This window comes from Suncus etruscus, chromosome 2, assembly GCF_024139225.1.
Source record: "Suncus etruscus isolate mSunEtr1 chromosome 2, mSunEtr1.pri.cur, whole genome shotgun sequence".
Classification (NCBI taxonomy): Eukaryota; Metazoa; Chordata; class Mammalia; order Eulipotyphla; family Soricidae; genus Suncus; species Suncus etruscus.
Window position 1 is genome coordinate 126,971,051 of NC_064849.1, and position 72,089 is coordinate 127,043,139.

Genomic DNA, 72,089 nt, shown 5'->3' on the forward strand with positions numbered 1-72,089 from the left:
TTACATGGTTTGCTCTCTTCTATAGTGCTTTCAACCAATTCAGATACGATTATCACTATCTGGTTTTCGGAAAACATGCTTCAGGAATCATGCTCTAAACACATTTCAGCCAGTATTAAAAAAAAAAAAAAGAACAATGACTTATAATGTATGGTTTCTCATATTTAACACAGAAGTTGCACTTAGATGCAAGAAATCTTTCCCCAACAACAAAATAATCAAATATAGTGTCATATGGATAATCAAATATAGTGTCATATGGATGAGTTATGGGACTTCATAAAAGTATCTGGGATAACAAAACAGATTTGTTCTAAAATGGCTATTCAGATAACATCAAATGTACACAAATTCTAGTGTTTAATTTAAAGTTTAGAATTTACCATATTTTCTGGCGTATAAGATGACTTTTGAAACAAAAAATGTCAACCAAAAATCTGGGGTCGTCTTATATGCCGAGTATATCTTGAAAAATGTTTCAATATGCCGCTAAACGAAAATTGTCTGAATATTGCCACAAAACGAATTTTCCAACTCGATCCTGCACCAATCACTGCAAGGCTGCTCAAACCGCCTCTCTAACTCAGCCAACCCAAGCAAGCTTTTTATGCATGCAAATTGGACAATGTTCTGTACCCAAATCAACACTGTAAAAAGCCTGCTCAGATTGGCCAGAGTCAGAGAGAGGAAGTCTATTACAGTATAACCTTTGAACCTTTGCTTGTTGTGATTGGCTCACTGTGGTACATACAGTTGAAGCACTGGAACATTCTGTCTGATACAGTGAATATAGGCCTAAACCTATGTTTTAACTGCAAAGTTAGGGGTCGTCTTATACGCCAGCAAATATGGTAATATTGATTTGATTGCATAAAATGACAATTTTGTAGTGGTTAAAAATATGCCCAACAAAAATTATAAGCATTGTAATTTGGATGGTTATCAATATTGAATATGGTAATGAGGGAAAGCCATGTTGTTTTCCTTCAACTGAAAATCATCTAGAGGGGTCCCAAAATGTTACTCCCAACTCTTTTACTCTGCTAAAAAGATAGCAGAACTACAAGAGGTGGAGAAATAAGAACCCTTATACTTTTAATCAATCACATACAATGGTATGTTCACAATGACTGATGGGCATGTCAAATAGAAATTACAAGTGTTTACAAGCATATGAATAAATTGGAATCCTAGTACACTACTGACTGAAAGACACAATACTTTTGCCACTGTGAAAAAATCTGGCAATTTCCCCAAAACATCAACTCATCATGCAACACAATTCCACTCTATAAACCTCAAAGAACTGAAAACAGATCAATAAGAGCATATACCTATATAATACAAAAAGCTCTATTAATTTTATTCAAAATACTAAAACAGCTCAAGACTATATCAACAAATGAATAGATAAATGAATTGGGGGATAGCAAGATAGTGGAATATTATTTAGTCATAAAAATGAAAAGAACTGATAGATACTAAAGCAAGATGAAGCTTCAAAAGCAGATTGTTAAGTAAAAAAAATCACGTTATATTATTTCATTTCTAGAAAATAACCAGAATATATAAATCTATAGACACTAAATTTCAATTAAAACCTATTAGGAGCTGAGCAAAGAGAGAGATAGTAGCAGAATTGCTTAATAGGTAAAAGGTTTGACACATTAATACAGGTTATTATCTCATTTTTTATTAATTTTTTTATTTTTAATTATGAGAACAAAGATGCAAAGAAAGAGGACAAGGTAAAGTTACAGTGGAAGGAAAATCACCCATAAACAGAATTCTCAGTAGTCCCATTGCTGATATCTTAACTTTGAACTTTCAGCCAAAGAACATTAAGAAAAATAAAACAGAGCTCATGTACAATTACTTTGTCCCTCAAGTCCCCAGATTGTAGTACATAATATTTCTTAGCAGCACACAAAGCAATCTAAAGACATAAAACTTATGTAATTCCTTAAACATTGAAGGCAAAGTACTTTTTTATATTTCCATGCACATGCATATTAGTTTAAATTAACCTCAAAAGTTTAAGTTGGTTGTTTTTCTTAAGGATTAGAGTCAAAGAAGCACTGTAAAAACAGTATTAGAGTGGCAATTATTGTTTGCATAGGCCCACCAAAATATGAGGGACATGGAAAGGAAAAGCCTTGGCCTAAATACAAGGAGACCCTACCCCTGAAGTTTCCTGGCATAAGACCAACTCTAGGCTCCAGGCAAACTAGTTTGTCCAATCCAGGTCATTGTCTGTAGTGCCAATGCACTTTTATTTTTCACACAGTCTCTGTTGTTGGTATCATGTTTCTGTATTAAAGATCCTGGAATCTGCATATCCTATATTGCAGTTAGGATGGTGCAGAGAATCCTCTCGTTTCACCTCATAATTAAAGGGCAATGAAGAGAACCCTGTCCTGTAAGCAAGTCATTGTTGTTCAGTCTTCTTAGTGTTAAGGGAAGTCTTTTTTGAGAAGGTCGATGCCAGGGTAGGGTCTTCCCTGGTAGAGGATTGCTTCCAGGTGTTGTTATAAAAAAACTCAGATGTTTCATAGATAGTTCTCTGGTTCAGGAGGATGCCCATTCTTCTGAGGCCTGTGCCAGGTCATTATATCAATGTTCAGGGTGTAAGGTCCCATTGCACTATGAGATTTGTGTGTTCCAATCTCTATTAGATAAGAACTTATTTGTATGTATAGTATTTTCCCATATTAATGTGCCTATGCAAACAAGGAACAATGCCACGTGGTGTTATCGGTGTTTATGGGGGCCATAAGAACAAGTCCAACAATCCCCATGACATGGTTCAATCATAAGCATTAAACTGAGGGACTCTTCCACCAAAATTCCTTATTGAACAGCTCACAAAGAGAAGACAAGATAAAAAGTGGATAGAATTGTCACGGTAAAAGAATATTTAGAAAGAGTTACAGCTGTTAAAGAAAATACACATAAAATATTCAAAAGACATATGTGTCCATTTTATGTCTTTTGAAATAGTTGGGGGTTGTTAAATCCAATGTACCACTTTGGTGTGTGATTAGAACTGTGTAGTACTGAAGTTTAAAAGGGTGAATGTGGGGTACTGATGGTTGGGGGTGAGAGAGTTAAGGAGTATATTATCTCATTTAAATAAAGAGATGCATGTTTAGATATGGTATAGATATATTACCATACACTAAATGTTGTTGAAATGTTCACTTAACATATTTAAATAAATTATTTTAAAACAAATTTTAATTTATTTAATAAATTATTTTAAAGCATACCAAAGCCATAAAAATTGATATATTTGAAAGACAAAATATCTTAAAATAGAAATAGATATTATAGTCTAAATCATTTTATGTAATCTCTACCTTCAGTCTTAATATATCTATTTTAAAATAACTTATATGTCAATATATTTTGGAGAATATATAGAATATATAGAATTTAAAAATTATGTAGAATTCACTATCATTATTATTTATTTTTATTTAATGTTAGTGTTAAAGTTCTTTGATAACTTAAAAATAGTAATAAACCAAGATACAGTGCATTCCAGTAAGATTAACTAATATCAACTAAACACTTATTTTATTCAAGGCTTTTGATCTAAGTTTGTTTCTGCCATATAGAGAGGTAAGTTTGGGGAACCAAAGTTTGCAAGAAAGTAAGATAAGTCCATCAAGAGAGGTAAGTCTAGGGAACCAAAGATTGCAAAAATATCAGATAAAACTGTTTTTATTTCTATCCTTCCAACCATCTCAGACCAGTATAACTGACTCTTACTCAACTGACAAAGCCTGAATTTCCATGGACAAACTATATTTTTTAAATAATATCTTTATTTGGGGCCGGGCGGTGGCGCTGGAGGTAAGGTGCCTGCCTTGCCTGCGCTAGCCTAGGACGGACCGCGGTTCGATCCCCCGGCATCCCATATGGTCCCCTCAAGAAGCCAGGAGCAACTTCCGAGCACATAGCCAGGAGTAACCCCTGAGCGTCACAGGGTATGGCCCAAAAACCAAAAAAAAAAAAAAAATAATATCTTTATTTAAGCACCATGATTATAAACATGTTTATAGTTGGGTTTCAGTCATAAAAAGAACACCCTCCTACACTAGTGCAACAGTTCCACCACCAATACTCCTCATCACCCTCCTCTCCACCCTCTCTGCCTGTATTTGAGACAGGCATTCTACATTGTCATGATAGTTGTTAGTGTAAGCTTACCAAAAAGAGTGCTGAGTGCAGTTAGAGAAATAACTATATGGACAGACTTTAAAATGGCCTCCTTCTCCACACTAGTGTATCCATGAAAGAGCCTAGAATCCGTATTCCTCTCATCTAAACAACCTTTTTCCTTGCAGTAACAGACTCTTCTATTTATTGTTATACTATTAAATACAGAACCTGAATTAGTAACCTTGACCTTGTAAAGAAGTTCATTATTCCTAAAAGATTTGCAAATGATGACTTAACTTTATCTTATCTCTCTCTTATCTAGATCTACATTTCTCAAAGTGAGTGTGATTTTGCCACCCTAGAAGGATGTAGGAGTTAGTACTGGGTCCACCCAGAGGGAGGAAGGGATGGTAGATTCAGATGGTGGAATAAAAGTGGTGCTTTCTCGATGTTCACCAAAAAAGGAAGATTTCTAGTGGGATTGTGCTGAAATTTTTTCTGTAAAATTGGGGGTGAGCCAATTCTATTCTACACCTTCCTGAGCATTAATATAAAAAAGAGAGGAGCCACAATTTCAGGCTAATAATTTTAATAATAATAATAATAATAATTTTATTTTGTGCAAAATAATGCCAATTCTGGGGCCAGAGAGATAGCATGGAGGTAGGGTGTGTGCCTTGCATGCAGAAGGATGATGGTTCGAATTCCAGAATTCCATATGGTCCCCCAAGCCTGCCAGGGGTGATTTCTGAGCATAGAGCCAGGAGTAGCCCCTGAGCACTGCTGGAAGTGACCCCAAAACAAAAAAAATAATAATAATGCCAATTTCTTCATACCTATCAAGAGTCTCTGTGGTAGATGAATCAAAGATGAAAATATGGGTATATACATACTGGAATACTGTCAATTATAAGGAATGAAAAAAATCATGCAATTTTACTCAACTTGAATGGGACTGGAGGATGATATCATTAAGTAAAATGAATAATAAAAAAGGACAAATACTGAATGATCTTAATATCTGTAGTATTTGGAGGAAGAGGAGGAAATACAAGGTATCAAAAGGGAATACCAATATTATATTTGACTCTAGATCATAGGAATAAGGAGGACAGGGAAGGAAAGAGACTAAGTGGAGGAATAAGAAGAGATGGACATGAGGCCTTGACCACATGGATGGGATAGAAATGTGGCATATGCACATATCTAAACTATAGAGCCAACAGTACTATAAATATAGGATATAAATTAAAAAACCAAACTTTAAAATGTGTCAGGCAAGAAGGCAGATTTGGAAATGGAAGGAAACCTGGAGATACTGGTGGGAGAGAAGTCAATACTGGCAAAGGAACTGGCATTGGAACACTGTACACTTGAAACTCAACTATTGCTATCTATATAAGTCATGGTGCCTTAATATTTTTAATTCTAACATAAAAATTAGATTTTTTATATTTTAAAAAGTCCATATTATAACCAGCAAGAGAGTTGCCATAATCTCTAAAAATAAAGAAACCAAACCTAAAACCCTCAACAACCTGATTCATAAAATTAGAGCTAGATTCAAGTATCACCCCATGTTGAAAAAATATAGTCATTTAGAATCATCAATATTGAGACTAGGACATAAGTACAAATTTGATTCCTAGCACAGGAAGTTTATCTCATTGCTGAGGAAAGGTACTGACCTCTTTTATTTCCCTGGGATTTTTATGTGTTTGGCTTCTCCCAAAAGATCTAAAGAGGCAGGGCCACAGACAAAATACAAAAGAAACTAGCCAGTTGGCTTGGCCTCTGCTTCTTGATATTCATGGTGTAGAAGGAATCCATAGCAAAAATCCATCAATTTAACACCAAGAAAAAGAGAGAAAAATACTTAGTTAAATGCTCAATGTTCCCTTGTTCTGTCTTGTCATGACATGAAGAATGAAGCAAGTATGAGCAAATTATTAAAGAAAAAATAAGAGGGAATTAAAGATATAGCTCAGTGAAGTAGAAGGAATGTGTCACATGCAAGTCAAGTCCATGGCACTACATATGGTCATTTCAGCACTACCAGGAATGACCTTCGACTACAAATTTAGAGTTATCTTTGAAAACCAGCGTACATGAACCCCAAAAGTTTATCATGAAGTATGCTGATCATATATACCATGCAAAAATATTTGTTTCAACTCAATACTTTTCCTGATCAAGACTTTGGAGTCCAGTTTCCTAGCTTGAAAATTAATTTGACTTTAACTTTTTAAGAATAAAGACTCTAAAGAAGGGGAATTTTGTGTTTTCATAAAGAACATTTACATACAAACCAAAATATTTATTAAATGTAATACAACTGTACATCCAGCTACGAGAAAATTGGAAAATCAAGATGTCCTTCTGAGAAATGTAGAACCATTAAAATTCTCCCATGACAATTTATTTTCTGTAAATATTGCTAAATCCATTTCTAGTGGCTTCTGTAGCAACACACATCGTCATGATTCACTCAAGCTCATATCTGGAAACATGCATGTTCCACACAGTGCTGAGAAAGAGTAAAGTCACATTTTGCTGAGTCCACATGTCCCTTCTCAACCTATGTAAAAACCTTTGTAGAACACTCTATTTCTACAATGCCTTAAGATAGCATTGCAAAATTGGACAATGGCTGACAGCAATTATGTCCTGACCTTGCCAGACTTGGGTATTTTTTAAGTAGAAATTATCTAATGGTCATGAATACTTATTTAGTAAGTTTTTTTCTAGTGCATTGCAAGAAGCTCTCACTCTTCGGTACTGGTTTCTGCGAAATATCCCATCTCAAGTCTTCAATCCAACTTCTGGAGAAATTACATTCAAGTCTATATTTGGCCTTTCCAAAATGTTCAGTCTTTGAAAGTACTTTGTAATTATTTAACAACTTTCTCCTAAATCATCGTTTAGAGATAGGATATTGCTCTCTTGTTTTTGTTGTTGTTGTTGCTGGGTTTTGTTGGTATTGTTTGAGCTACAGCCAGTGATGCGTAAGGTTTAGTCCTGGATCTTCACTCTGGAATCATTCCTGATTAGGGCTAAGGGGACCATTTGAAGATCTGAAGATCAAGCCTGGTTTGAGCATTGGCCAGGCAAGCACTTTCCCCACGTGGTAATATCTCATAATCAATTGTCCTCTTCTTTTTTATCCCATCCTTTGAAAAAGAAAACCCTGGAAACCCTAGAGAAGTTGAAAGTTAGTGATCAAGATATTTTTTGGAGACAAAAATAAATCAAAAACTAGACTTTAAGATGAACCCTAGACCTGTCCCACATGACTCAGATAAACATTTGCATGCACAAAAAGGAGAGGAGCAGTAACTCTGAATCTTCCCTTCTGGTTTATTATAGTTCTTGATTTTTCCATTAGAGATACTCCTCTAAAGACCTAATTATATAGTCAAAGGTCTATTCTTGTTGCTTATTGGGAATAAGTAACAAATTAGTTACTAACATACTCATGAATTTTCATGTATCTGGAAAAATTGGTGTCAGTCACCAAAGAAATACCTGAAACAATACCAAAAAATCCAAGTCCAAGGATAGATTAATTTGAATAGTAGGAAGATGAAAATAGAATAAGGTGCCAGAAATATACATATTAAGAGGTACATTGATAAATCTTACCCAAAACAATACATAAAATATTCAACATGAGAAATCAGTTTCCCTCTATATGTACACTCTCCACATCAGAGCGTCCAAGCTCTGACCCTTAATTCTTAAGATTTCCAAACCTTCAGGCTTCTCTTGGCTGATTTAGCTTTATGAGGAACAACACGTCCTCAAGTGATAGGGTCCAGTGGTATTGAACTTTTCTAATAAACTCTTTCAACTATAATTATTACTATCAGAATTGTCTTTGTATTTTCCAAGAGCTTTGTCCACTATGAATCATTAGATGATTTTACCAGGAAATAGTTGTCTTGAGGTCTGTGAACAGTCATGAGATGGGAGAAATCAATATACATAGAGATGGAGTATTAATTGTGTTAAGGGTATTAATAATATGGTATGTGAGAAGTTTATTCCCAAAGAGAAATTCTGCTTGGAAGATTTCAAACTTTAGGGTAGGTTGGCATGGAAAAGAGGAAGAATAGAAAAGGTTACACTTTAGCTCTCTTCAACTCAGTTTATAAGCTGCCCATGTCCAGTCCACAGTCTGCTACATTCCAGTGAGTCTAGAAAAAAAAGTAGTGTGATCTATATTTAATAAACTGCTTGATAGACACCAGAACAATAATGAACAGTTAGTTCACAATTATGGAAAATAGCATGCCTTTAGGCCAAGTATTTTTTTTTTAAATATTGCTGGCAAGTAACTATTAGAGACACATTCCTCTCTCAGGAAGCAGGATTACTTTTCAGGGGAGTCAGATCTGTCACTTTTCAGCCTTGTGAGGTGAGACAAATTGTGCAGCTTCTCTAAGCCTCAGACCTTTATAAACCAGAAATAAATGCACCTCATTCACCAGATTTGGGTGACCAAAGGGTTATGCAGAAGTAGCAAACCACATAATTCAAGGCCTGATGTATAGTCACCAAACAGTGACAATCATAGTGGCTCTTCCAAGACATTTGGAGAGTGGAAATATTCATCTTTCCAAAGGCACTCGAAGGTACTGGTGTGATATGTGTATTGGCCAAGAGACTTGGAAACTCTTTGAGTTTGTGGATTTTACATTGCCCTTTGAGACAACTGGCAAATCTGTGAACTGTCTCAGTTTGGGAGACAGGAATGTCTGCCCTGGAGATAAGCTTTACCTGTCTCTGGCAGCACCAGGAGAAGGAGCAGAGGGCCTGGCCACCCCTGTGAGAAGACTTCTCCTCCCACCAAGTCAAGGGCATGCCCATTCCATTGTCTGTCCTTTTCCTGACCTCTCCTTTTTCAATATACCCAAACCCCTCCCTGAAGGGAGAGCCTGCAAGAGCCTGCCTGATCTCACCCCCAGGAGAGCTCTTTTGCTTTTAAAATGCCTTGCCCAGCTTAATTAGTAACCAGCTGCCCTCCACTGCCAGCTAACTGCTTGTCCTGACAGGATTTCCTTTTCATGCCAGCCAGAAGATGGGACTTTTTTAAAAGGAAGATTTTATTCCCAGCCTCTGCCCTTCCACCAATGACAGTGTCCCTCTTTGAAGGTTACCTGTCATCGATGGTCTTCATCACGAATGCAATGTACAGTGGACGATTGCCCTGATCTTGGTGAAGCTCATCATTCTGGAAGAGTTCTTAAAAAGAGCATTTGACATTTGCCGTCTTGTTTATTTCAGTGCTGAGGAAAAGGAGCCCCACGTGGCAGTTGACCCTCTCCAGTTCAGGGATGTGTCTTGTGAGTGGCACTTGTCAAGTAAACCTTGCAGTGATATTCAGCAAGCATGATGTGGAGAAAATGTTAATGAAATCCTGCCTCACTTGCAGGAACACATTTGAATAGAATCAAAGTCATATGTGATTTTTTTTTCTCATCTACTGAGTCTTCTCTGCATATATTAACCTTTTGCCAGCTAAAAAAAAAGGCAAAAAAGTATGATTCACTCATTCAATCATTCTTCAAAAATTTATTGAACACTCATTATGTACTATATTCAATTCCCTGCAGTAGGAATAAAAAATTGAATGGGCATAGATTCTTTTAGGCAAATAATCTATTATTTAACATTTTATGCTGAGAATCAAACTTCTTCATTTGTTAGAAACAAAGCAAAAAGATGTCATTCCTTTCTGTACCCTGTGCTTCATGTGAAAGTAGAGGAGCAAAGCAGGACTTTCGGGAAGAAGTATTGTGAAATTAAATTTGCTAGGGCATAGTGTGGACTTACACATGTCTGACAAAGGAAGAAAGTATGTTGCATGATAACAAAGAGATAAACAAAAAATCAGAATCAGTGGAATGATCTTGGAAATCTTTCAGAAGATAATATCCAGACTTATTACTGGTCAGTTTTTTAATCAAAAAGGGTCTGCAGTAGCCAAGGTAGGTTAGTCCTTTTGGACACTCTCCAACACACTGATATGTAGTGCTGAGAGAAATATGGCCAAGCCATGAGAGTAGTTCTAGGCACCATTTAGCAGAAGCTTTTGATCCTGAGCTTTTAGAGACTTCAAGTACATCATCATCATCTGATCCTCAGGCTACACGTTTCCATTGCTGAGTCAGAAAAACTAAATTGGAACTGACCAGATACAAATGATAGATCAAATGAAATACTCACCACAGTGTAAAGCCCCATCACCACCACCATTGCTAAGATTGTGGGGCATGGTGTGGCAGACCTCAAGCAACAACAAGGGCCCATTGTCTCAATGAACAAAAGAACGGGGAGCATCCTCCATACTCTAAGAACTGTCCTAGGTACTGATAACAGAGCTTTGAACCAGACAAACAAGAACCTGTTCTCATGAGGCTCTACCTATTAGGAACAGATAATATGAATGATGTAGCCTAATTTGTGATAAAGATAAGGAAAAAATAAGAGATTAATTAGAGAGTAACTTATGGATGACTCTTACATTGGTTCAGATTTTATTGCAGACAACAGTATCCACTCTGCCCCATTAAAGCAGGAATGGATTTTAAACATGGAATTTAGAGATTATAAATTACTAAAAGGACTGGTCGACCAGGTTCTAGACTGACATTACAAGAACAATCCACAATTTCTTCACAGTTTGAGGCTCTTATATTAGGAAGGCACAATAACCCTGCTGATTGCAGAACATTTCCAGTCTCCAATGCAATTAAAACAGTTGCTACAAAACCATCAAATCAGGAAGCTGTTTTTAGTTGCTACGTATTGTTGCCATAGCTACAACTGCTTACTCCAGATTCATAGCACTCCCTCTGGCCACAATCCAGGTCAGAAAAATGATGCTCAATTCTGTCAAAATGGAGACCCTCAAAGCCATAACATGAGAGTCCTGCAAATCCATGTGGAAACAAAACCATTTCTTGTTTCTAATCTCTAAAATATCTTGGAAATTTAAGCTTTTATTCAAAACTTTTGCAAAAATATGCTGAATTGATGTTAAATTTATATAAGTTAAATTTAATCTATAGTTACTACCTCATCATTTTGGAATAATAATAGTAGAATACCCTTGGGTAGTTGACATTTCAGATAAGGCTATGTGGAAAACCAGAGGAGAAACCTTTCCAGGCAGAGAGAAAAACAAGAATAACACTTCAGACAGTAATTGTACATGATTGAGAAATTGGAGAAGTTAGCAAAAGTGGACCCAAGCAGATATCATAGGATAATAGTTGAGAGTCTGACTTTTATTCAGAATCCTGTGAAACCATAGAAAATAAAATACAAGTTCTTTATTCTGACCTCAAAGTAGAAAATGGACTCTCCTAATGTATGTATGTATATATATATATATATATATATATATAAAACATACATCTATCTATATAAATGAGGTAAAACAGAATATTCTTTACACGTAGAGATTATAGTGGCTGAGACCAGGGCCTTAACTGCAGATATGAAGTGGACATATTATCTGTCAGGGACTTTCAGAATGAATTAGATATATATGATGTTACAGAAAGAGAAACACTGAGAGTTAAACTGACTTTTCTATTTAACCAAAGGGTAAATGATATTCCTCCTTCCAAGTTGAGGAACAATGAGAAAGATCTGTCTAAAACTTTCCATAACAACACAACAAATTTTTGAAGCTGAAAAGCCAAATTATGTATACATGTTGGAAAGAGATCCAGTCAAAATAGTGTGCTCTGCTCTCCCAAATGGATACAGATACCATTCTTCAATTTACACTTAAGTTTCTAGAATAGAGGGTCTAAAACTTCTGTGTAAGAAATTCTGGCCCAGGTGGGATTAATTACTGAGAGTAAAATCAAGGTTTCAATGATAGGAGATATTAGCAGAAGTACAGAATAGTTTTTTGAATTGATGTCTAATCCTTGTGAGTTACAAGAACCTTGAGATAAAAATCACATGAATTTAGGATTGTGGAAATTTCAAACTCTAGACTGTCATTTTAGCATGGCAAAATAATACTCAAGTCACCAACTTCCTTGTCCCTCCCCTTGTTATTTCTTCCTACCCACCTCACTATCATAACATTTGTAAAAATGTGAATGATATTTTTATTAGTATTTATTGATAGTAAATAAAAATTATGTACAAATTAAAATGTACATTTTGTTTAAAAATACAAATACAAATATTTTTGTGATCATCTGGGAGTTACCCAAAAGAATAAACTTAGAAACCCACAGTTCTTGACAAAGCTATAAACTCATCAACATATAAATAAACTAGCAACGCTTTTTATGTCTTAGAGACAGAAAAAAGGCCATGTCTGCACCCAACCTCACTTAAACAATCAGGACTCTTAGAATAACCCTGTTGCTGGGGCAGGAGCAAATAATCTCTTATTCTCCCAACTCATTAAATCCTCCACATAGCTTTAGCACTCTCCATGGGCACATTGATGCCAAAGCAGAAAAAGATTTAATTTTGGGTTGCTAGATTTTTACTTTTCTGTAGTTTATAAAGAAGCAGGTGTAGTCATCTGGACTATTAGGAAAACAAAAAGAGAAAGTTAACATTGTTTATTTTACCTGCTTCATATCTTGCTAAATTTTAGTGGAAGACAGCTTATAACTTTCCCTTTGAGTGCTCATATCTCAATTACCTTCAAAGAAAGTCCTTCTAAAGGTACTTAACTCTTAAAAATAAAATTATTTTGCCATATAGGGTACTCTACATCTAAAAATTTTTTAGCCTTTTTTCTACCTTAAAAACAGTAACAACAACTGTAAATATATGTTGTAGTAAATCTAAAAGTAAATATTTAAGCTGTGAAATGGATCCTTTGTGGGTGATAGAGTGACGGACAATGGTCCAGTACTTTCAAGAGTTGAAGATTGTCAGGACAATCTGTCAACTGATAAAGGAAAGTTGGACAGTGTGAAATGATTGATTCTTTTAAAGGATATGTTTAATAAAATAATTGGTTCATAAGTAACCTGGAAATTTTGGTCAGTTTCTCTGCTATCAATAGGAAGCTATCAATTTAGTCTCAGTTTTCATTTATAATCCAGTCTTGATAAGTGTCACACTGAACAGTAGGCAGGAGAAAGCAGATGTATGGGTCACAAAAATTGTTATTTTCATCACTAGAGAGGAAAATGGTTTCATGTGTAACTTTTCTTTTCTGGGTAGATATCTATCTTTAGCACATCTCTTGAATATGTCAATGAATCATGATATTCTGAACTCTTGTACATTCAAATTCTATGAGCATCGTGGTTGTCTCTATAACATTTATCCTACTTCTTTCTTACTGAGAGAAAACAATGGTATATGGAGTGATGACCTTAAGTACAAGATGGTCTCAGCTGATTATGGGTAATCAACCCATTTTTCAGAGACTAAGAAATAACATTATGATCTTGATTCTGGGCAGTAAAATGGTACAGACATTTCCAGGCATATTCTCTTGATTCTTATGGAGTACAATGGGAAACCTGTTTTCTCTTTTTCATTGCATGTGAGTAAGGAGGTAACCAAATGCTACTGGTAACATATTTATGAACACAAAGTAAACCAAGGTGGGAATGAAGTCAAAAATTACAGAGCAGAATGAAGAAACTGAGAGAACCTGCCCTTTGTATAAGATTTTTGAGTCACTAAGTCAGCTTAAAATAAAAACCACTTGACTTCTAAATTAACTATTATTACAATGTTATAAATATTCTTGTTTAGGACAGTTTAAATGTATTAGTATGGCTCCTATATATGAATTCTAATGATGTGAATGCTGGCATCAACTACATTGAAAAAGAATTTTTTTAAGGATATCATTTTTCTAAACACCAATTTTAACACCCCTTGTAATTAAAAATAAGTAATTAATTAATTTTATATTAAAATGTCTGTAGTCATCCTTCTCACTATATAACTAAAAAATAACAAGAGAACAGAGATGATATCATATAGTTTTCCCCTCATAAATCAGGCTCTCATTTAGGAAAGCATTTTACAGCAAACTTACCCGTTAAGTACATGAATACACCTTTTAGTTCATGTCATGTGGTTTATATTTAGATGAATCTTTTTCTCTTGTGTCCTATTTACTCTTGGGATTCTCTAATCAAAATCTCCATAGAAATAACTGGAGTCAGGTTATTAAAGTGGAGAGGAAAGCCCCATCTATCCATGCCTTCCTGCTCTGTAATTGATCACCTCTTTTACCACACAACTAGTGAACAACCCTATTCTAACAGGGCCTGGGTTGGATATGAGACTTCCTATGCACTATGGGATTCCATAACCACTAAAAGCATGGATTCAAATCTTCATGCTTCCATTTATTGGCTTTTGTGTGAAATACTTAACCTCTAGAAGCTTCCATTTACCCTTCTGTAAGTGAAGATAGCAGGTGTATTTACCTCAAACCATTATTCTGTGGATTATATAAGAATGCATGCATAGCACTTAGCTTAGTGCCTGGCATGTACAAAGTACTTAAGAAAAGTTATTAATATTCACTTTGTGGTGAAAGTGATCAATGAATTTTACCTGGAAAAAAGATGTTGGCACTTTAAAAAGGTACATGTGGGGGAAAAGTATGTCTTGATAAACCAAATTATTATCTAAATGAGGGGTATTAGGAGAGAGCTGTTTGTGGAGAACATGCTGAGTGGTCTATTCCTCTTATTATTTTTTTGAGCCACACCTCGCACTGCTCAGAAATTCATAAATTGCTCCTGGCTTGGGGGTCATATGGGATGATGGGAATTGAAACCACGTCCATTCTGGGTCTGCCGTGTGCAAGGCCCAACTACTGTCTCTCTGGTCCCTCCTTATTCTTCTTAACATATATTTCTTTTCTCCCTCACAAGGAATTAGTCAGAATTCTTCTCCCCTCCTCCATAATACTAACATTTCAGAATTAATTCTTGCATATGGATATTAATGTAATAAAAAGCTACAACAGGACAATAATTTACGTTTGATATTGAAACATTCAAACTATCTTTTGTAAAGGTATATTATAATGAATAAAGGGGACATTTACATAACCTGCATGCATTGATTCAATGATAAGAAATTCAATGGTCAGAGAAATGGTAGAGCATATAAGGCACTTGCGTTGCACATGGCTTCAATTCCCAGCATCTCTATTGTCATCCAAGTTTACCAGTAGTGATCCTTAAACAGAGAGTTCAGAGTAAAGTAAGCCCTTAGCACCACCAAGTGTGACCCCAAACAAACAAAAAATCAAGGAACTGTTATAAAGGTAATATAAAATGATACTATGGAAAGGGCATCTTTTCTTACTATCTGAGTGTGACCTTGATACCCACCTGGTGACAATATTCTCATTTATCAATTGAGCTCTTTGGGGTGAACCAGTGTTTTGCATCATGTCCTCCCCAGAGCCTGGTTAGGGATTAACAAGAATGTGAATGAAAGAGAATGACTGGAGAAGAGGAGGAGGAGCACAAAAGTTCCATTTTGAGGGCCCCACATTTGCTTTAATGGGCATGTTTCCTGATCATATCTATTAGTTTCAGTGCTTCAATAGTGTGAGCATGCACACTCAACGGCTTGACTTTAGGTTTCTTCCAACTCTAATTTGCCAATCCTTCCTGCACAATCCAAACTCTATATTTCTATGAAAAAAGAAGGCAATGCTATCAGCCATGCTGCCCCCACTCTTTCTGTGACAGCAAGGTCTGGAATGCCAACACTTTGTTGCTCTTTACAAGACACTTAGAACATGTGGTTAATGGGCCCGCTAAGGTGCTAGGATGCTGGCAGTTCAGAAAATAGTTGGGAACCTGGCCCTGAAAGCAAGAATAGTGACACTTGGCTTGGATGGCTGCACACGTTTCCTGAATTACCTTAAAAGTTCCTGGAGACCTCTCTATCAATCCTCTCTTAAGCTGGAGGCTAGATCTAGCCAGCATGGGGTTTGGGGAGACCCCATGTGAAAAGCCTTCTCCCTAACTTGGGTGCAATGGGAGCCTTGATAGGCCCCCAGCCTTCCCCTCTTCTGCCCCCGGCCTCCAGGCCTTCTGGGGTGGCAGCCCAGGTGGCCAGACAAGGTGGGTGTCGGGGGGAATCCCTCCTGAATGAGGTCCCAAGCTATCCCCGACCTTCCCCAGCTCTAGGGTGGGAAGGGCACAAGGTGTAGGGCGGGCAGATCCTGACTTCTGGCTCTCTATCGATCCTCTCTTGAGCTGGAGGCTAGCTCTAGCCAGCATGGGGTTTGGGGAGATCCCATGTGGAAGGCCTTCTTCCTAACTTGGGTGTTCTGGGAGCCTTAATAGGCCCCCAGCCTTCCCCTCTTCTGCCCCCGGCCTCCAGGCCTTCTGGGGTTCCAGCCCAGGAGGCCAGAAATGGTGGGTCCTAACTTGGGGTGTGCTGGGATTTGCTCGGTTGAACTAAGTTTGTCACTGGCAATTTCTGACCAGTCTACATATGGAAAACCAGCCGAGGGCTAGTGCCCCCGTGCTCACTGCATGTATAAAGAGTATTCCTTATCCTTATGTTATGTTTTGCAAATCCAGAATGTCCATTTTGTATTCTGCCCTTCCCACATTCCTACAAAGCTCATTTTTACTCTTTAACTCTCTCACCCCCCCCAAACACCACTAACCCACATTACTCTTTTTAACTTCAGTACTACACAATTCTAATCACAGACCAAAGCCATGCATTGTATGTAACAACCCCAAACTGTTTCAAAAGACATAAAATGGACACATATTTCTTTCAAATATTTCGTGTTTGTTCTCTGATAGCTATAAGTCTTACTAAATATTTTCTTATACAGTGACGATTCTAACCACTTTTTATCTTCTCTTTATGAGTTGTTCAACAAGGAATTTTGGTGAAAGAGTCCCCCAGTTTAATGCTTATGATTGAACCATGTCATGGGGATTGTTGGACTTGTTCTTATGGCCCCCATATACGCCAATAGTGCCACGTGGCATTGCTCCTTTTTTGCATAGGCACATTAAAATGGAAAAATACTATATATACAAATGAGATCCTATCTAATAGAGATTGGAACACACAAATCTTGTAGTGCAAAGGGACCTTACACCCTGAACATTGACATAACGACCTGGCACAGGCCTCAGAAGAAAGGCCATTTTCCATTCACCCCTGAACCAGGGAAGCCATCCACAAAACATCCAGGTTTGTCTATAACATCACCTGTAAGCAATCCTCTACCACGGAAGACCCTACCACTGCTCAGATATCGACCAGCTCAAAAGAGACTTCCCTTAACACTGAGAAGACTTAACAAAAACAACGACCTGCTTACAGGACAGGGATCCCTGCATTGCCCTTTAATTGTGAGGTGAAACGAGAGGACACCCCACATCCTGACTTTAATGTAGGATATGCAGATTCCAGGATCTTTAATACAGAAACATGATACCAACAACAGAGACTGTGTGAAAAATAAAAGTGTGTTGGCACTCCAGACAATGTCTTGGATTGGACGATCTAGCTTGCCTGGAGCCTAGAGTTGGTCTTATGCCAGGAAACTTCAGGGGTAAGGTCTCTTTGTATTTAGGCCAAGGTTATTTCTTTCCATGCCTTTCATATTTTGGTGGGCCTATGCAAACAGAAATTGCCACTTTAACACCATTTTTACTGTGCTCCTTTGACTCTAATCCTTAAAAAAAACCCACTTAAAATTTGAGGTTCACTTAAGCTAATATGCATGTACATGGAAATGTAAAAAATATTATGCCTCAAATGTTTAAGGAGTTATGTAAGGTTTATGGCTTTAGATTGCCTTGTGTGCTGTTAAGAAATATTATAATGTGTTAAATCTGGGGACTTGAGGGACAAAGTAATTATACATGGATTCTGTTTTATTTATCTTAATGTTCTTTGGCTGACAGTTCAAAGTTAAGATATCAACAAGGGGACTTCTTCTGAGAATTATGTTATGGGTGATTGTCCTTCCACTGTAACTTTACCTTGTCCTCTTTCTGTGCATCTTTGTTCTCATAATTAAAAATAAAATATTAAAAAAAAATTCCTGGAGTTAAACTTTGAGTGCACAGTATATTCCCCACTCCACCCTACTCCAGCACTCCAGAGAAAACATATTAAAGAGATCCTAACAAATGCCAACAATTTGATTGTTTCTATGTCTAATCCCTATCTTCTAGAATCTGAGATAGAGTTGATTGGACCAAATGGGTTTAGCTGACCATGAGTTTCATTGATCAGAAATAAGGGCAAAGAGATAACTGATGAATTTATATTGTACATGTTAGAAGCCAGGGTTCAATCCCAGCACCATGGAGTCTGATTCAAAACCAAAAATACATAAATGTAATAAATAAAATAAATATGTACTTGAAACTTTAATTTTCATCAAATCTCAGTTATAGATTTTCCCTTAGATAATTTAGTAACTGAAACTTCTTGATATTATTTCTTTTATTCAATTATGAAGTAGTTTAAATATGGAAATAAAAATACGCATGCACCCATCATTCAGTTTTGTCAAAGCTTAACACTATTTCCTTTACCCAGGAGAATTTCAGCTTACAAAGCAAAGCAAATTAAATATATGATGAACCCCTCTTTAATCTTTTTTTTTGTTTTCACATTCCTCACCAGAAAAGTAATTATTATTTGGTGCTTTTCATTTTCAATCACATTTTTTATTTCATAGTACATATTATATACAATGCATATAATACATAATATCTGTAATAGTAATTCTGAAATAATATATAGTATTACATAATAATTATACACTATAAAATACTAAGATTATATTACAAATATTCTATAGATAATATTGAAATAAATATATTTAATTCTACAACTTATGTTTTTCCCCCAAAGGTTCTGCTTTTACAGTTTAATTTTACATCAAAACAATGACCCTAAAATAGTTTAGTATTTTTGTATGAATTTACTTCAACTTATCTATTTTCCAGTGAATAACAACTAAATTTTTATACACTTTTATTAATTACAATTGTCAATCTATAAATGATGCTAAATTTAATGTTCTTGGGTTATCAAGCAGTGTTTAGGGGGACCAGAGGTCAATCCCAACAATATTAAACTAGTTAGTCTCAGTGCTAGAGACCAAGAGTGCAGAACTGAGTGGGTTTTGTGGTGTAGGGGTCAGAAAGGCTGTGCTCAGGGGCCTAGGGATGCATACAGCAGTATTCCAGGGTCCATGAGGCACCAGAGTTTAAATTCAGGTTTAAAGCAAATGCTTTGCACATGGCCCTGTCTGATGAGCCATCTGTTTGGCCCCTAAATTGAACATTCTTATCTCAATGTGGAAAATTTCTCTGAATGGTAGAGATTTTCAAGGATGTAAAGTAATTTCATTACATTTTTAGTTGGCACTATCATATGACTTTCCAAAATAGATGCTCCATTTTACACTCCTTCTAGCAGCAGCAACTATTTTCTTGCTTCATATCCTCACCAACACTTGGTACTGGCAGATTTTTTTTTCATTTTTTTTATAACTAGACATACAAGAAAAATTTTATTTCATTGTGGTTTTAGCTTTTTCTTGATCACTAAGAAGATTGAATAGCTTTTTAAAACAGGCATTTTTGCCATTCATGGTTTATCATTGAATTTTCATACAGTTCTTATTATTTGCCTATTCATCTATTGACATATTTTTCTTACTGTTTTATGGGAATTCTTGGGATATTCTAAATATTCCTCTACTAGTAACATTTATATTAAAAATATCTTTTCTATTGTGATATATCATTTGTCTTTATTGTACAAAACATCCAAAGGATCTGAATCTATCAGTATTTTCTTTTTTGATATATTGTTCTCGTGCCTTATTTATTAAATCTTTGGCTATTTTAAAGCCATAAGAATATTGGCACATATTTTCTTACATATATCTATAGTTTTACAATTTTAAATACCCATTTGAATTTGAATTTTTATGCATAGAATGAGGTATAATTTTATCTTTCTCCATAGGAATAATTCATTGTTCAGTGCCATTTATCTCTTAAAATATTATTTTTCCACTAATTTACAATGCTATTGGTACAATATATTAGCTATTGAAAGATCAAATCTCCATAAGATTGCATGTGTCTATTTTCCTTATGATACTCCTCCATTTGAAATATTTCAGCTTTTAATAAGTCTTGATAATCTAGTATACAGCTCACCTCAGGAAGCTCACCACAAAGAGTGATGAGTTTAATTAGAGAAATAACTACATTTTGAACTGTCCTAATAATGAGAATGTATGAGGGAAATGGAGAGCCTGTTTAGAGTACAGGCAGGGGTCGGGCGGGGAGGAGGGAGACTTGGGACATTGGTGATGGGAATGTTGCACTGGTGATGGGTGGTGTTCTTTACATGACTGAAACCCAAACACAATCATGTATGTAATCAAGGTGTTTAAATAAAAAAAAAACTGTATTATGAACCTTATAAAATACAGTGTTTAAATAAAATAATTTTTAAAAATCAAGTAAAAAATGTAACTTCTATTAAAACTATTGCAATTATGTTGTAAAAAAAAGGCAACTTCTGTATAATGCTACTCTTGAACTTGTTTTGACTATTCTTGGCCATTTTTTATATAAACTTTAGGATAAGACATAGGATAAACAGTTTTACAGCCAAGGATGCCAGGGATCAAACCTGAGTCCATCCTGGCATGCCACTTGCAAGGCAAATGCCCTACTGTTGTGTTGTCACTCTGACCCCTGAATTTTCTCCTTAAGTATGTGCTTTGTATATTTACTGCATTTCCCCTTCTTTTTGGATACCATGTTTATAAATTTGTTAAATAGCATTGTTAGAATCATTATAATAAATAAAAATGTTTTACTCTACTGTAATTTTGTAGTTAACAATAGTTAGACAAGATTACAATAGTATTAGCATTTGTGATTTTTGATGTACAAAATTACTTTACATTCAACACCACCAAAATACCCAGATACTCCACCACTGTTTCTATATTTCTTCTCATCTTCCTATTACTTCTTACTTCTTTCTTTTGGGGCGGACACACCCAATGACGCTCAGGAGTTACTCCTGGCTATGCGCTCAAAAATTGCTCCTGGCTTTGGGGACCATATGGGACGTGGAGGTGGGGGGATCAAACTGCAGTCTGTCCTAGGATAGTACTTGCAAGAAAGATGTTTTATCGCTAGCACCACCACTCCGGCCCTTTGTATTACTTCTTTATTCCATTTTTCATGGTGCTTATTACATCTTAGTGTTTCCATTAAAAGCTCCAATATTTTAAACTCATGGACATTTTGAACTTTAAATTCAACTACAGAGCACTAACATCCTTAAAATATTAAATCTGGCCATGCACAGAAATGTGTCTAAATCTATTCTAATATCTTTCAATACATTTTTGTCAATTTTTAAAAAATATCTTGAATATGTTATATTAATTTCCAAGAATCTAAAAAATTTTTATTTAAAAACAATAGTTACAAGATTGTTCATAATACAGGTTTTAATTTTTTACAGATAAAGTTGTTGATGATTGAGTTATAGTCATACTATGTCTAACAACCTTCACCAGTGCACATCTCATACCACCAATGTCAACAGTTTTCCTTTCCCCCTCTCTGATGCCCTCTTCCCTCCCACCCAACCTCTCCTGCCTGCCTTTGGGGGCAGGCATTTTTCTTCTCTCTCTCTCTGTCTCTCTCTGTCTCTCTCTCTCTCCCACACACACACACTCTCTCTCTCTCTTTTCTCTCCTCTCTCTCCCCCTCTGTCTCTTTGTCTCTGTCTCTCTCCCTCCCTCCCTCTCTCCCTTCCTCCCACTCTTTTCTTTTGTGACATTGTGGTTTGTACTACTGCAAATGAAGGGGTGCCATGAGTGACCTTTCCATTTTTGACCTCTACCTTCTCTAATGCAACTGAACTCTCTGCTCTTTGTGGCAAGCTACCTACCATGGAATGGTCCTTCTGATTTTTATCTTTATTGTCTCTGAATATAAACCCCATAGTCTTTTATTTTTCTTATATCCCAGTTATAATCAAGAATATTCTATGTTTATACCTCTCCCTCTGACTCATTTCATTCAGCATAATACTCTCCATGTCCATCCATGTATAAGCAAAATTTACGAATATTTTAATGGTTATATAGTATCCCATGGTGTAAATATACCAGTTTCTTTAACTACTTATCTCTTGTCAGTCACCTAGGCTGCTTCCAGATTCAAATATTGTGCTATGAACAACATAGGAGTGTATTTTTATAATTCACTTTTAATTTTAGTGCATGATGATCTAAAAAGGTAGTCGATAAAATTTGTATCATCTTGATTTTTGGAGGTATGTTTTGTGGCCTAGCACGTAGTCTATCTCGAAGAATGTCCCATTTGCAGAAAAATGTGGGGGATGGAGAGCAATAGATAGATAGATAGATAGATAGATAGATAGATAGATAGATAGATAGATAGATAGATAGGTAGGTAGGTAGGTAGATGATAGATAGGTAAAGAAAGGTAGATAGGTAGATAGATATATGATAGATAGGTAAAGGTAGATAGGTAAAGGTAGATAGATAGATGATAGATAGATAGATAGATGGATAGATGGATAGATAGATAGATAGATAGATAGATAGATAGATAGATCCCAAGCCACTTTCTTCCATTTCTTCCTTCAGAGCCAGTGTATCCTTGTTGAGTTTCAGCCTGGTTGACCTATGAAGGGGTGACAGGGCAGTGTTGAAGTCTCCCATTATTATTGTGTTGTTATTAATATTTTTCTTCAAATCTGTCAGCAATTGTTTTAAATATTTTGCTGAACCCTCATTGAGTACATAATTTCTTCCTGTTGTACAAATCCCTTGATTGTTAAGGAATGTCCATCTTTATCTCTTACAACATTTTTAACCTTAAAGTCTACTTTTTCTGAGTTTAGTATGGCCACCCCAGCCTTTTAAAGGGAGTTGTTTGCTTGAATGATTGCCCTTCCACCTTTGACTTTGAGACTGTTTGCACTGACTATTCAAATGTGTTTCTTGTAGGCAGAATAATGTTCAATTCAACGTTTTGATCCATTTGGCACTCTATGTCTCTTAAATTTTGTATTTAGGCAATTGACATTGAGAGAGATGATTGTTATGGGATTGTTACCTTATTGTAGGAGTATTTTGTGTTTATTGAGTCTGCCATGGCTTAGAGTTGATCCTTCAGCTCTTTTTTTTTTTTTTTTTTTTTTTTTTGGTTTATGGTTTTTGAGCCACACTTGGTAATGCTCAGGGGTTACTCTTGGCTATTTGCTCAGAATTTGCTCTGGCTTGGTGGACCATATGGGATGCCAGGGGACCAAACCATGGCTAGCATGAGCAAGACAGATGCCTTACCCTTTGTGCCATTACTTGGGCCCCTTCAGCTTTTCTTATAAGGTTGGTTTTGAGTCTTAAAAATTCTCAGCTGTTGTTTATTCATGTAGCTGTGTATTCTTCCTTCAAATCTGAAAGAAAGTCTGGTTGGGTGAAGTATCCTTGGCAAAGCATTCATTTCATTTTGTCACCATATCTCACCACTGCCTTTGGGCCTTGAGAGTTGATTGTGATAAATCTGCTATAAATATTAAGGAGGCTTCTTTTTATATAATTTCCTTTTTTGATTGCGCTGCTTTCAGTATTCTATCCCTATCTGTGGTTTTCATCATTGTGACTATTATGTGTCTTGGGGCGTTTTTCTTTGGATCTCTTTAAGGTTGTATTCTTCGGGCATCCAGAATATTGTTGCGTACACTCTATAATTCTGGGAATTTCTCAGAAATGATATTCATAACTATTGATTCTTCATTGGGTGTTTCTTCCTGGGTCTCTAGGACTCCAGTGATTCTAATGTTGTTTATATTGAATTTATTCAAGAGTTCTATTGTCCTGTTCTCTTTCTTTGAGGATTTTTTTCTAGCCTTGCTGTTGTATGGTGGTGTTATCAACTCATCTTCTATATCACTGATTCCATCCACAGCAACTGTTACTCTGCTGGTGAGGTTTCCCAGTGATATTTTTATTTCACCAACCCTGTTTTTTAGTCCTGATATTTCTGTTTGAAGTTTTTTTTTTATTTATATTATCATTTTTTCTTGAGATTTCTGGGCTGTTCATTCCTTCAATCCTCTAAGTTCATTAAACATTTGTAACATTTCCTCTCTAAAGTCCTGACCAGAAATGTTATTTAGGTGGCAGGTGTTGGTTTGATCTCCAGAACTAGCTTCTTCAGTCACAAGGTGTGGTGGGGTTCTGCTTAGCTTTCCCATTGTGAACTTGATGTACAGACTATTACTAAGTGTTGTTGTGTAGTTCCTTGACTGAAAGAAATGCACAGCTACAGATTATAACGAACTAGCTGAATTCTTGCAGTTCTCACTCTACTGAGCTCAAGCTGGGGACTTTCTCATTTTAAGTTTCATGATGCTGTCTTGGGATCCACCAAACTCCCCCTTCTGCCTCAGTCCTTAGTGGTGCAGATCGCTTACCTTATGACTCTTGAACCTACAAATTTTTGCTATTCTTTTTAAAGATTATTGTTTTTAATTTTTTTTTGCAGTAAAACCTTTGAGGATGTTCACCTTTGTGGACAAGGATAAAGAGTTTGGTAATAGCATCTGGGACTTATTTGCCCAATGGTAGGCTATGCAACTAGCAAACAGTCCCAGCTCTTGATCCTTTTTAGGAAACAACTTACCTAAGATTACATCTCTTTCCTGGGGAGTCCACTATAAAATATTTATTGATAGGAAATAAGGGTTCCTCATCTGGGACCAGTTCGATTTCCTCTGAAAGATTATGGCTGCTCTAAATCACCCCTATCAAAATGTTTATTGACATTATATCCCAGCTCGTCTTTTTCTCTCTGTTACTACTTCTCTCCTGTTCCCAGTATCAACCTAAAAGTATGGCTTCTTCAAGGCTACTGTTTCTTGCAGGTTTTGCTTCCTGGAGAGCCAAACCTGAAAGAATCCCTGAAAGACTGACACTAAGGTAAAATTTTGGCCATTTTTTTCCTGACTAGCCATGAAGGCCCATCACTGGTACCAGGTAAAGGTGAAATTGTTCAAATTCTTGCTAGTAAGATGAGAGAGTGTTCCATGAAAGAACATAAAAAAAATGATTCACTGGATATCAGAAAACGATGAATAAAAAAATGATGAGAACAGTGGAATTAGATAGTTTATGCCACTAAGTTTAATCTTTTTGAAAAATAATACCATTGAGATTAATAGAATTTTCAATGAAAAATCCAGTGTGGCAGGCACTGGAGCTATAATATGGTGGGTAGCGTGTTTGCATGCATGGCCAACCTGGATTCGATCCCTATGCTTGATCCCCCAAGCCTGCCAGAAGTAGCACCTGTGTGGTGCTGATGTGTCCCCAAAACAAACAAGCAAACAAAAACAAAAACTCAGTATGACAGTCTAAAGACCCTCATAATAACATGCAAAATGACTCCTATCTTGCAGCCTGAGGGAAAGAGGAAAGAAGCAACTTGACTTAACACTAAGAATAGCAAAGCTCCAGAGAAGTTTGTGCTTTCACTTACACAGGTCAGCTGAGTTCAGATACACCTGAAACTATTTTTTCTATTCAAATACTTGCAGCAAAGCTAACCTGTTCCTGCCAGTGGTCCTCAAACTATGGCTGTTGGGCCACATATTGTATTTGTTCCTGTTTTGTTTCTTCATTTCAAAATAAGGTATATGCAGTGTGCATAGGAATTTCTTCATAGTTTTTGTTTTTACTATAATCCAGCCCTCCAACAGTCTGAGGGACAATGAACTGGCCCCCTGTTTAAAAAGTTTGAGACCACTCTAGCCCTTTTCTCTTGCATATGTGAAAGCTTGTTCTCTCTCTTGTAGCACATGCATGAGTGCGAATACACAATACACAGACACACAAAACACATTCTCTCTCTTTCTCTCTCTCTCTCTCTCACTCTCTCTCTCTCTCTCTCTCACACACACACACACACACACACACACACACACACACACACACACCTTGTCACCTGCCTCCACCACACAACAAAAGTTATCAATAAGCTTTACCTCACCAGAGACATGATTAATCTAAGTAAAAATTTGGGTCAAAAGGAGACCCAGCACTCATGTACCAGCAGAAGAAGGAAAGGAGGCCCTGACCACATTTCTCAGGAAGCTGGCTCAGAGAAACAGGGAGTTGAAGAATGGAGTATCTATTAAATTAGGGCACTGTGGCAGGACAAACAGGTAAGGAGACTGGACAAATACTTTGTTAGTGGTTCCCAGAAATAAGAGAAAGTGATGATTCTTGGGTTCACTAATAGGGCCTCTTGGTCAAATCCAGCCCATGTCTTATTTTTGTACAGTCCGCAAGCTAAGAATGTTTTTAGAGGACTGTAAAAAATAAAGAGGATCTGCAAGCAAGGCTGTTTGTGGCTCATAACACCTAAAATATGTCCTTTTGCCCTTTATAGAAAAAGTTTGGTTTCCTCTCATTCACACTAAAGTATAAATGCTAAAACTGCCAAAATAAAAAGTAGGAATTAAAAACTCAAATTAATGGACACACAAGAATGGACTTACCATGTAAGATAAAAAAAATTTCACAGGATGATAATGCCCCAGATGTAGCACTAAAGCAATAAGGAAGATGCTGGTGAGAGGGTACTATTCAGCCTGGGTTCCTGGTGGCAGCAAAATCCATTATAGATCCAGGCGCACTAAGCAGTGTTAATACAAGACCCTGAAACAATCGAAGCCAGATGGCAACTCTTAACTGTTTAAAGCTGAGGCTGTAATGAACATATATGCAAATATCTTTTCTGCATTGTGTTTTTGGACCCTTGTGGTTCATTCCAAGAAGTGCAATTCCTATTCAAAAGGAAGCTTAAGTCCTAGTTGTTTTCAGGAATGTTCACATTGTTTTTCCAAAAAGCTGTAAACTCTCATCAGCAATGAATGAAGGTCCCTTCTTCCCTGTCCCATCAATGCCAATACTAGTTGTTTTAGTATTTTGTGGTGTGTGCCAGTCTCTGTGGTTTGAGGTGATATCTCATTGTTGTTTTAGTTTGTATTTCCCTGATAGTAGTGATGCAGAACATTTTTCATATGCCTTTTGGCCATTCATATGTCTTCTTTGAGAAAATTTTTGATCATCTTCTCTTCCAATTTTTTGATGGGATTGGACGTTTTTCTTGTAAAGTTGTTAGCAATGCTTTATATAGCTTAGATATCAATCCTTTATCAGATGAGAATTCTCAAAAAACTTTCTCTTCGACTGTGGGCAATTTTGTACTTTTTCCTTTTGAGGTGTAGAGGTTTCTTAATTTAATGAAGTTCCATTTGATTATCTTTTCTTCTGTTTGCTAGGCCAGTGGCATTCACTCATTTAAGATGCCTCTAACTTCAGTGCCTTGGAGAGTTCTGCCTATGTTTTTTCACAGAAACTTATTCATTCAGGTCTGATATTGAGGCCTTTAATCCATTTTGATTTATCTTTTATCTTTTCATTTTTGAGCCACACATAATGATGCTCAAAGGTTATTCATGGCTCTGCACTTAAGAATTACTCCTGATGGTGCTGGAGTATCAGATGGGGTTCAGGGAATCCAACCCGATTTAGTCACATTGAAGATAAACACCCTAGCCTTCTGTACTATTATTCTGGCCCCTGATTTGACTTCCATACATAATATTAAAATGTATAAGGGTCTGCATGAAGAGAGGAATTGGTGTTGGAACACCTTATGCCTGAAAATCAATCGTGAATAGCTTTGTTTCACAGTTACTCAACAAATTTTTTTCAAAAAATTATGAGATTTGAAGAGATAATACATTGACCAAAGGCACAGATCCTGACCAGTTTGCATGGCTGCCAGCTACAGACAGCCAATATTGACTTAATGGTGCCAAGTAGGTGAGTATCAACCCAGCTAGAGGAGAAAAATTAGATGCTGCAAGGATAATGATTAGCAGGTTAGGAATGGCAGAACTATTCACATTAATTTACATTAATTATCAGGAGTTGCCTGTACATGATGTTGACAATATTTGTCATGTGGGTGATTCTCCTTTAAGCATTGAACCCAGCTTGTTCAATTTTGATTGAAAGTATATAGTTAAAGCAATTCTGGCTTAAGAAGGACACCAGGCCCAGGGTGTTACACCTCTTAGTCATGAAGATCTGAATTATTCACCAGGTAGCCTTTGAACCCAGAAAGGTGATATGGAAGGGTAAGGGTCAGTGAATAATAGTTGTGTCCCTAAGACCTGCCATAACAATGAAAGCTATAGTAAATTTACTCTCTATCTTGAAATCTGACTCTCAGAACTTAAATCAACCAGTGGCTCAAAAACAAAACAAACCTTCAGTCACAAGGAATTCAATTATATGCAAGCATAGCAGCAGCTAGTCTTTACTGGTACCCCACTTAATTTTTTCTACTGAGATATTTATTATTTAGTTTATATAATAGAATTACAATAGTGTTTAAATTTATTGTGTTGATATACAAAATTATTGCACCCCATCAGCAGTACCCAAGTGCCCATGGTCCTCCACGATGTCCTTACATCAGCGCTGGTCCTATTATAATTCCCTTACCCCCCCAATGCCTCCTCCCACTGTTCGTTGATAAATTTTGACACCCAAGGCCTACAGTTTGTCATTGGCAAGGAGAATTGGTGGGAATAACTGCTCAGCTCAGAGCCACACCCCTCCTCAGAACCGAACCCTAGTAACTATCCAGTTATAAAGACCTGACCAATCCTCAACATTTGTCAAGAGATTTGTCAGTCTCAGACCTTTTTATGAAGTTGTTTGGGGACCTTCTTTAGAAAGGTATTGAGCCCCCTTTTCTCCCTCTGACCAATCTGCTTCACCCCATTTCTTTCCACAAGTTGGTTTCAAGTGCATAACTGAAACTCTCCACCTAAACTCCTTTAGGAAATTCAAACCTACAGCAGGCTTCTTTCTATCCAACAACTTTGCTACTTCAATTATTTGACAGTCTCTTTTGGTTATATAAATACATAGCCAAAAAAAAAAAAAAAAGAAAAATGTGTTTCTTCTTTTCTAATTTGTATATCTTTTATTTATTTTTCCTATACATTTTTGAGCAGATCCTCTCTGTGTGGTGAGACACTCTTGTTCTTTTTAAAGATAATACTATAGAGTACAATGTTTACTCTAAATTTTTATAGATAACCTTTCAACTCTCTTCCTCTTTTCTATTTTACTAAGAATTTGCTAAGTATTAAGATATGTTGAATTTTTTCAAGTGCCTTTGTCTGCTTTTATTCAAATGATGATAATTTAATCTGGTAATGACATTGAGAGACTCTACTGTTAAGTAGTTTTTATATTGCTTAGTAGGTGCCATGTTGTTTTCATATGCACATATATTTATGCAGCATACACATGAACACAAGCATACAATTAGTTTCTGACTAGCAAATAAATTGCATATTATTTTTGGCTGTATTCTATTAGTGATTATTAGTCTGAAATTTTCCTTTTTTAGAATAAAATTTTTTATTTGTAGCACCTTTGACTCTATTAATGTCATACTAATATAATAAAATGAGTTAGTATTTATTTTTTAATATGGAAAATTTATACCAAAGTAAATGTTTGATAGATCTCACCCATAAATGGTTGTCAGTATGTATAAATATGTGAAGAGTTTTTATAAAAGATTGAATTTTGTTACTGCTTATTATTATTTGTTTCTTATTTAGTCAGTTTTTGGTAAATTAATTTTAACAAATATACTACTCCATTAAAGTTTTGTAGCTTATGAAGTATTTGGTTATTCATTCTCTGCTTTTTTATCTTTTGAATGTCTACTTTATCTTATCAACATTTTCTTATTCATTCCTAAGAAAGATTTCTTTGTGGTTTCCTCTTTTCCACACATGTTAAGAACCAAGTTGAAGAATAAAATAAGAAAGTGTGACTTTGATAAAAGCTAGCTGGGAGGTGGTGGCTTAAAATGAGAGTCAGGTTTGAACTGATTTACTGACTAAGAAAAGTCCCTCAAAAGGCAGCCTAAGAAAAATCTCTGGCATGGAGAAGCAGAGGAAAAATCTTAATGACTCTAGACAGGTTTTCTCTGAAAACCGAAGGGCAGAGCTGAGCTGAGTAAGGGCAATTTATTTTTCTCAGTTACCAATTAAGTAAATAATTCTATTTTCCAAGGAAAGAAAGCATAAAGAAACACAGTAGATCCATTCTTGGGTATTGTTAAATCTTCTAGTCTTTAGTTTCTGATTCCATTAATTTGTGTTCTCAGTCTCACATTTTCTTTTTAGTTAGTTTTTATTTGTTGTTCTATTTCTTTGCTAATAAAAGATTTAATTCACTAATACTTAATTAATAATACTCTTCACCTCTCTGAAGCTTGTAGAAGAGGTTGAAGTTGATTACACCCTGCAGGGTCCTCAAACTTTTTAAACAGGGGGCCAGTTCACTGTCCCTCAGACCATTGGAGGGTCTGACTATAGTAAAAACAAAACTTATGAACTAATTCTTATGCACACTGCATATATCTTATTTTGCAATGAAGAAACAGAACAGATACAAATACAATATGTGGCCCGCGGGCCATAGTTTGAGGACCACTGCATAGCATATGAGAGCTTCCTCACATGACTTTACCTATGACATTTTCATTTCTGTTTCATTATAAATATATCTCTTCATTATTATTTATTAGTTGATCCATGATTTACTTAGAAATGGTTATTTAAATGATCAACAATATTGGATTTTAAAAGGTTTCTCATTTAGTTCCACTACAATTAGAAAAGTTTATGTTAATTTCAAGCAAAGTCTTCCTGTCTTGTATACATTATATATTTTCAATTAAATTTCTTATTTTAGACACTGAGGTTTACAGAGTTGCTCATAATACAGTTATTTCTTTCATTCAATATTTCAACACCAATCCAACCACAAGTGTAATAGTCCTTCTTCCCTTGTCACTAGTTTCCCAAATCCTCACAAGCCTGTTTCTTGGTAGGTATGAATACTTTACCTATTATTGTTTGGTACAACTAAATGGTAATTTAATATAGACAAAATTTTGTTAAAAGAAAAATTTGTGAAAATTGTTGTTGTGTTGTCTCTCAATGGGGTGATTATGTCATTGTCTAAGCTGTGTATTGCTATTTGAGCTTTCTGTAGTTGATTTTATTTGTTGAGCTTACGTGAACTTCTGTGATAATTTCACATCTAATTTGGTGTGTGTTCCTACTGTCAGTATTAAAATTATGAGGGCCAATTATTCAGCCTCATAATTTAAAACTTTGAGTATCTGTGGAGCTGGGCCAATGAGCTCATATGGAAGAGGATCATGGGTGTGTCTGCTGGGAATTTTGAAAGAACAGAGGCACAAAGAGAAATGACCTGCCCTGGCTCCAAATTGTCCCTGAAGATGTCAGCCACAAAGCTGGCATACCTGGAGTTTTTGGGTGCTAGGAGTCTCTGCAGAGATTAGTGTGAAAGAAGTGAAGCTGGGTCATAGACACTGCGCACTTGTATAGTGGGTCGTGAGTGCAGCTACCAGGACATCAACAAGGCAGAACTCCTGAAGAGGGGTGTTTCATGCAGTCAGCTGAAAGGTCTGTAATATAATCCATGAGTTTCTGCTACTAGTTGTGCCTTGCTATCAGAGTTAGATGAATCTATTGCATTGGCCACTTGCACTGACTCTGGGTTGTGGTGTGGCTATAGGAACCACTGGATGTACAGAAGTGGGGATACGAGGTGATAGTTTCCTTATTTGTCTGGAGATATCAGCCACAAAATTGGCAGGCCTGAAGTTTGGGGCAGCTAAGACTATATACATACTGTATATACTTTTGTATACTTTTGATTTTTATGTCATTTTAACTCTAAACCATGCAATTTCTCACATTGTTATTTTATAACCAACATGGACATATCCTAGGCTTGTTTAAACTATGTGTGCAACATTTCTTCTTGATTTCCATCCCCAAATTTGGAATATAAAACATCAACTTAAAAAAGTCTGTGTCCAGAGTGATAGCACAGCTGTAGGGCATTTGCCTTGCACACAGTTGACCCAGGACAAACCTGGGTTCGATTTCCGGTGTCCCATATGGTTCCCCAAGCCAGGAGTGATTTCTAAGCACAGAGCCAGTAGTAACCCCTGAATGTCACCGGGTGTGGCGCAACCCCCCCCCCAAAGTCTATGTCCAATAAAAATAGGGCCAGAAGAACTGGTCCATGGTGGGAAGTTACCACAAAGGGTTAGGGATCACTAAGCAGAAATCACTATGAAAAGGACAACTCTGGACAAGAACTGTATGCTTATCCAGAAAGGAGGTAAATTGATATGCATGATATTCTTCCAGTAACTGTATTACAAACCATAGTGCTTAATAGGAAAAGGAGAAGAGGAATAAAAAGGAGGAAGAGGAGAGAGAGGAGGAGAAGAAGAAAGAGGAGGAGAGAAAAGAGAAGGAGAAGGAAGAAGGAGGTCGGGAAGTAGAAGAAGAGGAGGACAAAGACGATGATGAGGAAAAGAAGGAGGAGGAGGAAGAGGAGGAGGAGGAGAAGAAGGAGGAGCAGGAAGAGGAGGAGGAGAAGGTGGAGGAGGAGGAGAAGAAATAAGAATAAGAAAAAAGGAGGAGGGAGAAGGAGGAGGAGGAAGAGGAGGAAGAGGGGGAAAGGGAGAAGGGGGAAGGCTGGAGAGGTGAGGGGATGAGGGGAGGAGGGGGAAGGGGAGAAGGAGGAAGGGAAGGAGGAGGAGGAAGAAAAGAGAAGGAGAAAGGGAAGAAGGAGAAAGGGAAGAAGGGGAAAGGGAGAAGGGGAAGGGAAAGAGAGGTGAGGGGATGAGGGGAGGAGGGGGGGAAGGGGAGAAGGAGGAAAGGGAGGAGGAGAAAGAAAAGAGGAGAAGAAAGGGAAGAAGGAGAAGGAGGAGGAAAGGGGTAGGAGAAGGAGAAAAATAGGAGGAAGGTGAGGAAGAGGAAGAGGCTAGGAGGAGGAGGAAGGTATCTGCCATAGTAGCAGATTGGTGGGGACAGAGTGAAACAAGGGGCTTTAGTGGCAGGAAAAGTAAAGAAAAGATGATAAAGAAATGATGGGTGTTGGAACATTGTATGGCTAAAAACTATGAACAACTTTATAACTGTGTATCTCATGGCATTCAATTTTAAGTGTATATACTCACAACAGCATGACAGTTTCTAAGATGTTATGCAGACTAAAAGAAACTAATGTAGAGGGCCAGAGCAATAGCACAGTAATAAGGTGTTTGCCTTGCATGTGGCCAATGCAGGGCAGACCCCAGTTCGAATCCCATATCCCTTATAGTCCCCTGAGCCTTCCAGGAGTGACTTCTGAGCACAGAGCCAGGAGCAACCCCTGAGCGCTGCCAGGTGTGACGCCCCCAACAAAACAAAAACAACTAAACTAAAAAAGAAACCATTGTCAAATAATTGCATATTTTATACCTCCACTGATAAGGCATTGTAAAAAAGACAAATCTATATCAATCATGAACAGAGCATTGGGGCAAGGAGATAGTTCAAAAGAAATATAAACATAAATGCTCACCACCCAAGGTCCCCAGAGCTTTTGAGTATGGCCCAAAACACACACACACACACACACACACACACACACACACACACACACACACACACGGTACGTAACATTGATTAACATCTTACCATGAAGAGGAGCATGAGGGAGATTTGAGGGATGATAGAACTGATCAACTATTTGATTCTATTTAAATAAATATATATTTAATGATATAAATATTAAAGAATGTGTTTTAAAAATCACAGAACTGTATATTCAAAAATCAATTTTACCATATGCATTTTTTGGGAGGTCACATCCGGCAGCGCTCAGGGCTTACTCCTGGCTCCATGCTCAGAAATTGCTCCTGGCAGGCTTGGGGGACCATATGGGATTTGAACCAATGACCTTCTGCATGAAAGGCAAATGCCTTCCATGCTATCTCTCTGGCCCCACCATATGCATTTTTAATTAAGTAAAGCTTAAAAGTAAAATACTAAGTAGAGGAAAAATTCTATATCCAGCCAAAATGTCATGGTAGAAGGTTTGTAATCACTAAATTTTTTCTTGACACTTTTGGCCATTGGCCATTAAAAAGCTTGTTTCCAGTTCTTATAAACAGCACACTGTAGCTTTTTTAAAAATCATTTCCAAATTTAATATTTGTTTTGAGTTCTGAGATTTTATTTTATTTATTTATTTATTTATTTATTTATTTATTTAGGTTTTTGGGCCACACCCATTTGATACTCAGGGGTTACTCCTGGCTAAGCGCTCAGAAATTGCCCCTGGCTTGGGGGGACCATTTGGGACGCCGGGGGATCGAACCGTGGTCTTCCCTTGGCTAGCGCTTGCAAGGCAGATGCCTTAACTCTAGCGCCACCTTGCCGGCCCCGAGTTCTGAGATTTTATTTCATAAACTCTTGCTTAGAAAATTATTGTTTTTCACAATTAGAACTTCAGTCTACCTTTAACTCTAGTGTAATTTAATTGCCTTTCTTTTATTTCCTTATTCTTTCCCGTGAGGAACTATGATTAATGTATATAAATACATGATATATACATTTTATAATACATAGAGAATATACTATATTTTATACTTTGTTAAATATACTCAAACTGGATCTGCCTAGATACTTCTTAATTTTTTATTTTTTAATACTAGTTCCTGTATAATTTTCTTAGGTTTAACTTCCATTTTACTAATTTTTACTTCAATTGCATTCAATTACATTCATTTCCTTCTAGAACTTTTAGTTACTTTTAAATATGTCTTTTCTTCTTTGAAAAAATTTAAGACTTTGTTCTTTAATATGTTTGTTATTGCTTCTCTCTGTCTCATTTTGTTTCTTTGGAGACTACACTCAGCTGTACTCAGTGTTTACTCCTGACTCGTGCTCAGGAATCATTCCTGGTGGTTCTTGGAGGACCATTTTTCTTTTTATTTAAAAACGTTTATAAAATGTCTTTAATCATTTCAGATACTACTCACATTGGTTCTACCAAAAAGCTCTACTTTCTTAAATTATAAGGTACAATTTTGAATGCTGTCATCTGTCTCTGATAATACATACTCATGTAGATTGTTTTCTAATGTGTTTTTCAACTATTTATCATGTGCTTATGGTCAGCAGATACTTATCAAGGAATTCTGAAAGATATAGATTAAGGGTTAATGCCACTATATTAGTTTGTTTTTCTTTCTGCTAACAATAAGTCAGAGAATTTTCTTATTATTTAAATTTCTCAGTTTAGGAAGTTATCAAATAATGAAGACTGAATAAAAATGAACATCCAATAGCACATTTGGAATTGTCATGAACGTTCCATAAAATATTTTCTTTGATTATTCAAGTATCTTACTAATGCTACGACATCAGAGGAACAAACTAGATTATATTTTGTTCCACTTTCACTGATGGTGGATGAAAGTTTCCTCTTAATAATCTGTCCAATTCTATGGACTCAAAGTGGTTTCTTAACTAATGTTTTTTCTCTCTGTTGCTCTCTAGTAATCTTCCAAATATATTTCCTCTCCTCTGAAAGAAACTAATAGGCCAAAAGAATCTAAATATATTATATTAACTGTATATATTAAATATATAAGTAGACTAAAAATATAAGCAGAATTTATGAAAAAGGCAAATGCACAGCCCAATTCAGAAGTAGAAACTTTGTCTACTTCAAAGTTGAAAATCCTAGCATTAAATAAGAAGTGAGTTGGAAATCAGAATGAAAATGAGCATTGATATTTGTTGGCCTCTGACATTACCTCCCTCAAATTAAAATAAAAGTTTTTCCTGGCATATATCCCTTTTAGTTTACAGAGGAGGTTCAAGGCTATTCAGTCAGATCTAATGTCCTCCACCTTTCTTCCTCAGAAGGAAATTTTATGAGCAGAAAGAGAGCTTATGTTGAGTATCAAAAATACATGCTCAAGTTAAGAGAGGGTTAAGACAAGGAAAAGTCCTGTTGTTTCTAAGTGCATCATTGGGGCTATTTTTTTTTATAAACTCTCCTTTAATCAATTAGCTCCCTTTAAACATATTTTTCCTTTGCAGATTTTCAATTTTTATCTTTTCTGAGCATACCTTCCCCATTCTTCAGGTTTCAATACCAATCAGGCTGATTTCTCAGGCTGGAGAACTATTAGACCACAAATGGTAGAATCAATTAGAGAAAAGGCCTTTTTTTTAACCTCCAAATCTCAAAATATCTGTGCTACCCCTTAGAGACAGCCCTCCTTCCTTGAAGGCCAGAGAGACATGGACAAAAGGTTGCAAGGTAATGTAATTTTAGAGCTCAGGCCTTCTGATGCTCTGGATGTTTTTTAAAAAATCATATAGTCATCAAAAAGCTTCACTCCCAGCTGTGTGGAAAGTGACTGCAGCTCTCACTTAATTTTGGTTGCATTACCTCATTCTATACATCATTCATGACAAGCAAGAAACCACGGGCCTCCTTCATTAAACCCTCTTGTCCTTGACCCAGTTCTAATTTATTTGGTCATTTACCTCATAAATCCTGCAGCTGAAAAGGGCTTTGCACAAATTTTGATGTAACGAGTTCCATCCTTGTTGTCACAACAAGAAAACGAAGCCAAAGCAAATAGGAATCTTGACCTACTGCTATTTTTGTGGCCTTCCCATAGGATCCACATTGTCATCATTCTGAAACTAGGATGGAAGGAGTGAGAGGGGAGATTTTTAAAACTTTTCCTTGGAATAGCTATTTATGTCTTCCGACCTAGCACTTTTCCTTGAACTCAAAGGGAACATCAAGACAGACTACAGCATGACTCCTCCACCCCCACATAAATGAATCCATTTGCACATCCTCAGCTATTTGAGTTGGGGAAAAATGAAGCACTTTATGCATTTTGTGCAACATGTCAAGAATTAAATTTTGAAGCATGGGCTTCCATTCTAAAAGGGACAGGATCCTGCACCATACTCTGAATAGTTTCTGTCTTGTCTGTAGACACTGCTCTTCCCTAATCTATATTATCAGGGCTTTGCAACCCTCCATAATTACAGGAAAAAAAACCAAGAAAGCAAGGTATTCGCTCTAGAAGAATTAGAGGACTGGCGCTTTGAGAAGCTAAAGTGTACAAGGTCTTCTGAATAGCACTGGGAAAACCAGGCTACCTCAAAATTCAGTTAGATAAAGGAGGTGTTTCACTCATCACTTAGACTCATTCCAATTATCTGGATCCTCTGTACTCTATCATCAAATGTTAGAATTAAAGGGCTATAAGATGCTTCATTGTAAGCACAAAATAGAGCATGCCCATGTACTATACATAGGTATGAAATAAATATAAATATTTTATAAAGGATTTTGACAGCATGGGACAAGGGGATTTATGTTTAACTAGGATTTCAACATAAATTCCATTTCCCCAAAATTACATTAATACAGGCTTTATTAATAAAATGTTTGGGTTTTTGCTGTCTTTACTTGGACTATAGCTGGATAATAAGCAATATACAAAACACCAAAATGTACTGCAGTTTCCCAAACATACAATACACTTTAAGAGTCAACGAGGTAACAAAAAAGATACATATGGTTCTGCTTTTAAAAGGGCTTTTTAAACTTGCTTAAGGAAAAGTAAATCAGTAGAGATATTTATTCTCTTTCTTCTCTTCTCCTTCCCTTTTCTACTATTGTGATTGTGATGATCAGGGATTAAAAATAGAAGAGCAGCTGGAACTGTGCTGAGTTCATGGAGACAGCACTGTGGATTGAATTCATGTCTTCACACTTGAAAAGTAGATGCTTTTAACCACTGAGCTATCTTCTGGGCCCCAAACTATCTCTTGAATTTTTTTCTCATAAAGACCAACTAAAAAAAATCACTATCCATTCACCAACAGATGCTACTGAGTTCCTTAGTTTTCTGTTTTATTGAATCACCATAAATTACAAAGATTTTTACAATTGAGTTTCAGGCATACATTGTTCCAACACCACTCCCTTCACCTATATCCAATAATCTCTATCAGTGCCCCCAGTTTCCCACCCACCACCCAGCCCGTTTCTGTAGCAGAAACTTTTCCCCTTCTCCATTGTCTTAGTGTTTCCCACTACTTTTACTCCCATAGAAAGTTTCCTACTGAAGACCAGTTCTCCTACTCTTTGTTTCTATTGCCATTGGGCATTTGATAGTCCTCTGCGAAGTTTCTTTACATACCACATATGAGAGGTTATTCTGAGTCTGTTCTTTTCCCTCTAATTTCACTCACCACAATACTCTCTAGATCCATCAATGTTGCAGCAAATTTCATGAATTTATATTTTCTTATGGTCAAGTAGTATTCCTCTATACATGTGCCATAGTTTCCTTATCTAATTATCTGTTAATGGACATTTAGGTTGTTTCTATATTTTGGCCATTGTGAATGTGCAGAAATGAACATAGGAGTACAGATATTGAAGCATTGTGTTTTGGAGCTTTTAGGGTAGATTCCCAGAAATGAAATTGATGAGTAGTATGGAAGCTAATTTTCTAGTTTTTGAGGAATATTCATAATGTATTCCCAAAAGGTAGCTCAGTGGACATTTCTACCAGCAGTGAATGAGGGTCCCTTTTCCCCCACATCTTCGCTAACATTGGTTGTTATTGCTCTTTTTTGATTGATGACAATACCTCTACTGTGAGTTGATATATCATTATTCTTTTGATTTGCATTTCAGATGATTAGTGATAGAGAGCATTTCTTCATGAGCCTCTGGTCATTTGTATTCTTGTATTAGGATGCTCCTATTCACCTTTTCTCCATTTCTGATGGTGTTAAGAGCCCCTTAATTCTTGTATTGACTTCCAAGCCAATTGTCTCCAGATTATATCATAAAAAGGTTTCAAAATCAACTTAAAGCTAATTTTCCCACAAAATTCCTTGACTTTTTTCTTTGGTATTCCACTATCCCTTGTATTTATTTGCATTCGTCCACCCTAAGCAAAACTTGATCTTTCTTACCAAGAACTGCCCTTAAACTGAAAGAAACAGACTGAAAGCTCTTTAAAAATAGAATTTACTATTAATAGCAGTGGCACCAACCATTGAAAAGGAAGGAAGTCAATTTAGGGATTCTATCAGCTACAATTAGCTTTCTAGCACCTAGGAGAAAGAATTTAAATATAACTAAAAATAGCAAAAATTATGTGTGGTCCCTGAATCCACCCCTGATGTCTCTGAAAACTTGCATCAATCCAAATGCATAACCTTTTCCTAGCTCCCTTCAAACCTAGCAGTAAGTTTGTGGTTTTGAAATTGGAATTACCAAAAGGAATACTGTTTTAATCAAAATCAAAGGCTCTGGGGCTGGAGAAGTGGTGCAAGCGGTAGGATGTTTGCCTTGCATGTGTTAACCTAGGACAGACCACGGTTCGATCCCTGGCATCCCATATGGTCTCCAAGTCAGAAGTTATTTCTTAGTGCATAGCCAGGAATAACCCCTGAATGTCACTGAATGTGGCCCAAAAAACAAACAAACAAACAAACAACAACAAAAAACAAAGACTCTGATTTTATGAACAGTGAAACTTCTTCCATAGAATTCTAAGTATTTCTCTACTCTCCCAATATATAACAGTAATGATGTATCACAGTATTTCTAGAACTCACTTACAAAGTTGTGATGGATTCTTTACTAGAATATGGGCCTTACTTTCTCCTTGATTCTAGAGTTTCCTGCACAGGGAAAAATTGGTTTTCCTCCACATAAGGCTTAAGGCTTCTGATCAGTTTAGCAGGACTCCTTTTTTACATCACAGAACAGACTCTTAAGAAGCAGATTAAAACTTTTAAAAATAAAAACTCCTATATTTTGGGGCCAGAGCAATGGCACAGCGGTAAGGCATTTGCCTTGCACATGGCTGACCCAGAACAGATCTCAGTTTGATCCCCCAGTGTCCCATATGGTCCCCCAAGCCAAGAAAGATTTCTGAACACAGAGCCAGGAGTAACCCCTGAGTGTCATTGTCTGTGGCTCAAAAAATAAAAAGTAAATAAATAAAATAAAAATAAATAAAAACACCTATATTTTAAGGAAGCATTTTGAAGATACTTGTTACCAAGTTTAGAAATCTAGTGATGTCAGATATAATTAACTTTGATCAAGCAATGCAATTATGAAATATTCTCACAGATCACTGTTCTCATAGGACTCTATAGATAAGGTCACTTAACCTCATCCATTATTATTCTTAAATTGACACGATGCAGGGAATATTAGCATGGCCCCTGCACAAGGATGACATGCAGATTTGTGAAGCATTCAATATTTTTTCATTATAAGTTTGATTGAAAACTCAAAAAACTTTTCCAACCACAGCCCTTTTCTTATCATGTGTTTCCTTCCTATGAGCTCCCTGTCTTACCTATTTTCTCCCTGCTCTTATGATGGCCTTCCTATTTCTGCAATTTTTCACCTGTAGTCCCCAGGGAACATCTTGGGGGCTATCAGAAGCTTTATAAACTCAGTTTAAGTCATACTGGCTTATAGTACCAGATAACTGAAAATCTATTTACAGCTACCTCAAATTTTAGGGTTCTCACATTTATAGGCACACTAAATATCTTTAGGAAATAGTTCCATTGAGTAAGCTAATTCAGGTATTCAGAAATGTTCTTGTACTAAACCCTTCAATTCCATTTCTTATCTCCTCTTCTACCAATTCTATATTAAAACCACTTCTTGCCTGGTGGGATGTGAGGAATTAGTAGACTATTACCATCCTCCTCCTAACTTCCCATATTTAGCTCCTTTAATCTTTCTTCTGATCAGATTCCCTGGAAATCTACTCCAAGTACCTCTCTTGGCCCTTATCCAAATCCCTTAAGGTGCTATGCCCCTACACTGAGTTTTACATCAAAGTGATATTCCAGATGCTTGCTCACTGAGGAGCTGAGAGATCAGCTGTCACCTCTGCTCTGTTACTCCATGACTCAGGATATGAGTTCCAAAATAGGCCTGGCCTTTTATGCAGCCTTCTCCCATTGCAGTCTGGCTCCACACTTACTGTCCACAATCACCCTGATTCCCCTTTGACATTACTGCTTTCCAGGTTTCATCACCCCATGAATTGTGCATGTTTCAGATTGTCTGCCTTAAATCTATAGGTCCTGGACCAGCACTTTAAAAAAAAAAGGGCTTTTATTATCAGTCTGTTTTGAAAAAAGCCCCTCAAATGAACATTTTCCCTAAAGAAGTTCTCTGTGCTTTTCCATTCTGCAAGGGGAAGACAAGCATAAAGTTATTTGATATTTTAAACTTTTTGTTGCAAACACTATTTTGGAAAAAGGAAACTATGATTCCAGGTGGAGTTGGACCAACTCTCAAGGGTAATGGACACCACTCCCAGAGTTATCAAGAAGAAATTGTCCCCTTACTAAAGTCAACTCCTCTGGGGTTACATAGTGCTATGGTTGCCTGGGAACCCTGATTTCTTCTCTTTACCTCCCCCGAGATCTGTCCTACTCTCTTATCTGAATAGCTCATATATATGACACGTGGCAGGTGGCAGGAAGAGTGTCCTTTGGGCTCAGGGACCCACACTCCTCAGGAAGGTGCAAGAGCCCACGCTGTGCCCTGGGGAAGTTTAGGAGGCACACACTTCAAGAACTCCCGGTTCCATAGTCCTAATCCCTACTGCTGGGGATGAACTTTATTATTTTAAAAGGTTCGGGTAACACTATGCTGACCCAGGTCTGAGTCACTACTCCTCTTCAAGGTTTGTATAAGAAATGCATTCTCAGCACTTGGCTTTGCTTACTTTATTTTTTCCACCTCAGTAATAACTGGTTTACCACAAAATGTAAAAAGACTTAATTGAAGCAATGGTAACCAAGGAAGCTCTGGTTTCTCAAATTATAAGAACAGAGGCAAAGCTAAGAGTTATGTGAGATCCAAAAATAAGCCCCTAACCATATTCTACTTCCTCCAATATACATATGTAAATAACTGCAAGAAAAAAAAAAACACTTGTGGTTCAAAAGAATCAATAAGGAGTACTACAGTTAACTACTGTGGGGAATAGGTCCCTACCCCAAAATGAACAACTCTTTAAACAGTAAGAATATTTAATTATATGATATGTTGTATTATATGTAAGAGTATTGATCCACCATGTATCTCTGAATCCACTGTGGTAATTAGAACAAAAATCATAGTCATGGTGTTTAGTATCTTTTGTTTAAACCATTGTCACAGAGTCTGAGTTCTTCCAGAAATTTCTTTAAAAGTATGAGTTTCTTCCTTATCAGTAAATTATTATTTTAAAAACATTGTCTTGATATTGCCATAAATAACTCATATTTGTTATATATTTATATAATAGTTCATTATTAACTCACTAGTCTATAACACAGCCATATTAAGCAACTCTTTTTTTTTTTTTTTTTGGTTTTTGGGTCATACCCAGCAGAACTCAGGGGTTGCTCCTGGCTCTGTGCTCAGAAATTGCTCCTGTCAGACTCAGGGGACCGTATGGGATGCTGGGATTCGAACCACTGTCCTTCTGCATGCAAGGCAAACACCTTACTTCCATGCTATCTCTCTGGCCCCATATTAAGCAATCCAATATGTTATTTTCAACCACTTCCAGTTTCTGCAACGTAAAAACATTGAAAACAACTGGTTTATCTTTCAGTTTAGAGTGATTTGATTTAAAAAAACCATATATTAAGTGTTAAGAATTGAGTTTCAAAGTCAGAGAAAAAAACTCAATAGCAGAGCACAAACTACACAGTCAGAAAATACTGGTTCTTTCCCTGGTAATGCATGGTTCCTGAGAACGACCAGGAGTGACCAAGCACTAAGTTAGAAGTAGGCTCTGACCACGGTTGAAGGAAGAGGATGTAGCATATCTAAACACCCCCATCACCATTGATGAAATTAAAACAGTAATCAAATGTCTGCCGAAAAACAAAAGCCCAGGTCCAGATGGATTCACTAATGAATTCTATCAAACTTTCCAAGAGGAACTACTGCCAATCTTGGCAAGACTCTTTCATGAAATTGAACAACAGAAACACTTCCAATAGCTTTTATGAAGCCAACATCACCTTGATACCTAAACCAGACAGAGATGCTACCAAAAAGAAAATTACAGACCAATATCACTGATGAATGCAGATGCAAAGATCCTCAACAAAATCCTGGCAAATAGGATTCAATGCCTCGTTAAGAAGATCATCCACTACGATCAAGTAGGTTTCATCCAGGAATGCAAGGCTGGTTTAACATCCGTAAATCTATCAACATAATACACAACATCAATAACAAGAAAAATAAAAACCACATGATCATATCAATAGATGCAGAGAAAGCATTTGATAAGGTCCAACACCCATTCTTGATCAAAACTCTCAGCAAGATGGGAATGGAGGGAACCTTTCTCAATATAGTGAAGGCCATCTACCACAAGCCAGTGGCAAATATTATCCTCAATGGAGAAAAACTGAAAGTCTTCCCTCTAAATTCTGGCACAAGACAAGGCTGTCCTCTCTCACCACTCCTATTCAACATAGCACTGGAAGTACTTGCTATAGCGATTAGGCAAGAAAAGGATATCAAGGGAATCCAGATAGGAAAGGAAGAAGTCAAGCTCTCACTGTTTGCAGATGACATGATACTCTACTTAGAAAACCCTAAAGACTCTATCAAAAAGCTTCTAGAAACAATAGACTCATATAGCAAGGTGGCAGGCTACAAAATTAACACACAAAAATCAATGTCCCTTTCTATATACCAATAGTAATAAGGATGAAATGGACATTAAGAAAACAACCCCATTCACAATAGTACCACACAAACTCAAATATCTTGGAATCAACTTGACTAAATATGTGAAGGACCTATACAAAGAAAACTATAAAACTCTGCTCCAAGAAATAAGAGAGGACACACGGAAATGGAAACACATACCCTGCTCATGGATTGGCAGGGATTAACATCATCAAAATGTCAATACTCCCCAAGGCATTATACAGATTTAATGCCATCCCTCTAAAGATACCCATGACATTCTTCAAAGAAGTGGATCAGACACTTTTGAAATTCATTTGGAACAATAAACAACCTCGAATAGCTAAAGCAATCATTGGGAAAAAGAATATGGGAGGAATTACTTTTCCCAACTTTAAACTGTACTACAAACGCAACAGTTATCAAAACAGCATGGTATTGGAATAAGGATAGGTCCTCAGATCAGTGGAAATAGGCTTGAATACTCAGAAAATGTTCCCCAGAGATACAACCATCTAATTTTTGATAAAGGAGCAGGAAATCCTAAATGGAGCAGGGAAAGCCTCTTCAACAAGTGGTGTTGGCACAATTGGATAGCCACTTGCAAAAAATTAAACTTAGACCCCAGCTAACATCATGTACAAAGGTAAAATCCAAATGGATTAAAGACCTCGATATCAGCCCCCAAAACCATAAGATATATAGAACAGCACATAGGCAAAACACTACAGGACATTACAGGCATCTTCAAGGAGGAAACTGCACTCTCCAAGCAAGTGAAAGCAGAGATTAACAGATGGGAATATATTAAGCTGAGAAGCTTCTGCACCTCAAAGGAAATAGTGCCCAGGATACAAGAGCCACCCACTGAGTGGGAGAAACTATTCACCCAATACCCATCAGATAAGGGGCTAATCTCCAAAATATACAAGGCACTGACAGAACTTTACAAGAAAAAAACATCTAACCCCATCAAAAAATGGGGAGAAGAAATGAACAGACACTTTGACAAAGAAGAAATACGCATGGCCCAAAAGACACATGAAAAAATGTTCCACATCACTAATCATCAGGGAGATGCAAATCAAAACAACGATGAGATACCACCTCACACCCAGAGAATGGCACACATCACAAAGAATGAGAATAAACAGTGTTGGCGGGGATGTGGAGAGAAAGGAACTCTTATCCACTGCTGGTGGGAATGCTGTCTAGTTCAACCTTTATGGAAAGCGATATGGAGATTCCTCCAAAAACTGGAAATCGAGCTCCCATACGATCCAGCTATACCACTCCTAGGAATATACCCTAGGAACACAAAAATACAATACAAAAACCCCTTCCTTACACCTATATTCATTGCAGCTCTATTTACCATAGCAAGACTCTGGAAACAACCAAGATGCCCTTCAACAGACGAATGGCTAAGAAACTGTGGTACATATACACAATGGAATATTATGCAGCTGTCAGGAGAGATGAAGTCATGAAATTTTCCTATACATGGATGTACATGGAATCTATTATGCTGAGTGAAATAAGTCAGAGAGAGAGAGAAAATCGCAGAATGGTCTCACTCATCTATGGGTTTTAAGAAAAATGAAAGACACCCTTGTAATAATAATTTTCAGACACAAAAGAGAAAAGAGCTGGAAGTTCCAGCTCACCTCAGGAAGCTCACCCACAAAGAGTGATGAGTTTAGTTAGAGAAATAACTACATTTTGAACTGTCCTAATATTGAGAATGTATGAGGGAAATGTAGAGCCTGTTTAGGGTACAGGCGGGGGGTTGGGTGGGGAGGAGGGAGATTTGGGACTTGGGTGATGGGAATGTTGCACTGGTGATGGGTGGTGTTCCTTTTATGACTGAAACCCAAACACAATCATGTATGTAATCAAGGTGTTTAAATAAAAAAAAATTTAAAAAAAAATTTCCTATAATTAATGGACATGGAAAGCTATTATGAAAAAAAAAAAAAAAAGAAGTAGGCTCTGAGTACCACTGGTTGTGGCCCAAATGTAAGAAATAAAAATATTCTATTTCAAGTCAGAACTTCCTATCTACCTACAGTTAAGAAGTAGTTACATTTCAGGATTGAAGAGATTATAGGAGGCAGAGCAAGGTACTTGCTGATCCAGGTTCTATCCCTGGTACCCTACATGGTCATGTAAGCTCTGCAAGGAGTAATCAATGAACATAACCAGTAATAAGACTTGAGCACTGACTGCTTTGGCATTAAAAATAAAAAAAAGTAGTCACTGTTGATATCTATACTGTTGTTTACAAGCCAAATTTTAAATCATAAAAGTTTCAAGCTTAATTTTAATGGAAGACTATTAATGGAAATTTATTTAATGACAAATCATTTCCCCCAATTAGTCAAGCTCTTCTTTTTTTTACACTTTAAATGGTTTCAGTTGCAAATCAGTTTTTACTCTTTTTCTCATGTTTGTATATTTAATAGCATATCTTGAGTTGGCTCAAAGCACAAGTAATTGAGTCAGGAAATTCTAAAGCTCCCAAATTTCTCCTTATTTTTTTTCCCAAAAAAATAGTAGCCAAATCTAAGTGGAATAATCTTGGCACCAGGATCCTATTCTTTATGAATATTTTGGTAGAATCGCTTTCATTTGCTAAGACTGTCATTAAAAATACCTCAGACATGATGACTTTAAAAAAAAAAGTTTATTTTCTCATACTTTTGGATGCTAGTAGCTTAATATCAAGTTTAGTTTCCTCTGAGGTTTCTTCTTGGTTTCATTCATCTTCTACCAATTTATTTTCCTGTACATTTTTTTTTACTAATTTTCTTTTTTTTTATAATAGTCCCATTGAATTAGGGCTCATCAATATGATCTTCATAACCCTAATTACCCCTTTAAAGACGCTACCTATAATTATGGTAACATTTTGAGATAATGTAAGTTAAAATTTTGATATAAGAATTGCAGAGGTTTTGGGTGGCATAATTCAGATAAGAGTATCTTTAAAGCTTTCCCTCAATATCTACCATATATATTATAAATGCCTTTGGCCTGACAAGGAGTTGAAAGCACTATTTTTTATAAATGCTTCTCTGTTGTCTCTTGTTATGATATGGACAACTTTTTCTATGACCAAACCAGAATCATTTTAAATGCTGTTATTAGCAGAAGCAGCTTTATCATAGATCTCATTTAAAAACAGTTTTTATCTCATTTGTAAAACTAACAGTATAGAAAATATTTTGCTATAAATTGCTATTGCAAACAACATTTTTTTACATTTTTAAAGTAAATGTTTTATTGAAATCATTGTAATTTACAAAGTCCTTTCTAGTTGGGTTTCAGACACACAATGAAACAGGGCTAGTCCCCCACCAGTGTCAACCTCCCTCCACCAAAGTTCCCCAATGACAGGCCCATTTTAAGTTTAGATTGTTAAGTTTTGGTCTTTTGATTTAATCCTTGTTGTCTTTGGCTTGGATATTTAGTTCTGTCTTTCTTAACAACACCAATGTACCTGAGGCCACTTGGCCTCTGGCTCTTATCTTTTCACATTTGTTTTTCTCCTCTTCCACTTAATTTCTTTCCTTCTCCTTGGTATACTCTGGAGCCAAGTGTGTTTGAGACAACTTTTAACTTATGGTTCACTCATAATCATCTCTTAATGTCTTTTTAAATCACTGTTGCTATATAACTGGCAATCAAAACTGTATAATCTCTTTTTTAAGACAGGGACAGTAAAATTAACCCTGATTACAAGTTGTGGTAACTCCATGAGAGATTCAAAATGGCTTGTCAAGAGGCATTTCAGATGAGAACAAATATATCACTCTAAAAGCTATTACTACTGAAAATTTTCTTACTTCATATCCATGTTAATATGTTATATAAATAAAATAGTTTACCTCCTCAATAGTCTTGCAAAGGATTATTTTCTCTACTTTACCAATGATTATATTCTCAAGGTCACACATTTTACATATGACCAAGATAAGTCAGACTATTCCAGACTACAGAACCTTTCTTTATTATCACCATGTAATTTTTTAACTTTGTAGGACATGTAGCAGAATGTTCTCAGTTTTTCAATGACTCAACTTCTCCAAAACCATAAAAAATGCCAATATAGTCCCATCAACTATTCGTTTTGGTAAATAAAATAACAACAGTCTTATTGTTTCTGTCTCAAAAAACAATATAAACTATGGGGTATTCACTAACAGAAATAAAATCTACATCTGTCTTTGGGTGATGATGTTATTAAGGTCCTATGAAACAACAATGGGCACATTTATTTTTCATATAAAAAGATAATTATATTGAGTAAACCCAATTAGTAATCACAAGTTGTTTTGTAATGTCTCCCGGACTGTCATTTTGCCTTCCTCAAAACATGTATTTGTCTAATTTTATCTGTTTTGTCCCTGAGATTTCCATTCCAGACTGTAAATGTTCTGAAGGCAGGAATCCTTTATTATCTTTTGCAGTCTCATTGTGCTAAGTATAGTGACTTACTCTAAGCAGATGCTCATTAAAATGCAATGCTCTGGGGCTGGAGAGATAATACAGAGGTAAAGGCACTTGGCTTGCATGTGGTCAGCCCTAGATCAAATCTTGGCACTGCATTGTCCACCAAATACTGCCAAGTACTTGAGTTACCACCTAGCTCTGAGTAGCTCCTGAGTGCTGCCAGGTATGTTCCACCTTCTCCAATAAAAAAGAATCAGTTTTAAAGTCTCAATGAAATGACCTCCAAGAGAAACCCCTAGGAGGACTTAGTGATGAACTTCAGAATTTTGCTATAGAGCATTTGAGAAATCCCATAGCACTATTGTGATGGCTTACGCAGCTCTTTGAGATCAAATGTACACTCCCCAGATATTTGATTTATAAATATTAAATGCCTGAGGGATGACTGGTGGTGCTGGTTATATGTGATTTTGTAATAATTCTATGATGTTTAAGAAATCTTAACAAATGCCTTTTGGGAGACCCAAAGGAAATGCTAAATGGGATGGAATTCTGTTTGGAGCCTTCATCAATAACCTGCAAGACAACAATTGAAGAACTATGTCTGTCTTGGAATGTCAGCTTCTTTGTCCTTACCCTGCTGCTCAATTGTCATTCTTCTTGAAGTTATATCAGTTGTCAAAAGTATGATGATTATATTTAGAGTGTTACTATAATAACTATGTGACTAAGGGGCTGGAACAATAATACAGTAGCCAGTAAGGTACTTGTCATGCAGGGTTTGATCCCTGGCATGTATACGGAACATTAAACACTACCAGGAGTAAACCCTGAACACAACTGGGTCAGTAAAATAAATACTCATGTAACTAGCCACATCATATTTCTTTACCTTTAAGTAAAAAAAATAATCAAAAACTATGATCATACTCAGTACAAATATTAATTCAAAGAGTTCTTTGGTAAATATAATAGAATCATAATAGAAATGAAAAGATTTTCTCAAGGGAAAGTACAGTTTTCAAAGTAAAGAATTAATAGTAAGAACTTGATCTTATCAATACTAGTAGCCCTAGACCAAGGTTAAAGTCATATTTTATGAGGCAGAGAACATTGCCTTAGTTTATGTCACCTTTCTGTTTAGGGTATCTGTCTACAAGTCTACCACAGGCCCTTCCATTAGTCCCAGATCTCTACGTAAATCTCAAAATTTTTATACTTCAAAGAATTGAGAAAATTATTAAATTATTCAGCCAGTAGAGAAAAGTCTTTGAGCATATCCAGTAGATAAGACTATATTAACAATAGAATTTATTGTAGAATTTAATAAAATTTAGGACCAAACTAGCTCTAGGGATTTTTGTTGACTGCTAAGATGTAATAGTTTGGTGTACTTTGGACAGATATAAGGTCCTTATTTCTTGGCCTAAGTTACTGACTTTCAAATAATAGATAATATAATAGCATCTATGAAGCAGGAGCAGCAATGGAAGGCAATGAACAATCCTCTCTATTACCTCTAAATTGAAGATATTCCTGATCTAATTCTTCTAGATCTCAGTTATTTATCTTCAGAAAACACAGATTAATCTATCTTCAGAAAACAGATGATTTACATAAGAGGAAATTCACAAATTTGGATATATAAATTAAGTATAAATAAAAACAAGAAAATGGATCCTTCAGCACAATGGATGGCAAAAGAGATTAAATTCTCTAATTCTCACAGTGACAACTGTGAATATATTCTATTAGATTCTATACAACCCCATACAGAGCATTCTTTCCAAATAGCAATTCTAGAAAGTAAAAGAGGACACTTAGGCTCCAGAAGAAGTGAGTCACACCAAAGTCATTACTACACACTTGACCCGCCCCTTTCATCAAGGCAGAAATTGCTCCATATTAGCCACGGTTTCCATGATCTCATTAGTGAAGATACTAAGAATCTGCTATCCCTCAAGAAGAGAAGACTGAAACCATGCCAGAAATTATTTCACTAAAACATTTAAATTTGATTGGATGGGGGTGGGGAAATAAAATCATCTCTCTATGCTGTTTTCTTTAATCCTGTCATTGGAAGATTATTGCTATGATGGGAATTCAAATACATCTCTATGACCACCAGCCCAAGCTTGACACAGCCTGAACCGAAATTAGCTACAGATTTAGTGGATGGCTTAGGGCATTTACTTATCAAATAGCTTGATGAAAGTCAATTATGAGTCAATGATTGGATCCAGTCTGATTATGAGTTAATGATTGAATCCAGTCTGATACATAAATCAAGTCAGCATTCGAATAATATGATTATTAGGACTTAGCTTCCCCCAATACCTTTAATTAGCTCAGCCTTCCCCAGTCTCAGGTCTTTCATGGCTACTTGATGACATTGCCACCAAGTTGAATCCCTAAACCTCTATGTGTTAACCTCTATGAATGTGTTAACCATTCTTCTTCTTTCTAAGAAAATTCTCAGACCAGGATATTCTATTCAGTGACATATTTACTTCCAAAGCCAGACTGTGGCCTCTAAGTTATAGATTCTTAGGACAAAATCAGGAACTCTTAAGCCACACTGACTGAATTTGAACGAGGGAAATCAAGGCTCTCATAAAAAGAAAAAGTAAATGCCAAGTGATAGAAACAACAAACATCCACTATAATTAGTGAGCAATATTAAATCTGCTATTTATACAAAACTTTCATCATACTTATGTTCCCCCTACAAAGCAAAGTTGAGAGAAGGGTATAGTATTTTAGAGAAATTAAACAAGAAACAGTTGAAATTTGGAAAGAGTGAATCATGGAAGGAAAAATTCATGCAAGGTGCTTTACAAAGATGCAGAGAAAGAGGAATCCATAAAAGGAACATTTATTGACTACCAGCTTCCAATGGTTAAAGATCACACATTAGTGCCCTCAATACAAATTTGTATATGTGGTAGAATGACTTAGTGAATTACTGAAGGAATCAGAAACTACCAAGTCAGAAAAACCTAAAGGCATAAAGAAATAGATAGTGTGGGTTGTGTACTGGTTTACAAGAATATGGTTAAAGTAAACAATAGGGTGAGGAAAGCATATAAGTTTGCATGTCAATCTTTATTCTTAAATATCTAAATTGTTTTTGCTTTGTTCCTTTCATTGCCACAGGTTAATTTTTCACCAAAAATCAATTATAAAGAGAGAAGAATAGAATATTGACAGACTAAGTTTAGAATTATATGAGAAATGACAGAAAAGAAAGCCTTGCACTTTAATTCTTAGTCACCACCAGCAGTGTCATTTAGAATGAGTCAATTAATCTCTGACTATCACCATATATATTGCTTATGTACATAGATATATAGCATAGATAATAATAATGTTTGCCTGGTATAATTTGGAAAAGTGTTAGTAGTTTTCAGTCACACTGTCATTATATTAAAATTTTTTTAATTTCCACCATTTTAAATAAGAAGGAAATCTCCATAAATTTCAAATTGTAAATACAAATTAACTTTTACAAGGGTTCTTATACCCACTCAGTTTACAAAGTTTATAATTCATTGCAGAACTGAATGATGCATCTCCCAAACAGAAGAGAAATTTTCCAAAATTTCATTAAAATCACTGCAGGATACACCATGGAGATACATTCCTTCCTTCACCTTAGTAAAGGTTGTGGTTTATTATATATTTAAATAAAATTTTTTAAAAATTTATCACTATCCTCGTTTAAAGCCTACTTAACAATCAAAGCAAGAGAAGGGTTATTTCATAACCAGTCATGACTGGATTAGCACATAGTTAATGAAGTTTCCAGGAATTTAGAAAAAATATATACAATGCATTTGTTATCACTGACAGCAGCCCATATGCCTGAGCATTTGCTCTCCACCGTTTCTGAGAAACATGCTGCAAAAGAATATGCAGAACCCAAACATGATCCCAGATCCATTATGCGATAAAAAAGCAGAACCTTTATCTATGTAATTAACCCCTTTGTCCCTGAAAAACAATGAGTCAGCTCCTGCCCCAGGCTTCCATTTCAGTCCCATCATACTTGGCTTTTTATATTTTTCTACAAAAGGTTTCTTTATCCAGGCTCTCAGAACCTTAGGTGAATTAGCCTCATCAGTGAATTTGTCTCACCACCTTCTTCCTTAGGCATTTATAGAGCTATCTATCTATCTATCTATCTATCTATCTATCTATCTATCTATCTATCTATCTATCTATCTTCTATTTATCTACCTACCTATCTCTATTTGTGTGTTTACAGTAAGTAGCATGGTTATAATGTCAAACATCGCTCATCTAATTCTTGCAGTTGAAGATCAAGAGAGATAAAATTTATTAGTCCAGTCTAAACTGATTCTCCTAGGATCCAATGCCTACTCCTAGTCCAATCTTCTATTCTTAGAGGACACAAAGATACAGTGGCATGGGCTCCTTTCCACACTAGAGAAACTTGGAAAGTGTGAGCTGCTTTGTGAAAGGGGGAGGAGGCCTTTGAGAGAGACTACTACTGCAAAGTTTGCCTTTAGACCTATGGAACAAATTATATACTCATTACTAGCTTGCAGTGATTTCTTCTTGGGAAGAGAATATCAACAATTTCCCTAAGCACAGAAATGTAACTGGTCTCTTTTTTGGACCCATTGTTACTTACTTAAGTTGTGTAAGGATGAAGCTTGCCGTTCACTTCTCTACACTGTGAGATTTAACATACTGATCAAAGAGGAAGCAGCCTCCAAAGTGGATGTTTCCATATTCATTAGAACATTTTGCATCTGGAGTAATGTCTTGCTTCATATTAATGTAGTATGTAAGCAAGTGTGTCCTCCTTTAATCAAAGCAAGAGCAATGTTCCTGGAGAGCAATAAGGCATTAAGTCCTGACCACCTAACCAACTACAACTCTTTGTAGAATCTCATCCAGGAAAGCTGAGGACACAAGAAGCTTCTGGTGGGTATACTGTGATAAGAAAAATGATAACATATATACAATGGAACATTGTGCAGTCATCAGGAGAGATGAAGTCATGAAATTTTCCCATACATGGATGTACATGGAATCTACTATGCTGAGTGAAATAAGTCAGTGGGAGAGAGAAAGATGCAGAATAGTCTCACTCATCTATCGGTTTTAAGAAAAATGAAAAACATACTTGCAATAATTTTCAGAGACAAAAGAGAGGATGGCTGAAAGTTCCAGCTCACTTCATGAAGCTCACCACAAAGAATGATGAGTGTGGGGCCAGAGAGATAGCATGAAGGTAGGGTGTTTGCCTTTGCATGCAGAAGGATGGTGGTTCAAATCCTGGCATCCCATATGGTCCCCCAAGCCTGCCAGGGTGATTTTTGAGCATAGAGCCAGGAGTAACCTCTGAGCACTGCCGGGTGTGACTCCCCCCCAAAAAAAGAGTGATGAGTGTAGTTAGAGAAATAACTATATTAATAACTATACTAACAATGAAAATGAATGAGGTAAGTAGAAGGCTTGTCGACAAGCTTTGTCTACTTGTCTACAGTACAGGTGGGGGGTGGGTGGAGAGGAGGGAGATTTGGGACCTGGGTATGAGAATGTTGCATTGGTGAAGGGGGGGTGTTCTTTACATGACTGAAACCCAACCATAATCATGCTTGTAATCAAGGTGTATAAATAAAGATATTAAAAAAAAAGAAAAATGATAACAAAGGATAGGGAAGTCTTTGGACCCTCCCAGGAAATATAAACAGAATCTCACTGCAAGGATCAGTAAACAGAGTTTAGGATCCAATGTTTTAAAATAGGATATGGACTTGACTTCCAGTCTACGGCTCTTCAAATATTTGTAGCACACTGCATCTAAGATGGAAGAACCAGGAGAATATGACACTTAAGTGTAAAAGTGACATTTTTTCTGTAGAATGCCTCCAAAATAAAATCTTTTTTCACTTCTCAAAAGTGGGCAGTCAGTGACTTGAAATAAAGTGATTGAAGGCCAAGTTCTTCTTGACTTAACAGAGTTTGTTTATAATTACATCATTAGCATAGACACACTTTAATTAGAAATCATAAAAATGACCTTAGTTGTGCCATGAGACCTCTGCTAAAGTCCTAAATGAGGACTTTCTGGCCAACCTTGTCTTTTCAGGTATCCATTCTTTAGCCTAAAATCTATTGCATTTATTCTCTGACTTCTAGTGACTTTTTTGCATTATCTTTCCAAAACAAATAATAGTAAGATAAAAACTAAAGCTAAAGAGATAACACTAATCTGCCATTAGTCCAATAAGCTGTGGTTGTGGTACCAAGTCCTAACATTGCAAGGATTTTACACCTTGCAGAAACTAAGGGATGGCACAGGAAGTGTTCTGGTTATCTATCTGACCTAGACTTCCCATTTTTTTTTACATTTCTTTTTTTATTTTAATTATGACAACAAAGATGTAAAGAAGAGGACAGGGTAAAGTTACAGTGGAAGCCCAATCACCCATAAACAGAATTCTCGGTAGTCCCATCGATGATATCCCAGCCTTGAACTTTCAGCCAAAGAGCATTAAGAAAAACAAAACTGAACCCATGTACAATACAATTTCTTGTCCCTCAAATCCCCAGTTGTAGTACATACTATTTATTAGCAGCACACAATATAATCTAAAGACATTATACTTATGTAGCTCCTTAAACATTGAGGGCAAAGTACATTTCTCTAGTTCCATGTACATACTAACTAGTTTAAGTTAACCTCAAAAGTTTTAGTGGCTTGTTTTTTTAAGAAAAATTGTTTTTTTAAGAAAAATTGGAGTCAAGGGAACATAGTAAAAAATGGTATTAAAGTGGCATTTGTTTGCATAGGCCCATCAAAACATAAGGGACATGGAAAGACAAATTATGGTCTAAATACATGGAGACCCTAACCCTGAAGTTTCCTGGCACAGGACTGACTCTAGGCTCCAGGCAAACTAGTTTGTCCAATTCAAGTCATCGTCTGTAGTGGCAATACACCTCCATTCCTCACATAGTCTCTGTTGTTGGTATCATGCTTCTGTATTAATGATCCTGGAGTCTGCATATCCCATATTGCAGTCAGGATGGTGCATAGCATCCTCTCGTTTCACCTCACACTTAAGGGGCACTAGAGAGAACCATGTCCTGTAGAGCAGGTCATTGATGTTGTCAAGTCTTCTCAGTGTAAATGGAAGTCTCTTTTTAGGGGGTCGATGTCAGACCCTTGGTAGTGTCTTTCCTGGTAGAGGACTGCTTCCAGCTGTTGCTGTAAAAGACCTTGGATGTTTCGTAGATAGCTTGCCTGGTTCCGGCGTGAATGGAGGATGCCCATTCTTCTGAGGCCTGTGCCAGGTCATTATATCAATGTTCAGGGTGTAAGGTACATTGTACTGAGATTTATTAGATAAGAACTTATCTGTATGTATGGTGTTTTCCCATTTTAATGTGTCTATGCAAACAAGGATCAATGCCATGGGGCGTTATTGGTGCATCTGGAGGCAATAGGAACAAGACCTGCAATTTCCATGACATAGTTCAATCATAGGCATCAAACTGAGGGACAGTTCCACCAACAATCCTTACTGAACAGCTTACAAAGAATAGACAAGATGAAAAGTGAATAGAAACATCATGGTAGAAGAATATATAGAGAGTTACATCAGTTAAAGAAAATACCCATAAAATATTCAAAAGATATATGTGTTCAATTTGTGTCCTTCTAAATAGTTCTGGGATTTGTTAGATATACTGTATGTCTTAGGTCAAAGATTAGAACTATGTGTTACTGAAGTTAAGAAGGGTAAATCTGGGGTACTGATGGTTGGAAGGAGCAAATGTTCGCGCGGGGGGCGCTAGCCCCCGCGCGGTTTGCAAAATGTAGACTGGTATGAAATTACCAGTGACAGACTGAGTATAGCTGAGCAGCTATCTGCCACCCACCAGATCAAACTCTACCCCCTAAGCCCAACCCTAGGCCAGTGTCCCGGCCCGGCCTGGGAGTGGGGAAAACCCAGGGTGCCCCATCAGCTCCTCCGAGAAACCCACCTGGAGATCCGGAGGAATGGGGGAGAGGGGGGTCGGGTGACCCAGGTCCGGGCCCCCCTGACCCTAGGCCGGACCAAAAGGCTGCTGGCCCATGGGGAGCCTGCCAGCTGCCCGTCCGTGCCGGCTAAAAATCCTGCTCCGGGAAGGGAGAGAGACCCTCCCAAACCCGAAGCTCAGGGACTGGAGCCCCACCCTAGGCCAGTTAGACTTCCCATTTTATACAAGGAGGAACTGAGGCTCAACAAAGACAAGTGAGGGCTACCACCCTGTGATGAGAGGATTACAACTGATCAGAAACCACTCCAAATGATCACTACTCAGAAAAATGAGCTTCTTGGAAAACTAAAAATATAATAATAATTTTACTATTACTTCCAAGTCTTTGCTTTGGAAGACAATTTAAAAAATATTATTGGGAGGAGGCACACTTGCTTGTGTTCAGGGCTTCCGCCTCGCTCTGTGTTCAGAGATCACTCCTGACAGTGCTTGAGAAATTATATGTGGTGCCAGAGATAAAAGTAGGATCAGCATTTATTTGGGCCACATCCGGCGGTGCTCAGAGGTTCCTGGATATCTGCTCAGAAATAGCTCCTGGCAGGCATGGGGAACCACGTGGGTTGCCGGAATTTGAACCAACCACCTTAGATCCTGGATCAGCCACTTGCAAGGCAAACACCGCTGTGCTATCTTCAGCCCCTAGGATCAACATTTAAAGGCTAGCACTTTAGCCCTTGTACTATCTCTCTGGCCCCAAGGTTAGAGATTTGATTAATTATAATAATAATAAATTTGGTTAATAATAAAGAGAGGGGATATCAAAAGAAGAAGAAAGGAAGGAAGAAGGAACAAAGGATGACAGAAATAAAGAAACGAAGGAGGTAGGGGAAGAAGGAAAAAAGAAGGGAGGAAGGAAAAAGGTAAGAAAATCTAAGTATAAGATTTATCAGTGCCAAATTTTCTTCTTGGAGATTCACATCACACACCAGGGAATCTGAATAAAAATCCCAGCAGTAAAGAAATCTGTTTAACTCAAAACTCTTTTTCCAAGTCACATCTATTAACATCCTACAGACCTGGTGTTCTAGGAAACATGCATTGGGACATGCTGGCTTAGTGAGGAAAAAAATAAATTTCAAAATAATTGGGCTGGAAAGTAAAGAAATTGAAACAGTCTGGCTCATGTCAAGCAGGAGTTAGTTCAAAACTGGTACTATGTCATCTTCATTTTCTTCCCCTGGGTCTTTAATGCTAAGATCTTGGACAAAAATGAAGTCTGAGAGTGTCCTTGAGAGGCAAGATAAAGAGAATAAATCTTTTTCTTTAATTTACAATTAAGGGTTTGTATAAAAGAGGCAAAAACACAGGATCCTGTCTTTGCCACTCTTCTCCATAGATATTTAAATCCCTGCCAGAAATATAATGCTGAGAAAGTATTCCGCATATTCATAACATCTTTACAATGAACTGCTATGATTTTCTTTTTCCTTAAAGCTGATAAAGTTTCCATTCTACCTCAGAAACTGTGAGGAAATCCAATTTGGCTTTTAAATAAACTAATTTGAGGATTAAAAAAAATATTAGACATTTTTATAAAAAGGAATATGGGACTTGAATATACCAAAGTGTGAAAAACCCACATTTTTAAACTTAAATGGTTCAAAATAGATGAACAGAATGCTTCCAAACTTTCTAAAAATATGCACCTTCAGGCAATAAAAAAAATCAATCTAAAGGGTCATTTATTTCAAGATCCTAAAAGCCTGATTTAGCACTCCAGTGAGCCCCCACAGCTGACAGGACATGGGAGTCCTGGGCAGAAGAAAGGTCATTCACACTCCTCCCTAACTTCTTAATGACATGTTTAGCCAAGCTAATTTTAGCTCAGTCGGAAGCTTTTGATTCAGTTAACCATAAGGTGTTGGTGACAAGGCTGTGGTCAATTGCAGGCGTGGGCTGAGTCCCTTTTGAAGTCAGTTAGTGAGTTCATTCCTGGAAGGAGAGAGTCAATAGGGAGGCACAGTGACCAACTCACAACCCACCCACATCTCCAGGGAGGTCTTTACTTATTTACCCAACGTTGGCAGAATACACTGGGAACCAGCAGAAAAGTAACAAAGCCTTTTTGATGAGTCTTCACTCATTTTTGCCTTTTCTACTTTTGAAATTGTCTTATCCTTTATAAGTTATTTTGTTTAGATCGGAAGTAGTTTGCTTCAAGCAAACCTGTTTTGGCTAAGATTATAATCTTTAGCCAAGGAAATACTTTAAAGATATAGATACTTTAAAGAGGTGGATCTATATAATCTCTTCATAAATAGAGACTCACCCATAGAAGGTGCCTGGGCATGGACGGTCCTTTTTCTCAAATTTAAAGATGTATTTGCTCTAACCAGTTCCCATAAATGACATTATTTCATTTTTTTCTATATCTCTGGTTGTGTTAAGTTCTACCACAGAAATACCCCATACTCTGTAAATTTATTTCATTGTCCTTTTATTTATAAAGGAATTTTTTTGAATCCTGTGAGCTTTGGTACAAATAAACTAATTTTTACCCTCACAAGGATTAATATGAATGACTTTTATTTGATGTAACACATGCTTTGCTTTATATAGAGGCTCCATAAGGCTATTTGTAACAAAGAAAATATCAGTGTTCTACTCAACTCAACAGCCTGAGTGAGGTGAGGGCATGTCATTAGCACTGTCTTTTACCAGATTTCAACTAATGTCAATGCGATGAAGAAAATCAGGGTCAATCTATTATCACCTTTTTATTTTAGAGAATAAGAGAGTAAAAACTAAATTTCCTCAGTGGGCATAATAATTCAGCAGAAACAAAAATTTACATGTAACAAAAATCCAACATATTTCTAAACATTAAGACTAAAACAGTAAGACTAATTTTTGCATGAGTCAAAAATTATGAAGAACAAAAGGCAAACAATGGAGGCAGAAAGGAGTGGATTAAAGAGTAAAAAAATAATAGATGGAAAAAAGTAAGTCATTTCATAAAGGCTTCCTCTCCTATCATCACCCCATCATTATGTTCTATTCATTATGTTCTATTTCTTAACTGATCTCTTCTAATAATTCAGATGTCCACAAATTTCACTGAAAGTCCTCTGTCACCCATATCTAAGGAACAAAAAGAGGTAGAAACTGATCTCTGTAAGTAAGTTCCAGCTATGGGACAACAGATGCCTCAGTGGTTAATATTGCAATTCTGGATTTCCAATGCTCATTTCACTCACTTGACAGTCATCTACTGAACATCTGTTATGTGCTAAGAATTCTGCTGCACAGTCTAGAGGACATGAATATGAAGGAGACATGGTTTTGCCTCTAGAAATTTACACTTTAATAAGAAAGATGGGAAAATTATTCCTCCTGGTTGCAGAATTCTAAGACATTTTACCAAGACAATTGTAACACAGGGAGAAATCAAGTATTGTAAGAAGGGTGTGACCTGAGTATTTTGGAAGTCCAATGAGGAGGATGTCATTTTTAAGTAGCAGGAACCAAGAAATTATCAGAGAGAAAGCATCTTGATGAAAGATAGTGTAAAAGGCGAAAGGTAGAAAAGATTTTAACAGTCAAAAGGACTGTTAAAAGAGAATTTAACAGAGAATTTTACAAAGACACAAGAATGAAAGATTTTGAGAAAGAGCCAGTAAAATAGCCTGATGAACTGTAGGATAAATTTCATCATACAGATGGAGACATGTGGGAAATGGTTAAAAGTCAAATTGTAGAGTATCTAAAAGTACAAGCTAGAAAATGGCATATTCTAAATTCTTTGAGTAATCAAAAACCACTGAAAATTTCTCCTAAGATTTCTTTGGACAAATTAATTGAGCCACAGTGAATTGAAGCAAAATGCAATAAGAGGAAAGAATAAACTTCTCAGGATGATGTACTTGAAAGGTAAAAAGCACTCTTTTTTAAAATAACGTTTTATTTAAGCACTATGGTTACAAACATGCTCGTTATTGGGTTTCAGCCTCTTCAACAAGTGATTCTGGGACAACTGGTCAGCCACATGCAAAAAAGTAAACTCAGACCTGTATCTAACACCATGCACAAAAGTCAAATCAAAATGGATTTAAGACCTTGATATCAGACCTAAACCTATAAGATATATCGAAGAAACATATATATAGGCGAAACACTCCATGACATAGAGACTAAAGGCATCTTCAAAGATGAAGCACTACTGTCTAAACAAGTGGAAGCATTGATAAACAAATGGGGTTACATCAAACTTAGAACTTCTGTACTTCAAAGGAAATAGAAACTAGGGTAAAAAGGTCACTCATGCAATGGGAGAAACTATTCATCCAATACCCATCAGATAAGGGTTAATATTTATATATACAAGGTATTGACAGAACTTACTAAGAAAACAAAATAACCTCATCAAAAAAAATGGGGAGAAGAAATGAACAGATACTTCCTCAAAGAAGAAATACTGGTGGCCAAAAGGTGCATGAAAAAAAATGTTCCACATCACTAATCATCAGGGAGATGCAAATCAACATAACAATGAGATATCATCTAACACCACAGAGACTGACACACATGACAAAGAACAAGAACAACTACTGTTGGCATGGGATGTGGGTAGAAAAAACTCTCATTCACTGCTGGTGGGAATGTCATCTAGTCCAGCCTTTCTGGAAAGCAATATGGATATTCCTTAAAAAACTGAACATTGAGCTCCCATACAATCCCACAATGCCACTCTTAGGGAGTTACCAGAGGACCACACAAACACAATACAATAATGTCCTCTGCACTCCTATCTTCATAGCAGTGCTAATTATAATAGTCAAAATCTAGAGACAACCCAAATACCAACAGCACATGAAAAGAAAGAAAGCTAAAGAAAGAGTGGTACATCTACACAATAAAATTCTATGCAGCTGTTAGGAAAAAAAATGAAGTCACAAAATTTGCCTATACATAAATGAATATTGTACTGAGTGAATTAAATCAGAGGAAGAGAGATAGACACAAAATAGTTTCACTCAATAGTAGTGTTTAATAAAAACAAAAGAAAGTATAGTAATAATACCCAGAGACAATTGATATGAGGAACAGAAGAACCAACCTATGATATGAAGGTTACCACAAAGAGTGGTAAGTGCAGTGAGAGAAATAACTACACTAACATCTACAATTACAGTGAGAGAGACAGAGAGAAATACAGTGCGTAGAAGAGGAGGGAATTGGAGAACATTGGTGGTGAGAAAGTTGCACTAGTGAAGGGGGGTCTGCATTTTATGGCTGAAACCCAATTATGAACATGTTTGTAACCATGGTGCTTAAACAAAAAATTTAACTTCCCGAACTTTAAATTGCACTACAAAGCAATGATCATTAAAACAACATGGTACTGGAATAAAGATGGACCCTAATATCAATGGAATTGACTTGAGCATTCAGAGAAGGAGCCCCACCTCCGACATACAATCAATTAATTGTTGACAAAAGGGCAAGAAAAATGGAACAAGGTAAAGAGCACTCTTAATGAAAATAGAAGAAGGCAGATTCACTGGGCATTAAAGATGCAGAGATAGTGGAAATAATGTAATTTGAAAGCTGAAGAAACATTTTCTGAAACACTTGTTATGAAAATAAAATTTCACCATGTCAAATAAATTTTTGACAATAGACTTGACATTTTTTTAAATTTAGCAAACTATTTTCCTTATTTATTTTATAATTATGCCAATATTATTGTTCTATACATGCAATGTTAGTACCCTATGCACACTACCACCATTAGCCCAAAGTCACTTTCTTTCTCCCCAACCTACCACTAACTCAGCACCCTCAGATCATAGCTTTATTGCCCTCATTTCCATGTTATTTCCACTTTTTTTATTTCACAACCCTTTGGAAAGCAGGAGGTTTGTTTTTTTGAAGGCCATGCCCACAATGCTCCCATCTCTGTACTCAAATATCACACTTGGTAGTGTTTGCAGAACCATATGTGGTACTGGGGGTCAAAATTGGGTCAGCTACATGCAAAGGCTTATTACTCACTGTACTATTTCTCTGGTCCTAGGAAACATAAGATTTTAATATGTATATGAGATTGTTTCACTACTGCTCATATATCTCAGACTAAAGAGAAAAAGAGGAGGTCTCATCTCCTATCCAGAGCATAAATGCAGTAACTATATAGCAATGAATCAATGACAGTTGAACATGAAAGAGATACTTCACAACAAACTGCCCAACTCTGTAATTTTTCTTTATCAGATCTTTAGCTTGTGTCAAAATGGAGCAATCATTTTTATATCAGATATTTTTTTTCAAAATTGATAGCATTGTAAAGCAAAATAAACTATCCCATGAAAGGCCTTCTATAAATAAAGAATGTATTCAGCATATAATTTGCATTTTAATCCACCTTTCCCTCAATCACTTAATCAGACTGCCAAAGAATTTAGAAACAAGCTACAGCCCTTTCCTATGACTAATGACTAATGCAGACTCACAGCTGACCATCCTCGTTGATCCTTCTTGATCAACTAGAATCAGGTTGAATTCATGTCATTCTCAGAGAGTTTACTATTTGATCTAGACTGAATTCTTCCTTGCACTCATTCTTCTGACTCCCCCACCCACCTGAAAATGCCAAGTACTTAGTATATGTCAAGAACTTGGACAAAGACACAAAGACAAAAAGATGTGGATTCTTTGCTTGGTATACATATTAATGTGAGGAAACTGGTTGTCCTGTGAAATTTCTCCCCTTAAAGACAGGGATTATCTCTACTTACATAGTGCCTGTGCATGAATCCTCTGTGGTGATGATGTAAATGCCCCATGAGGTCCTAGGACAGGAAGGATGCTGGTGCCAGCAAGTTTATATACTTACTATGAGCCAGATGAGTTATTAAAACCCCTTGAGCCTCAGTTTCCTCTTTTGTGAAATGGACCTGATAACACTAGAATCTCCCATACAAAGTTCTTGTTAGACTCAAATGACTGGATAACTGTTTTGGATGGCATTGACTATCAAATGAAAAAAAAAATAATTCTGGCTAGAAATGATGTAGAGAGTAGTTAGCATTCTAATGTGGGATCTATAATCTACAAATTATTGCCAGTGTCCATGATAGTAACTGTACTTTTGACAGGTACACTTACAAGCATTTCAGAAAAGATTGGAGAAAACAATGCCCCATTTCAGTTTGCTTGTCTCAGGAGTGGTTCTCTCAGCTTGCTTGTCTCAGGAGTGGTTCTCTTTTAGCTTGTGTGTCAAGTTTGCCTATCTCTATTTTTCTTAGACCAGAAAAAAGTCTACAACATGTTTATTCCTCATTGAAGGACCCAAAATTCGGTTTGTGAACCAGTGTTTCGATGACAATGCTGCCACACTCAGGTTTGTGGTGCTGCAGGCTGATTCACAGCAAGAAGTGGCATGAAACCACTGTCATTCCACCCAAAGGGGGCTGTTGGCTTATGGGACCAGTTTGATGATCATGCTCCTGTGCAGAGTAAGTAGGAGAAACATAAAAGGCAAGTAAATTAGAAATGTGTTCTGCCTGCAAACACTCGTCAACGGCAAATGAAATGAAGGAAAGAATGAATGAGACTAGAAAATTGTAACGGAGAAGAGGTAGAGTGCTGTTAAAATTGAAGCTCAAGCTCTTTTTATTCTCTGAAACTCTGGAATAATTGCTTCGTTGAATTTACAGCAATTTTCCAGATATATAAGAAGCACACAGAAGCTAGAGTATGGTTGCTGGGCAGAATATACCCCAGGAGATCAGAATGCATCATGAGTGAAGGAAACTGCTTATCTGGAAGCTTCCAGGACCCCCCCTCAACCTTCTTAATCCAGAGCATATTGCACCTAATAAAGTTCTCAAGGTGTCTCTTCTATGATCCTCACATCTACCACCTCATAGGTATTTCCAGCTCTGTTACCCGCACATTCTGGGGAAGGCAAGATCTCCTTCATATACCACACCCACTTCCCCGAACATTATCTGCAGAGACAAATTTAGAATTCAGCATTACATCACCACCTCACTGCAGATTACAGACCCAGACAACAATCTTCCTCATGGGCCAAGGTGATTCGGGCAGCCTGGGGCAGCATTCTGTCCAAATTGAAAGGGGGGCAAAGCTTCTTGCTGAGTACATGCTCTTTAGCCTGGCAGCTCTAGGAATTCTATTACTTTCTTTCTTTCTTTTTTTTAAACATGCAGATCGAAATATCAAACCTAGAAGTTTTCCACGCTGCACAATTTAAGCTAGCTCATTACCTCCTGCTACACTCCAAGGCTTTGTAACGGAAATTGGCTCTGATTTCTGCTATGGGCATTACATCATAGTCTTCTTTTAGCACATTATGTCATCCCTGCTGAGACGCATTATCTAGGGTTGGCTCAGCGGTAGCGATTTTTGTGGGCCGACTGCAGAGTTCCCAAAGAACTGCTAGGAACCACAGATTGAAATCTAAAACATTTATCTTCTGAAAAGCTGAAAAAAGGGAAAGATGTTCACATCAGGTCCCATATATTTTCCTTAACCCTCTCCTGTCTTAGTTCCTTTATAACAATGTTGGCAGCAAATGGGGGGAGTCTTGCTGTGATAAGCATCTTGAGATAAACTCTGTTTGGGGTACCTGAAATACTGATTTCCTCCCATATCAAGGAGATACAACTAACTCTTGCCTTGACGGCATCTCAAAGGATTTCACAAAATGCCATACAGAATCACCTTGCATTTTCAAATTGATAGCATAGAGAACTTCCCCTTATTCTCAGGTTAGTTCAGAAAAAAATTTCTTCACCTGATCTGATTATAAACTACATATAAATGAAAACTACATGTACATGTACATTCTTCTGCCATGTTACACTCAAAAAGGCAAACTTCTAGATGATTTGTATGACAAATAATTTCTATGCAGGGAACCAAACTGATGTTATCTCCTTTTACTTTTGTAAATAAAAATAATAATAAATAATAATAAAAATAAAATAACCATAAAATTAGAATCTTGTTTTGTATCCTTTCATCCTACACAGCTTTAGAAAGCTTTGCACAGAGGAAATAGGCAGGTGCTTTCAGAATAAAAAAAATATATTCTCCAGCTCCAGATAATCCCAATAGTTCACTTGTCACAAAAAAAAAAAAAAAACATAATTATGGGAGTAAGTCCCTAAGTAATGACAGGAAATGGGATACATTCAACCATGACTATATTACAACTTCTTCTCACATACCAACTAGTGAAATCCACTGGGTGGGGAATAATAGTGATGGGAAGTGTCAGAAGAGATGGAGTGGTACTCCTTCCCAAGCCCTCCTATGCTTCATTTATTCCCACTGGTATTTTAAATGTGAACATTTTGTTCTAAGTTGCTTTTTGTGCCTCTCAAATGATATCCACACTCCAACAACCTTACAAGTGAAAATTTAAAAAATAGCAAAACTACCATTTGGTCTAGTTAAGCAATTTTTTTCTTACTTGTATCCTCAATAACATTTATCATGTTCTTTTCTAGTATTGTCCTCCATCCCCAGTAGAATATAAACCAAAATGTTAGTTTCATTCCTTTACTCTGATCAGGCTATAGCCATGGGAGCTTCTGATTAGGCTAAGCTAGGTTTGGTTATCTGGTCCCATATTCATGGTATAAAGATTTGCTGAGTGGTATTTTCTGAGTAATCAATATCTCCTACTTTACTACCCCTTCTTTTTCCTTCCATATTTTTTGTGCTTTGCCTTTAAACTTTATATGAGATGGTGTGATCCCACAAAGTCCCATACTTTCAAGTGAATGCTTTATAATATATTATAACTAAGGACAATGACAAAACCGTACCCTCTTCCTTTCCATTCTTCCTTAAGACCCACCATTTTCCTCTTGCTCTAGGAATTTTATGATATGAAGGCCGGAATGCTTTAAATCGTGATAATTACATGTACCACATGGGATACTAAAAGGAAACTATATATACTCTGTACTTGATTCGTTCCAAGATTTTACTACAGCCAAAGTAACTAGCTGAACCATTTAAAAATATCACTGAAAAAGCAAGTAGCTTTCAACACATTAAACTGATTTTTCACATACGTTGTAAAATATTAAAGGTCTATAACTTGTATTCAATAATGGAATTACCTGAACCAATCACTCTTTTTCAGTACAGGAGGTGAAGGGGTGGATTCAAAAGCACTCAAGTCAGTGATCCTGATGCTAGATTGACTGGATGACTAACAACTTTGTAAAGATACATTGTGGAGAAAGTGTTAAATATTACTTCTCCATCTTTTTCTAATGTCCTGTGTGTCTCAATAGGTCGCAATAGGTTTGTGACCAATCCTTCAAAAATAGGCCTTCAATGTGGCTAGAAGCCCTTAGTTCACATCCCAATAAGACAGATACAGAATAGCCATGTGTCATTGTTTCTCTAACAATATTGTTGAGAGATAGGAAACTCTTTTAACAACTTCTTAAAGGGAGAAGAAAAACCAAACCTCGCATCTGAGGGCAGTTTCTAAGAGTGAGTACATTTGAGAGCATCAGATTACATTGTGAAAAATCAACTGTTTCCTAATAAATGCCACAGAATAAAGGTGGAGAGTAGGGGTAACCAAGGCAGATTGGAGAGATCTTGAAGTGAACTGGCTGGCTCTTGACATTACAGTAAAATAAGATGGGATAGAGAGGGAATTCTGGGCCTGGCTTCAGCCTCTTTTGCCAGCTTCCTTGGCACTAATCGCTATACTTAGAGGTTGGAAGAAGGGGAACAAAATAGTATGGGTCTTTCAGGCTTTCTTGGGCTCGGTGGGTATGTGAAGAATTGGCACAGCCTTCCCTGTCCTCACCTGCCTGCCCAAAGTCTATTGAAATCACCTAATGCATAGAGAAAATACACATTATTCTCTCAATGACTGTCTTGATCCTGATCTCTTCCAGCAGTGCCAGGTTCTCCACTGTCTTCACCACTTGCTCCTTTGGGTGCCAACTATAGTCCTATTGCCAATGCCCTGGGAGCTTGCAACATTTCTTAGTCAGCAGAGACTTTGCTATATCAAAAATTCCTCAGAAAATCACCTTCAGGTCTGTTTTCTCATAAACTAATAAAGAGGCTACTTTTCTGTAAATATAAGCATGTCATGAAGAAATACAATACCAAAACACCAAGGATTGTAGTTATGCCTATAAATGTTTTAGTGTTCCCCCAGCTTTGGGAGTAGGGTAGGCAATCAAATAGATTTCCTTATGATGCAAGAGCAGATTACTTCTGGTCAGGATCCCTCTTCATTTGCAAATGTTTCCATTCCCTTTATCTCTGTTCTTAATCCAGGCAGACTAGCCTGGCTTTCACTTGTGAAGATTTTTTCCTCCTCGAACACAATATCTCCCTTAGGATTTGAGAGTTCTTGGTCAACTTTTTTTTTCTTTTTGGGGGGTTACAGGGCACCCGGTGACTCTCAGGGGTTACTCCTGGCTATGCACTCAGATATTGCTCCTGGCTAGGAGAACTATATGGGACGCTGGGGATCAAACCAGGCCGTCCAGGATCTGCCACTTGCAAGGTAAATGCCCTACAGCTGTGCTATCACTCTGGCCCTATTTTGGTCAAGTTTTAACAAAAACTCGGTTTTCACTAATACTGAACTAGATTGGTTCCATTCATTCATTTATTTATTAATAAGGCCAAGGGAAGAGTTTAGCAGTGGAATACTTGCCTTGCATCTATAGACCTGAATTTCATCCCTAGTACTACACCCAAAAATATTTTTAACAATCAAAAGATTGGTGTTGATCTATGTAGAGGCTAGGAATGAGGTTCAGGGGTAAAGCGTATGACTTGCATGCATGTTTGATTACCCACCACTATAAAACTAAATTGTTCATTGAAAACAGTTTCACAAAAAGTTAGCAATGTTATGATAATGATCAGAAAAAGTATTAGGGGATTCATTAGACACAAAGTCACCATTGCAGGAACAGATGTGATCACAGACAAATTATATTCATAATGATTTGACAGAGATATCTAGCTTCTTACCCAATTACTTCTTTATACCTGAGACTTCAGCTAGATACCCTTCATAACTACCACTACCATTAAGCATGGTCATGTGTCAGAGTCAATAAAAAAGTAGTATTGGGGTCAGAGAGATAGTACAGCAGGTAAGGTGCTTGCTTCACACACAGCCAGCCCAGACTCCATATGGTCCCTTAAGCACTGCCAAGAGTGACCTCTGAGTACAGAACCAGGAGTAAGATTTGAATACTGCCAGGTGTGGCCCCAAAACCAAAAATGTAAATAAAAATAATAATGTACTAAAGGGAAATGGACAATAGTGGTAGAAATGGTATTAGAACATTAGGTGTCTAATTGTACAGATTTAAAGCAATCCCTCTAAGGATACCCATGACATCCTTCAAAGAAGTGAATCAAACACTCCTGAAATTCAATTGGAACAATAGACATTCACAATAGCTAGAGCAACCTTTAGGAAAAGGAGTATGAGAGGAATAAAAAAATAAAAAAGAACATTAGTCGATAATTTTGTAAAATATAGGTCTTTAATGAAACTTAAAAAATTTCAAAAATGGAAAGATAGATTTTACACTATTTTGTTTTGTTTTGTTTTGGGGCCACACCCAGTGATGCAAAGGGGTTACTCATGGCTATGCACTCAGAAATTGCTCCCGGCTTGGGAGACCATATGGGAGCTGGGGGATCAAACCAAGATCCATCCTAGGCTATTGCTTGCAAGACAGACACCTTACCTCTAGCGCCACCACTCCAGTTCCAGATTTTACACTATTTTGAAGTACACCTGTAAGGTCCTTCATGATTTATCTTCCTTCTGATTGGTTGTGAAAAACAAAACACCAAGTTCTGGAAGAGACTGAACAACATAAGGCTCTTGGGTATGGTATCCTGGCTCCCTATTTATGTCAAACTAATAAAAAAAGCAAAAAATAAACTATTGGCATTCAGTTTTCTAATAAATACTGAATTTTTTTTTGTTTTTTGGGTCACACCCAGCAGCGTTCAGGGGTTATTCCTGGCTCTACACTCAGAAATCGCTTTTGGCAGGCTTGGGGGATCATATGGGATGCCGGGATTTGAACAACCACCCTTCTGCATGCAAGGCAAATGCCTTGCCTCCATGCTATCTCTCTGGCCCCTGGAATAATATTTATTTAAATAAGTAGAATAAGTTGAAAATGCCTACCATCTTACTTTTTAAAAGTACTCTATCTTAAATAGTAATACATACTCAAAGAACATTCTAGATATACAGTATAGTTTTAACTCCAGTAGGTGGTTGACTTAATATAAGTTATAAATATTTTAATATAAAATTATAGCATTTTAAAACTTAATAAAATATTCTGTTTAACATAAAAAAGAAAATCTATCTCAAGATGTAAATACTAAGTCATAGCATCTTAAAGTGGGTAAAGATTTTCTGAGGGAAATTAGGGAAGGCTTCTCAAACTAAGCATCTATTAATGAGTCTTTCGATGCTAAAAATCTATAAATTAGCTACAGCCTGAGCAATGAAACAGTTCAATTAAACAACACACCTGATTCTAAGACCTCACATATTGAAGCCTTGTCAATAGAGATCAATTCACCAAAATAGATGGAGAAGATGCTCTTGTAAAGGAAGTTTCAAGAAACTGGTCTAGTGGTTGTTTGGAATTGGGTATAGGGAAGAAAACAAATGACAATGTTAAAATGATTCAGGAAAAAAAGTGGCAATGCTTGCTTTACCTCCTTTGGTATATTTTGAATATGTTGCTATGTTAAATTTTCCTAAAATTCCAATTCCAAATAAAAAAGTAAATTACATACATTCATTTACATTTTTCATTCTACATTATAGAATCTTGTTAAGACAGCTTTTTTTTTTGTAATGTGGAGGAACAGTATAACTATATATCCAAACCACAGATTTAATGATATTAAAAACATGAGATCCAAAAAAACCACCAAAGTTTTTTTATTAATATCTTTATTTAAACACCTTGATTACAAATATGATTGTAGTTGGGTTTCAGTCATGTAAAGAACACCCCCCCCTTCACCAGTGCAACATTCCTATCACCAATGTCCCAAATCTCCCTCCTCCTCACCCCACCCCTGCCTGTACTCTAAACAGGCTTTCTACTTCCCTCATTCATTCACATTGTTGTGACAGTTCTCAATGTAGTTATTTCTCTAACTCTTTGTGGTGAGCTTCATGTAGTGAGCTGGACCTTCCAGCCCTCCTCTTTCTGTCTCTGAGAATTATTGCAAAAATGTCTTTTATTTTTCTTAAAACCCATAGATGAGTGAGACTATTCTGCGTCTATCTCTCTCCCATTGTCTTATTTCACTCAGCATAATAGATTCCATGAACATCCATGTATAGGAAAATTTCATGACATCATCTTTCCTTCATTTCATTTTCCATTGTGTATATGTACCACAGTTTCTTTAGCCATTTAGCATCTTACAACCACCAAACTTTAAAATGTGCCTGTTAAAGTGACAGACTGGGGGTGGGGAGGATGGGAGTTAGAGGAAGAAAATTTGGGAACTTGGACTCACTGGTGGAAGAAAGTGGACAGTGGTGATGAGATCGGTGCGAAAACATTATATGATAAAATTCAACTATCAATAACTGCAAATCATGATTTTTAAATAAAGAAAAGTGACATTAGCTAAACATTTTTTCACTAATGAGAAATAACAGATAAAGTAGAGAGAGATTTTGAGCAAATCAATCAAATGATAATTTCTTACTAAATCCCACAAATCCATGGATCCAATTGGTCACGACAATGAATGATTTACTATTTATATGGGAAGAGCTTACATACAGTCTTCTCACATACTGGAGGCCATCTTTTTACTTTTCCACATAGTCTTCAAAATACCTAAGTGAAGGTTCTTTTGTCCTATATAATTCAGAAACTGCAAAAGATGTGCCAAAATTCCGATATCTATTCTTCTGCCATTAGGCCACAAAAGAATAAAAATGACTCAAGAGGAGTTGCAGGCCACTGACTCCTCAGTTTGGAGGAGAGTGTCTATAGTTGAGGTCTCTACAATGAACTCCAACTCAATCTTCTCCTGTGTATCTCATGGATACACAATGTGTATCCACATTCCCACTTGCACCAGCCCTGGTAAAGAGAACCAATTTGGAACTTCTATTTTCACACTAAGCTAGGGCTTTTTAAAGATATAGTCATGTTTTTCATCTCTGTATTATTGCTACATGGTAAGTATTGAATTTTTTTTTTATTAAAAGAACATATTGACCTGTAAGAAATACTGTCAGCCATATTGGCTCTATTATGGTATAGGAAGAAGACAGGAAGGAAAGACATAGGGCACGGTAGGGTCATTATTATCCACTGGTTGCCAGAAATATTGGACTTCTATGTTACTTCTGGTCTTTATATATTTTGTACAGCTTTGGCTTAATAAAATGTAAATGTATTAGGGGCTTTTATGCTAACAACAAAATTGCTTCCATAGGTAAACATCTAGAACCTTTCTCAAGAACAACCTTCAGTGAGTGCAAAGCTTCACATAGACTAAATGAGATAGT

At 36.7% G+C, this 72,089-nt stretch overlaps 1 non-coding gene across 1 annotated transcript; it reads left to right on the forward strand.

Moving 5' to 3' along the window:
• The first annotated feature begins 40,436 nt into the window (after nucleotides 1-40,436).
• On the forward strand, nucleotides 40,437-40,539 carry LOC126002284 (U6 spliceosomal RNA). The gene has a single exon (XR_007493037.1). It is a non-coding gene; the product is annotated as a U6 spliceosomal RNA (small nuclear RNA).
• The last annotated feature ends 31,550 nt before the right edge of the window (nucleotides 40,540-72,089 follow it).